This window comes from Acinonyx jubatus, chromosome B1 (genome assembly GCF_027475565.1).
Source record: "Acinonyx jubatus isolate Ajub_Pintada_27869175 chromosome B1, VMU_Ajub_asm_v1.0, whole genome shotgun sequence".
NCBI classification, from domain to species: domain Eukaryota; kingdom Metazoa; phylum Chordata; class Mammalia; order Carnivora; family Felidae; genus Acinonyx; species Acinonyx jubatus.
Window position 1 is genome coordinate 174,692,433 of NC_069382.1, and position 72,089 is coordinate 174,764,521.

The following is a 72,089-nucleotide window of genomic DNA, read 5'->3' on the forward strand; positions in this document are numbered from 1 at the left end:
CAGACTGGAACATTGGCTTACCTTGAGTCTTGAACCTGCCAGCTTTGAGATGGTGACTTACACCATGGGCTCTCCTGGTTCTCAGATCTTCAGACTCAGACTGAAACTATATCTCACCTCTCCCAGGTCTCCAACTTGCTGACTGCAGATATTAGGACTTCTCAGCTTCCATATCATTTGGGTCAATTCCAAGATATATAGGATAAGTAGGAACATAGGAAATATAGGTTCTGTCCCTCTGGAGAACCCTCACTAATACAACTTATTTAAATTAATGAAATGTCACTTTATACACACACTTTGATGTGATATGGTAGAAAATATATTTTGCTTTAGTAGTTTTTTCTTAAAATGGTCCACCCTAAACACAGCCATAAATGATTTTCATCACATATGATACTAGTGTGAATTGCTATTCAAATATGCTTGGGGGAATTTTAAGAACATGTCTAGGCTTCGTTAACAATGGATCAACTTTGAGACACCTGGGTGGCTCAGTCGGTTAAGTGTCTGACTCGATTTCGGCTCAGGTCATCATCTCAAAGTTTGTGGGATCGAGCACCATGTCAAGCCCCACACTGAGTCTGGCGTTGGGCTCTCTGCTGAGTGTGGAGCCTGATTAAGGTTCTCTCTCTCCCTCTCTCCCGCTCACGTGTGTTGTCTCTCTCTCAAAATAAACTAAAAAAAAAAAAAAAAGAGGAAACATACTTAGATAAAATGTTACAAAAATAAATAATGGGTCAACTTTATTACTTTACCATCCTTCCCATCCTACATAAAACTCCTGTTGAGAAAATGCTGCAGACAAATTTTGTTCACAGTATGAATTACTCCACAACACTTAAAATATAAGAAATGTCCACATCCTAGTCAACATCTGTTTTTTTCTGAGTTGGGTGTGGAGAAACGGGAACCTCTTGCACTGTTGGTGGGAATGCAAACTATTGCAGCCACTCTGGAAAACAGTGTAGAAGTTCCTCAAAAAAATTAAAAATAGAATTACCCTACAACCTAGCAATAGCACTCAAGCAATTTATCCAAAGGATATGGGAATGCTGATTCACAGGTGCACGTGTATCTCAATTTTTATAGCAGCACTACCTACAATAGGCAAATTATGTTTTCACGTGTCTGTTAGCCATTTTTGGATGTCTTCCTTGGGAAATGTCTATTCATGTCTTCTGTTCATTTCTTTACTAGATTATCTGTTTTTTGGGTGTTGAGTTTTGTAAGTTCTTTATAGACTTTGGATAGTAACCCTTTATCAGATATGTCATTTGCAAATATCTTCTCCCATTCTGTTGGTTGCCTTTTAGTTTTATTGATTGTTTCTTTTGCTGTGCAGACGCTTTTTATCTTGATGAGGTCCCAATAGTTCATTTGTTGCTTTTATTTCCCTTGCCTTGGGAAATGTGTCAAGTAAGAAGTTGCTGCAGCCGAGGGCAAAGAAGTTGTTGCCTGTTTTCTCTTACAGTATTTTGACGGTTTCCTGTCTCACATTTAGATCTTTCATCCATTTTGAATTTGTTTTGTGTATGGTGTAAGAAAGGTGTCCAGTTTCATTATTCTGCATGTTGCTGTCCATTTCCCCAAGCACCATTTGCAAAAGAGACTGTCTTTTTTCCATTGGATACTCTTTCCTGCTTTGTCAAAGATCTGTGGTCCAATTCTGGTTCTCTATTCAATTCTAACACTTGTCACCAAGGAAATACAAAATCAAACCTACACTGAGATATCACTTCACCGGTCAGAGTGACTGAAATGAACAACTCAGGGAACAACAAATGTTGGTGAGGATGTGGAGAAAGGGGGACCCTCTTGCATTGTTGGTGGGAATGCAAACTGGTGCATCCGCTCTGGAAAACAGTATGGAGGTTCCTCAAAAATTTAAAAATAGAATTACCCTGTGACCCAGCAACAACACTGCTAGGAATTTATTCAAAGGATACATGAGGGCTAATTCACAGGGGCACATAAACCCCTATGTTCATAACAGCGCTATCAACAATAGCCAAATTATGAAAAGCCCAAATGTCCATCAACTGATTAACAGATACAGAAGATGAGGTGTATACACACACACACACACACACACACACACACACACACACACACTGGAATACTACTTAGCAATGAAAAAGAAGGAAACAACATGTGACCATTTGCAACAATGTGGATGGATCTGGAGGGTATTATGCTAAGTGAAATAAGGTAGTCAGAAAAAGACAGATATCACATGTTTTCACTCATATGGGGGAATTTGAGAAACTTAACAGAAGACCATAGGAGAAGGAAAGGAAAAAATAAGTTACAGAGAGGGAGACAAACCATAAGAGACTCTTAAATACAGAGAACAAACAGAAGGTTGATGGCGCTGGGGAGTTGGGGGTCAGGGGGACAGGGAAAATAGGAGATGGGCATTGATGAGGGCACCGGTTGGAATGAGCACTGGGTGTTGTATGTAAGTGATAAATCATAGGAATCCACTCCCGAAGCCAAGACTACATTGTATACACTGTATGTTAGCTAATATGACAATAAACTATTTAAAAAAAAAAAGAAATTCATTTTCATAACTAGTAAGTGAAATTTGACAAAGAAGAAAGACAAGAGACAAGACTAAAGGGAATAATCTCTTTTTGTCTTGTTTTGTTGTGTTTTGTTTTTCCACTCAGCATCCCTTCCCTTATTAAAATGAGAGAGACAACTTAAGGAAAAAATATATATATATATAAGAAGTGTCATAGTCTATGTTTTCCAAATCAAAACAAATCTGTCCCTAGGATTGTAAAACTCACTATGACAAGAAAATAGTCTAATAGTAGTTATTTCTTTTGGATTCTTCACTTTGGTTTGTGACATATAGGGGTATAGCAATTCTGTATACTTAGGAAAGAAATTTTTGTTCATAAAACCCTCGAGCCAGCGTCGGCCATTGGAACTGATACAGGTACAGTACTGATTCTCAACACCGCAAAGCTTATTAACCAGCTTTCATAGGCAACAATATAGCCAATCAAGCATCCAAGTCTTACCACTTTCAGGGTGCTGGCTGCACTTGAGAGGTTGAATTTTAAGTAAGCTATGGCATATTAATACTTATTTCTATAGAGGCCTGCATGTTTAACTCTCAAACTTTTTTTGAAAAGTTTGGATGAGGCAATTGTCCATTTTCCACATAAATTATATCTTCATGTATAATATTTTTAAGGCTTTCATTTAATTCTATAATATTTTTATTTCTCAGCAAACCTCTAAGGATAATTTTCATTAGAAATTGCTTTGGAATTTATCTAGTGTTATCTGATCAATTTTCTATAATTTTAAGAAATTTTATTTTCTTTCCTTTTAAGTTTATTTATTTATTTTGAGAGACAGAGAGAGAGGGAAGGAGGGAGTGTGACCAGAGGGAGGGGGTACAGAGAAAAAGGGAGAATGAAAGAATTCGAAGCAGGCTCAACACTGTCAGCGTGGAGCCTGACGTGGGGCTCAAAGCCATGAACACCAAGATCATGACCTAAGCTGAAATCAAGAATCTGACACTTAACCAACTGAGCCACTCAGGATCACAATTTTAAGATATTTTAAAAGTTGGGGCATCTGGGTGTTTTAGTTGGTTGCGCGTCCACTTTGACTCAGGTCATGATCTCATAACTCGTGAGTTCGAGTCACTTGTCAGGCTCTGTGCTGACAACTCAGAGCCTGGAGCCTGCTTCAGTTCTGTGTCTCCCTCTCTCTCTCTCTCTCTCTCTCTGCCCCTCCCCCACTCACACTGTGTGTATGTGTGTGTGTGTGTGTGTGTGTGTGTGTGAAAAATAAATAAACATTAAAAATATATATTTTGAAAGTCTTTTTTTTATTTCAAAAATAACTGAAAACAATCTTAAATAAAAATAATGCTTATACATACTATCTCTTATCCATTACTTAGTAGCTACTATAGAAAAATACAATTACTCCCATAGAAAATTCAAACCTCAATAAAATGAGCATAAACTAGATAAATATATGAAAATCTAGACAAAGGAATTAGGGCATAGGAAAATAGTCTGTATATGTAGGTCATAACATCTTACATCCTAGAGTACATCATTTAAACTAGTTTATCTCACAAAATGGAAATTGATTAGTAAGGTTGACTTTAGTTTTCCTATATTTCACGTAAGCATTTGAGAAAAGCATACAGACAAAAAGCTTGTCACTTTTCTAGTTCTAAGAGGACTTAAAATTCCTACAATTGAGAATTCAGATTATCTGAATAATGTAAGAATATAAAGCCTGGGAAGGAGATAATAGTATGTTGTTGAATTTTTATATACCAAGACATTTTATATCAGATGAATTTTAGACAAAGACATGGTTAAGAGATTTCTGAAATTTAATTTCAACAATTGTACCATGATCTAATTAAAACATTAAAAAAAAGCCAGAAACCACAGTGCATAAAATGTACTTATTGCTCTATAAATAACAGTTGAAAGAATAATTTATGGTTCTCAAGATTAAACATGATCTGAGCATAGTCGAAGTATAATAGGGCTATTCATTGTTGAATGTATTAATTAGTGAAAATCTTTTAATTAATAAGCCCTAAAATGAGGTAGTTTCAAATAATAGCTCTTGGTTGGAAGAAACAAAGAGTTGTAAGATATTTCAAAATATCATTAATAATTTGAAACTTAAAACAAGGAAGTTTTTTAAGTATATGACTTTGGCACTGCAAACAGTGGAATTAAGGCCAAATGAGCTCCCCATCAGAGAAGATTAATTTAGATAACATGTGGATCAGAAGATTCAAGTTGAAAGGTAATCAAATTGTATGATCAAAGTACTCTCTAGAGACCTATACTCCAGCTTAGTTATATCGTGATCCTTAAAGAGCATGTTTTGTCAATTCAATATCCATCTTCCCTAGGGTCCAGAGATTTTTTAAAAAGGAGGAAAAAATCATACATCCCAAAGAAAGTCTTCTTTCTGAATCAGCTCATTGATTCCACAGAGAAATTATAATTTGTCGATTAATGGATAGATAAAGAGATATATGTAGAAGATACAGAGACAAACAAATGGAGAAATAGATTATGAAATCAACCCACCCTTTATTTATTAACCTCAACAGGGTAAGGACAGATCAGCTAGTGAAAGTGTAACTTATGATGATGGTGATAGTAAAAACAACATATGTTCTCATTTACAACATAGATAAATTTAATAAGATTTAAGGGCTTATAAATCCAATATAAACACTAAGGGAAACAATTGAAATATTTTGAGGTGGAATTTAGTAAATTTAAATCTCAGTCTTATCTTAATGTTCATGTCATTTTACTAGACATATGTAGTATGTATATATTGTATATGTACATATGTAATATGTATATATAATAGTGTATATATGTAATATATATCTTCTTATAAATGATACTTCTATGCCTAAATAAAAATTTAAAGGTAATACTCTTTTATCTGTTTTTGGATGCATTAAAATATTAACGTGTAAGTTCAAATATTTCTTTATATATCTTTTTTATAATTTTTTAAACATAAGGCCATACTATATACTGGTTGTAGGAACAAAGATTAATTCAAAAGGTATAAATTATTATCTTCAGGTAAGATGCATTTTCATATCACTGAGGAGAAACACCTATGTTTGATACTGATTTAAAATCAAATAAAATCAAATACAACAAAGAACACACATGGGCACCAACAATGCTTATCCTAAAATGTTTTTATAATATTGAAACTCAGAGAAGCTTTTTGTTGCTCATCACAATTATTGTCAAATTGCTAAGGTTTTAATTAGTTTAATTAGGAAAGGAGAGGAAAGGAAATACAGAGCATAACTAAAAATCTTGAGCCCAGGATAGATAAGGCATCCCACCATACTGTGAACTGGAGAAATCCCCTCATCTAAGGAAATAAGAAAACATTATTTCATAGTTATAATAGCTCCTTCCAATAATAAGGAAGCATTCCAATCTCCATGAATTGCTGACCATTGTGTAGAATACTGAAATAATTAAAATAAATCTTTCCAAAACTTATTAAGATCTATTTAAAATTGTTACTGCATACTAAGAGATATTTTATATAAGTATTATTTTTATTTAATATTGTTAAAATACATTTTACTTTTAAGTGAGAACTTTACTTTTTCTGCAATTGTTAAACATATATTTGTACGGTAATAAAATGGATTATGAGATTAATTCTGGATGTCTCATAAACTGCCAAGATTCCAGTATATGGACAAAGTATCATTAGTTATCTCTAAAAATAGCATTAAAAATGTATAAGGGAATTTAACCATTAAATGGATGGGCTATGTGGGTGATGTTTAGGATCTTGAAAGTTTATGATTCTTTGAGAGAACAAAAAAACAATTTTTGGAGAACACTTTGCTGATTATGATAATTAAAAAAATAAAATAAAATAAATAAATAAAATAAATAAATAAATAAATAAATAATAAATAAATAAATAAATAAATAAAATAAATAAATAAAAAAATAAAAAATAAATAAATAAATAAAATAAATGAAATAAAATAAATAAAAAATAAAATAAAATAAAAACATTATAAAAACATAAAATAAAAATTGCTTACCCTTACTTTTTCCTCTAATTTAAGACTTGTTTTTAAACAGAATTCAACTTAATCCTGATTTTATACAAACAAAACTGCTACACATATTTCCTGCTTTCTACCCCTTACCTCTCCTCCCAAATATTTAAATCACCACAGGCCGACCGTAAAAGGCACATGTGCAAAACAATTTGCGAAATTAAAAGAACAATTACTGCTGGTCAAAGGGATTTAAAGAGAATAAATGTGGACATGCACAGCTTAATCCTTGGATGAACTAACCCTTTGGGGTCCAGCTAAACTGTTTGTGATACAAGGCAGTTTGTCTCGATGACACACTGTAGTAATTCATATTTATTTAGGTTCTATTGCTGTCTTCCTAAGGCAAGATACTGTTTGTACCAGCTTTTCTCAAAAACAGACTCCATGTGTACAACCTTGATTAGTGACACATATGAAGATTTCATTTTATCCTTTGTTTTTCAATTGTTCCTTGCCAGAGGCAGGCATTTACGAAAGATTTCATTAAAGGACATTATTCCATCCAAATTTTATGTAGAGGCAAAAATAAACTACTTTTTGTAATAGAAGAGACTTGAGATAATTTATTTTGAAGCTTCTACTTTCTTGCAATATGAAAGGGTGTATTTCATTTAAATTTAAATGAACTTGTAATTTTTTTCACATCGTTTTAGGGGTAAACTCAAAATGGTGACATTAATTTGATGCATATTTTTGCCTATATCATGGAAATTTTGATATAGTAAGCAAATATTCACTATGTTGGTGTTTTTGATGTTTCTAATTACATTTATTGAATTTATATAACTCTGTATAGATACATTTCTATCGGCCCATAAAAACACTATAAAATACAGAATACAAAAATAGAAAAATATCTCTTAAAATAGCAATAAAATGAGTTTTCATAGGATATGCTCAACTCCAAGAAACCAAATGTTCTTCTGTCCCAACTCTCATCGAGTTTAACAAGAGTAATGGGGATAAAACTAGATCAAAAACTGAAAAGCTAGTAAAAAAAACAAAGGCATTTTTCTTTTCCTATCCCCACTTTCTCCATTCCCTCATCCTCATAGATATCTGTACCATGCAGAATATTTGAAATTACCCCATTCCCAGGAAATAGAGCAATGTATAGCATAAGATTGAACACTATTGTACATTCCATAAGATGTAACATTTTAGTATTGTGCTGTCTCTTTTACAAACAGGAATATATGAAACTTGCCAGATGAAATATATCAGGACCCATAGATGCTCACTACTAAAGGTAATGCATGTTGCAGGGATATTACTGCTGTACTTAGAAGATGTGTTTATAACCCAAGCGGAACAATCAACATATTAGAATATAAGTATCTGGGTTTTTTTTTTCCAATTATTAAAATGATTTGGTATTAAAATACATTTCTCAATTTTATTCCCACAGAACTTAACATTTTAAAGCAATTTTGGTAGCTGATATCATGTTTATATACTCTCTGTTTTGCCCCACTGGAAAATATGTTCTGTGAGGCCAGATATCCTAGCTGTGTTGTTCTTGCAGATACCATATGACTAGAACTGCACCCATCAGAGAGTGGGAGTCAATCACTAGGTGTTGGATCAAATAGTGTAAATGAATGATTGTATTAACGTGTTTCGTTCATCAAATTTATAATGTCTTCTATTCTCATGCTATAGTACTGTCACTGTATCTATTTCAATTTATGTTAATTCCAAATGTCTGCATAATTTCAGCAAAAATAAAACTGCCTTTGACTATCAGTATTAGTTGCAATTTTGTGTCCACATCCATATGATTGCTTGCTTTTACATCAAATTCTGTTTCTATTTATCCTTAGCAAATTATTAGACCAATTTGCATGTTTTATATTTTCCGAGCATTAAGATCAAATAATGTTATTTATTTGTCCACCACTGTGATTCTTTGAGATATAACTCAAATCTAGGGTTTTATTTTCAAGCTGTAAATATTGACAGAGAACATTGTAATTTTGAAAAGAAATACACATATCTTTTTAAATGAATTTTAACTCTTCTTTTTGACTCTTTGAACAACTAAATAAGTTAGCATATTCATAATTGAGTGTTTAAAAATGTGATATATGCTTGCAGAAAGATGTTAAAAATTAAAGCCCTACGTATATGTGAATTTGAAACATTATAATTGAAGATTGTGTGAATTAATTATAAATATTAAGCATAAAATTAATATGAATATGAATTAATAATAAGTTTCAAGCAACAAAAGCTAAGACTATAATGGCAAGTAGCCCAGCAAAGCATGAACCAAGCCCCCCCAGCTGAGCCGTCCTATATCGAGTGATCCCAAGCCTACTTGAGATTCATGAGTGAGAACATATGATTGGCGTTTTAAGCAATGGTGAGGTCAGAAATTAGTGCCAGGAATGAAGTCCTCTTTTTGTTTCCTTTGAAACCAATGCAAAAAGAAAAATAAAAAAATAAAAATATTATGATTAATAGAAAAATTAAGAAGCCAAGGAAAATTTTCTGCAGGTGGGGAGAAAGATTGAATATTTCCCAGCAATATCATATTTTGCTATTTCAGGAGTACATCTGGTTCTTTCCAGGGAATTTTTAGATATTTTGTGTTTATGAGAAATGAGGGCAAACTTTTTTTCCCCTCCTAGGAGGTATCAAAGAAGAACAGAAATGTTGAGGAAGAGTAGTAGATAATGGCTGAAATTAGATTATGGTATAGTATGCAACATACTGAAGAAGGACTGTTTCAGTATTTAGATATCTAGGAATATCTTTTCTCTGATGTAAGCATATAAGTATGTTTAGCACCATATATATATTCCAAAGCAAATGGATGACTGCATTATATGTTATGGCCATATGTTATGGCCATGTTATAATGACCAAATAGATATATCAGATAAGGTCACAGGGCTAATTTGAAGAGTATCAACTTTCCTCTACTGTTCGTTGATGGCTCTAATTACCTTACTCAGGAAAAAATATATTAGTTTCTGTTTTAGTTTGCCAGGATCACTATAACAACATACCACAGAGTGAGTGGCTTAAACAACAGACATTTATTTTCTCACAGTTATGGGAGCTGAAGTCCAAACTCAAGGAATAAATAAGTTTGGTTTCTCCTGAAGCCTCTCCCCTTTCCTTGAAGATGGCCACCTTCTCACTGGTGACCATGGTCACCATCACCTGGTCATCCCAAGGTCTCTTGTCTGTGTCTTAATCTACTTTTTTTATAAGCACACCAGCAGATTGGATTAGGGTCTATCCACATGACTTCATTTTGTCTTAAATACTCCTTTAAGGATCCATCTCGAAATACAGTCACATTCTAAGGAACTGGGGTTAGAACTTCAACATACGAATTGGGGGTGGAAAAAATTTAGCTCAGAAATTCTCTTTTTAAAAATACTGTGAAAATGTAAATATTAATGAGAAAAGTAACTGACTTACATTCACCTTAGAATATCAATGATTGTAGAAAACTGTAGTGAGTATGAATCAGAGAGCATCTCGGAGTCACAGGTAGTGTGAGAGTGACTGTGAAAGTAACACAGGCAAACCCTAACCACTACTTTCACTGCCATACACCGGGACCTTTTTAAATTTAAAAAGAAAAAAAAAACAGTTGAAGTAAAATATTAAGTAGTCAGGGATTCCGTGTAAAAGCGAAATTTATTAGGCTTAAAACTAAGCCCTCCCAAACTTTCCTATACCAAGAATCGCTGAGAAAGCTTATCAAAGGCTCAGATTCCTGCTCTCATCTCAGAGCATCTCATTGCCATGCTGGGATGGACCCAAGGATCTGTACTGTAAGAAGCATCCAAGAACATTCTGATACAGTTAATTATGGAGCACATTTTGAGAAACTGTAGCATAAGCAAAATGCTAATTTTGGTTTATCCATTAAAAGTGTTAATGCTCACTCTCAGAAAAGGGATACTGTCTGGCTACTTTGATTTTATTTGTCTGAAGGACTCTTTACCGATGTCCTGACTTATGTCATTGCTCTCTCTCCCTGAATTTTCCTTCTGTAAAATGGGGATGTTAACAATACCTGCATTATAGATTGTTAAACCACTTAAAAATATATGTCCTAAGATAATGCTTCACACATAATTGCTCAATTAATCTTAGCTACTGTTATATGGGGAAAGGTAGGATAAGGTCTTACAGTAAAAGAAAACATAGGATATAGCATGTGTTCATTCCCAGAAGTAAATAGCCACAGTGTTAAACAATTTTGAATTAGTAAACCAGAATTATTAATAAAGATATTAAGAAAAAGTAAAAACAAAACAAACAAAAAACAAACAAACAAACAAAAAACCAGACCTTGAGTGAGGCAGAAGAAAGAAAGGGTATGTGAGACTTAAGAGATAAAGGGAACTAGCCTTCACTGAGAATTTTCCAGGTGCCAAAATCCTTGGCATAGAATTCTTTTAAAGAAATAGAAAAACACAAATATGTTTTATACTCCCTATTTTACATACCAGAGTGCTAAATCTCAAAAAGATGAATTTGTAAATTTAAAAAAAAATAAAACAGGTAAGCATTAAGTAAAAGAAGAACTCAAAATTTTGTCTGATGGACGCAAGAACCAACATCACCGCAATAAATTTCTAGGCAACAACCATGCCACGAAGGGTCCCCTTTTTCCTATAGAACCAATAAAATCCAACTAATTCATCAGCAGTGGATTAAGTGACTTTTGAGTAATCTCTGGTCAAAAATCCCGTTGCCAAAGTCTCTGGGCTACCCACTGCTTCAACCTTCTCCATCAGTCAAGATGCATAAAGAGAGGAAATAAAAATAAACACTTTTTTTGGTGATATATAAGGAATTTTATTTTAAAAATGGTGCACAGTGCATATTCTCACTCAAAATATTTTTTTTGCCCATGAGGAAGGGACAATGGGACTCAGTCATTGAATAGTTTTGATGTATTTGAGTACTGCAGTCTGAGTAATACTTATAAATCTCGCACAGCAAATGGTCCCATGGTATGAAAATAAACATACTATTATGTTTAACTATTAAAAGTTAAACAATTCCTATATGTCATTGCTTGACCTTTGAATGGGTTTCTCGACCTCACTTAGCAATGGCCAATCCCCTTACACAATGAACTGAAGAGGTAAAATTAGGGTATCAAGGAAGTGGAGAGTGCACATAATTCATGGCTTTTGTTATTTAATATTACATTAATAAGCAATCACACATAGGTATCTTAAAATGGCAATAAATTATCCTCTCTCACAGCCCTTTGTGTAGGCTGGTTTCAGATAGAAGTTCTTGCTCCAAATGTCACTTACGGTCGTTAAGTGGTCAGTTGGGTCTGGTATGATCTGAGTTCTGAATGGGCTGGATTAATTCTAATTCTAATAATCTGGGGTGATAAAGTTAATTTGAATAGAGGACCCACAGAATGGAGGCAACCCAAGTGGCCTGACCTACACCACAAATCTAAACCTGTCATCCTGCAGTTATGGGATGTGCCTTACTGTCAAGGAAACCTAATACACACCAATCACAACTGTGCATTGCAGCTTTACCCTAGAAAATAGGACCAGCTAGGCTTATAAAAGCCTAACCAATTATGCCTTGTTTCCACCTTCCCTCTTGTTGCCTGTAACATTCTAGAAAACTCACTCTTGCCTCAAATCCCTTGGGCACAGTGTTCCAATGCTTGTGAGGCACCATACTCCCCAAATCCATGGACTGTTTTCCGTTGAATAAAGGATATCAAATAAGCTACTAAATTGTTTCATGTTTGCTTGTTTTCATCTGACAGGGGCCTCGGCTTGTCTCAGGATGGGTTGATTATCTCTTACTATCAACACTGCATCTTTTTGTATATTAAGTTGGCCTAATGTACAACATGAAGATTTCGGGGTGGTCAGAATTTTTATACGTAGATTGGCTTCTCTAGGGAATGTATTCCAAAATGGAGGGTGGGGACCAGAAGCCAATTAAGCCTTAGGCTTGGAAATGGCACATCACTTGGGCCATATTCTATTGGTAAACAATCACAGACCCCCTACTCCCTGGCCCTGATTCAAGAGAGTACAGAAATCATCTTCAACTCGTGATGAACCAATAGCAATTCATACTGCCAAAGAGCATGCGGAACTGGAAATATTGTGACCATCTTTGGCTGGATAAAATCAGTGAAGGAGAACCACCATTAGAATTACAGGTTAAGAAGTTTACTAACGGAATTGGATATTATTACATGATTGTGGATCCAAGGCAATAATGATACAAACATAAGAGTTGAAGAAATAGGAAAACGTGTGTAGACTTTCCAGGAAAATATTGAAGTTAGTTACAGCTAGCTTCTAGAGTAGCGGTGCGAAGGGGCCTGGCATGGTAAGCTGGGAAAGGGTTTTGTTCCTTTGCTCTTTGTGGTTACCTCGTCTCTGAGTTTTGCAACAAAGCATCTGGGGGTGGACTTTGGGTTGCTGTTGTTTAACATGACTGGCAGTCATGGGAGGCAGGGTTGGGTGCAGGGCAGGCAGGAACAGGGACAAATTGGAAAACAACTGTACCCCTTGGTCTCTCCAAAGACAATATACCTACCTCAAGTCTGAAGGCTGAGGCTGTATTTCTTCCCTCTGCCTCCCACTCATCCTTTCTAATTTGGCATTGCATAGGTAACAGGTTCCTGGGATATATATTTCCTGATATAATTAAGTTGGCCATCGAACAGTACAACATATATATCCAATGACTGAGCAAACATGTTTGCAAGTGCCAAGTATTTAAATAATCTTACCTGGCCGGAAGAAAAATATTGAATGAGTTGTTTTTGTCTTTGAGATGGATAACCATGTATCGTAAAGCGTCACAATAACTATGTAGGTCCATCAGGTGTAATCGGGCATATGGCCCGTGACACTGAAACGTTTTTATCAAGTGGCTTTGTATTGCTTTAGTATTAGTCACCTAACTACCTCTTCATTCATTTGTTCAACCCACATTTATTGAGAACTACTGCGTGCCAGATATTATGCACCTCCGATGGCTTTATTTGCAAAGTTGAAATATTTTCCTTTCTTATTTTATGTAAATTTCATACTGTTGAAAGTCATTTTTAATCAAGAATTCATATATCTGCATTGAATCATAACTTTGGGAAGCACTGTGGAAGGTTATTGAGGCAAAACTACTCCTAAATCACTGGTTCCCTCCATTTTTCCCCAGTGTAGCTGTCACAATCAGTAGCAGTAAAATGAAGCGACTTGAATGATGACACATCAACTCCCATTAATAGCTGAATGGATATACAAAGGTTCTGGGGAATGTCTACGTTAGCAATGGAAGTGGATTCAAATATGCTAGAAAATTGTTTCCCATTTCAATCTGATTTTTTTTAAGTATGTGATTTAACATCTTGTAAATGCATTAGTGCTGCGAATACCACCGAGAAAAAAAGAACACATTTGTAAAGACTTCCTTGCATTACTTTGTCGTGATGTGTGCGTTGAAAGTTATTTTAGCTTTTAGGAATATAAATGGTTTCAAATTTCTGCTTGCTTTCCCCCCCCACTTTTAATTTCCCACTAGCAAACCCCCTCCATGATCAAGACAGAAAGGCCGTGTCATTGTCCTGTACAAATACTTTCAGCAAACTGAGAAATTGCTTAGGAACGATATTATGTATTTTCTCTTTCTCTATATCATTGATTATCCATAACATCCTCAATCAGACAACAAACTATTTCAACTTCACACAAAGGAACTAAATTTAGTTGAAGGGTAAAACTGAAAGCAAAAGTGTATGAAAGAGAACAAGGAGGAGGTTAAAGAGACAGTTTTTTTTTTCATTATTATCTGTCAATTAGACATTAAATTATTGGGTTTTGGATCTGACCTCAAGAAGTTATCTTTTTCACACACTTTCTATAAGTGTGACATTCTAAATTTGTGTAAAATTCAGTTACTGAGACAATAGGCCAGTCAATGAGGAAAAGAATACATATATCCTTTGATTTTAATCGCAAAAATGTATTTTTTAAAGTTGCAAAATGACTGTAATATTAAATAAATTTCAGCCTTCAGCTCAGCAGTTCTGAGTTGAAATGAGAACACAGCCTTAAATGACTATATTGTCAGCACAACTTATTCCAAGGACGGCCTTAGTAGACATTTAAATATTAACTCTTTTTCATGAAATATTTTCCTTATTTCCTGTTTACAATTAATCAATACACCTAAATTCTTATTTTCTGTGATATTAACCCTCTCATATTTTTCTTCTAGCTTTCAAAATCTGACTCCAAGAAATGGCAGATATTACTTCCACAGTATGTAACATAAGCATTACTTTTTTTTTTCACATTACCAGCTGACACATTTGAAAACTTCATTTCAATCTATATTTATCACAGAATCAAAAATACCATTTAAATTCTGTCTCTATTCATACCCAATGTCACAAAAAGTCCATTCTCTTAGTTTAGTTCATGAACTTTGGAATGTAGATGACTTTCACATCAACCTCTTACTGGTTTTATCACCGAGTTTCAGTTTAACTGTGCTAAGCCTTTAAATACATGATCCCTTCTAACACAAACATATCTCCGTGCACGCAAAAACATATACACACACGTTCCAAATCATTTGGCAAGCACGTAGCAGAATTTGGACTTGAATCCAGGAGTTTCTAATTCCCTCCTTTATCTATTCTCTTAAGCAGTACATTTACTCACTTTTGTCTTCCCATAAGACTGTGAAGTTGTTGAGGACAAGAACTGTATCTTAATCTCCTTCAAATACCCAGGGCTTACCCTAGAGCCTAGAGCAGCGTTATAACCCAGTAAGTATTTAATAAATGAATCTATTTAAATAGGAAAATCACATTGGGTGTTTCCTGTAGAATTGAGACTATTAAAATACTAGATTACCTGCCCGGAGTATATTAGGCAAATGCATTTACTATGTACATGACTGGTTTATGTAGTTTTCCCAGGTGACATCTTTTGGGGTCAAAGAATAAACCTATATGTAGAATATTTGAACACTTATGGGAAATAGTTTCGTGGTTAGATCTGCCAGTGATGGCTGTGAATTCCACGTCAGTGAAGTTATTTAGACAAAATGTGAACCAGACACTGGACCTAGCCAGTAGAGAATAAACAATAATGGAAAGGATTAGTAGTCTGTATACTAATTAAGGCCATTTCATACCCAGTTTTGTATCCATTTTCTTTTATAACTAAGCCCAGAAAATAACTCTTTCTACCACAGTTTCCACAAAGAGATGACAACAGAGAACACACTCATTGGAGGGCACATCAACAATTTCTTTCTCTTTCAAGCATTCATTTATTTTTTTAAACTAACTTTATCCGAATAAAAACATTTAAAAGGTTTAGCATGCAGATTACAAAATAGCAAACCTCTGGGGACGACTATATATATTTGTGTCACAGCTGTCAATGTTAAGAGGTCCTAAAACATGGTCCAATAACATAACAAATCAAAAGTGACACCGTTAATTCAAGGAAAGGGACCAGCCTACACGATGTAATCCTTTTTTTTTTGCTGACTTGCACAAGAGCAAACATCAGTATGTAATGATGCATTATGACACCAAATAGCAGGGGTTAGGGGCAAGCACAGACCGAAATCTTTTCTGCAGCATTTATGAAAGATTCAGAGCCACTTACTGTTCTTTTTTGCTGGCCTAAGCATGAATCATTTTAACAGCTCAATTTACAATGTTATTGCTCATAGAGGGAATAAAAAATATATCAGATGTTCTAAGAAATCTATGTAAGTGAGAAATTAGTAATTTTCGATTGTGCAGTGAGAACACATGTGTTTTTTCGAAAGCAATTTAGTATTCGTAGAGAAAATGAATAAAAATTTATTCTTTTTTAAAAGGACTAAGCTTTTGGTAGGTGAATGTGTTTGAACATAAAATATGAAGTGATTTCACATGGTCCTGAATTAGCTTCTGCAGAGCTGAGTAATTTTAGCTTATTTCCCTATGTTCAATTGAAAACTTCTTCTGTCCATTCTACTAGAATTGGGCACTTTACAATGAGATTGATAAATCAAGTGGCAATAATTATATATCAAATGACTGAAGCGAATATTGCCTAAATGGATCACATTGAAATCAACTGAAGTCAAGTTTCAGCCTGGTGAAAACAATAAGACTTCTAGAACAATCAGGTTACTTTAATTGAGAATACACAAGCACACAGAGCCCAATTCAGCACTCTGGTTTAAATTCCCAAGTTAGAAACAAGTTAAATTTGGCTTATTATTTTAAGGAGTGCTATAACTTAATTAAATAGAGCAGATATTTTAAAACTGGCTCAGGAATATAAAGACATTGGTAAACTAATTCTTCACTTGTAGGATTATTCATAATACAGTGAAAAAAAAGCACCAAGTGCTAGGGGACGTGGGTTTTAATTCTGGTTTTTATACTAATTAGCTCTGTGACTAGATTAAGACCTACTGTGAAGGAGTTATTTCTCTTCAGTGAGGCTCAGCTTCCAATTTCCTCACATGCAGATTTAGTGTTTCAGATCCAACAATCTCCAAGGTCTCTTTCAACTCAAACATTCTGGAATTTTGTGATACTACTTTTGGATACACTTATTATTCCAAAGATTGCAGCGAACATTCTTATTGGTCATCGCCTCAAAATAGATGGAAGAAAAAAACCAGGAGAGAAATTTTACATTCTGAGTTTGCAAACTTATTAAGCTTTAAAGCCTCCAGCAGAATGATATGAAAAACACACTCCTTCTTGGGTGAATTTTTACAAATTCAAGTCGAGATATTTTATCTTGAAAATGCAGACTACAGCAGGAAAACATTTAGCCCCTAGAAAGAGTGGAACCAACAAGATGGCACAGAAATGTCTGCTGAGTAAAGTCTCTGTCATCTGAAGGGTAGTTTTGGGTTCTGAGGTGGTCACTGTCCAACTGGGTGATGATGGGGGAAGTTACTTACCATCTGTGGGGCTTTATTTTCCTTATTTTAAAAATAGAGACACTTAAATCTAACTTACATAGTCATTTTCAGACTCACATGAGATAGAAACGAAGTGGAATTTAAAGTAAAAAGGAAAAGAAACTAAGTGCCTAAGTGGCACTGTTCGTTAAATGCTCATTAAATGTTTGTTAAATGTTAATATTCTCTTGCAGGTAGTCTTTACCTCCACCACTGCATTTCTTTGTCTTTGTTTTTGTTTCTTTTGTTTTTGTTTTTGTTCTTTCCACTTACGTTTTTAGAAGCTGTTTGATGGGAATGTTTCAATGTCCCAGAAAGTAGTAACAGCTTTTTCGCATGTCAGTTCACCTAGCCATTTCTTTAAAAGTAGATCCAGGAAAACCTGCATTGAAAAACTCAGAGATGAGTGCTCTGTGGACAGTATGGTATTTTAGAGGAAAAAAAAAAAACCAAAAAACCCAGCCTCTTGTCCTTCAAAGAGCTCCTAACACAGTGTTTTGGTGCCTGAAGTGAAATTCAAATAAACACTGTTAGTAAAAACAGTAAATGCTCATCATACTGAGAATTTTTCGACATTGGAACAATAAAGCATAATTTTGGAAGCTAGAGACACTTAATTCTATTGCTCTTGTCAGACTGAATCGCTGCAAAAGCTATAGCACTAGGCCAAGTGGAAAATAATGGTTGTGGTTAAATACATTGTATATTTTTATACAATTTTAATGAAGTGTTAGTGTTTATATCTTGATGGATGGAAAAAATGCCTCCCCCAAGATTTCCAACATCTTTATCTCTTCTTCCATTTCCATATCAAGTTTTCCTACTCTTCATGTAATATAAGAAATCAATTGCACAGCAAAGATACATTAGGGTATCAACATATTTAATCATGTTATAGATAGCATTTACAACTTCGTGTGTTTAGTGATAAAATTTATTTTTTTTTGGCATTACTTTTTCATGTTTTGATATTTGGATACATTTTCTTTCCACATTTTGCATTTTCCTTGTGAGTTAGCTTCCATCTGACAAAATGATTAGCTAGTAATGTTTGTGGCTAAGCATTGTACTGAAAGGAACAAAACTCAGCACGTTCATGTAACTGACGGGAGCAAAGAAGGTGCGGAAGCTTAGTGGAACTCTGGTCAGCATTATGATCATTTTAATTCGTGTCATGTTGCTATCTTCTACTCATTGGAGAAGACATGCGTCAAGGTTGTTTAACAAATAACTGTTAAGGACAAAATAATACATTAATCCTAGGTCTTGTACACTTTCTAAAATGGTGCTTGTGCTACATGACCAGCTCTCTTAACCCAGCCTCAACCTGAAGACTGTCTCTGACCTCAAGAAAGTTACTCTTGCGGACATACGCGACTTAGCGAGAGAACATTTGAGGAAGCACGAATAATAGAAAATAAATTCTTAAGTGCTAACGGGATGATGGATCATAGTATATAACAAATTGTGAAGATAGACCTAGGGACTAAGTACAACCTCTTAACAGTGAATCAATACAGGAACCAAAGTCAGGCAGGAAAATGCAGCCTGCCATGATCCACAATTTACTCAGACCACCAAGTTCGAAGGTGTATATTACCTAAGAACTCAAGAATGGAGGTTATAAAGTAGCTTCAGTCAGCTTCAGTCACCATTTCCTAGTAGGCACTTCTTTAGAGAATGAAATGGTGCCCCTTAAAAATTTGATTCTACAATTAATTCTGCATAGCCCAATTCGTTTCCTATTTTAAAGACAGGCATCTCATCAGTAACTATGCTCGATGTTTCTAAATTTCATCTGCACTGGCATTTAAAGATCCACCCTCCTTCCAAATAAAGATTTTTGTTGCTGTTAGTTTTATTTGCTTGTTGTTTTGTTTTGTTTTATTTGGTTGTTTTTTTGTGTTTTAACGCTGATGAGGACGGCTGATTCCTGACGGGGGAGGAGAGAAGGAATTTGTATTCAGGAAGGAATGGTAAAGAAACAACATAAATAATTTTGAGGACATGCATCTGGAGAAAGTGATGCAAGCACATTTTTTCTGTGTCTATCAACAGAAAGCAGGAAGACCTCACCACACATCAAACCAGGGGTCTTCTGTAACTGGAAGCTGAATACAAAGCTGTTTCAAGGATCCGCTATGTGAAAGGATCTGTGCAACAATGAGAATGGCTCTAGTAAGCGACCGCGACAATGGTGGGTGCACATTTAAGTCTTCCTGCATGCCCAGGTGTATGCTAACTGTTTTTCGGACATCATCTCATAGCATTCTCTCACAGCATCTCCAAGGTTGAGGCACTATTATGATCAACTCATCTTCAGAGAGGAGGAATCAGGGACATTGAGCTACAGTCAATGGGTCTCAACTTGGAGACACATTAGAAGCACCTGAAGATGATTTAAAAATACCTCCAGGGCTTGAATTTAGACTCTCTGGCAGGTGGGGAGAGACACTGGCATTTTTTAAGGCCCCTTTCGGGGTGCTAATATGAAACCAATGTCAATAAACACCAAATCATGTAACTTCCCCCAGTTAACACAATGAAGGTGAAGTCGGGAATCGGCCCTCAGCAAGGTAGACTCTTCATGGTCCATTCAGCTGTCCTGTATTTGGGGAAGCAACAGCAGGCTGGAATTAGGAGTGTAGTATATCTCTGTTCCAAAATTATGAGTGTATATTATGGCAGGTCTTCAGCATCATGTTCTTGGACACTCCTTCCTTAAAAACCCTCCTGTGGTTTCTCATTACTTTTGCAGTAAAGAAAAAAAAAAATATTTTACTTGCTCTACAAAGACCAAAGCCCTCAGAACGTGGCTTTGTCCTAGCCCTTGAAGATGCTCCTCAAGCAGTGGTTTTCCCATCCCCTCTGTCCCTGGGTTTTCCCAGAGCCTATGGCCTCTGCTTGGATTATGCTCTTTTCTTCTTCTCCAAATTAATCCCCGCCCCACCTTTTAATTTTATCCCAAGGCTCACTTCTCAGGGAAGACATGATTTTCATGACTAGGTCGAAGCCTTCACTTTCCCCAGTCTCCCCATTCACCTTATGGATTCTCTAAGCTTCAAGTTCCTTTGTCTCCATTTACAATTTCACTTGGTAACCCCATGCACAAGATTGCTGGATGGAAGTCTCTCGCTGCCATCACTCTCCCTGGCCCCAAAGCAGTCAATTAGTGGGCATACCTCTATTTCACTTTCCTCATGCCATCTTAAACTCTAGCTGTCGTACATCAAAATTTATCTCCCTGCTCTGCAATGTAGTTCTCTTTAAGTTTTTATTTGCATTAAAAATGACAGCATTCCCTTCACTGCCAGGGCTTGTGTTGTTAGAACTCCTCGTGAGTACTTACCCTTACATAGACAACCTTGACAGTGGAACGCTCAACATATCTTCTTGGTTTGTGTTCTTCTTTTCATTTTTACTGCCATCTTCAAGTTCAAGGTCTCATCACTTCCACTTTAGACTACTACAGCACTGTTCCACATGTGTTGGGCCATACACATCCGAATCATTAGATTCATGGGTTCAGCTCATTACAATACCAGTGCCTTATCCCAGTTCAAAAGAATCTGGATCCCTGGGGCTAAAGCTTTAGGATCTGCATTTGAGGAAGTTCTTGGATCATTCCTTTGCACACAGAAGTTTGAGAATCATTAAACTGAAATAACTTTAACTCTGTAAGTGTTATCCAATCCTAATCTTTCTGCTTCAAGTGAACATAGATATTCCTTCCACATTAATATCCAAGGAATTATCCCAAGAGCAAAACACTCAAACAAAAACACATATATTCTGAAACTCCATTGTAGGCCTTTAGAATTAAGAATCCATTTAAAGTGTAGAAAGGAGGCACTTGTTGGGATGGCACTGGGTGTTGCATGTAAGCGATGAATCACAGAATCTACCCCCGAAACCAAAAGCACACTGTATATACTCTATGTTACCTAACTTGACAATAAATTATATTTTAAAAATAATAAAGTGTAGAAAGGATGTTTTCCCTTCTCTATTTTATTCCAACTTATTTTTCTACATATACTCCATTCTTTTCTAAAGACAAATTACAAGACATATTTCTGGAGATTTTTCTCTGTATCAGGTTAACACTTCTATGCCTGTTACAAATAAGTTGCTTTTTTCCACTTAAAATGGGCTCGTTCCAACATATGCCTCAAATTTCAAACTTTTGTGCTCACTGCAAATGAAATCTTTTAATTACTCTTTGGTGACCACTTGAGTGGTGACAGCCAAAAAATTTATTAGGTGTCTAGAATTTTAATGACAGCTTTTCCTGTTTTCCCAACCTAGTTTCATCATGCTTTTCAAAATATCATAAAGACTCCTGAAGCGACTCTCATCTCTCCTTTTATCTCATGTGGCCTATGCTTCCCAGTTCAAAAGAGATGTGTCTTCATATATTTAGGTATTTGGTACATCTGCTGCTTCCACCTAATCCAGGTGGCACCTTTGATGTTGGGAAAATTCAGATGCCGTTGCCTTGAGAACTCAATGCAAGTATTGTATCCATAGAACCCAAATGTCTGTAATTAATGAGTTGGCAATGATGCCCTCTTCTGGAGGGCATTATTTCCTATTGGAGGAGAAGCACTTCTTTCTTGTCTCTTCCAAATGACACCTTCTGCCCCCAATACTTTTGGAGTTTCCCACCCCCAACTACTTTTGATCACTGATGCTTTCATTTTGTTCAGGTTTCAATAATTAACGAATAATACCCCATCTTAATTTACAAGCAACTGAGAAATGAGAAGTCAGATTAATGTAGATTAAGCAGCCATGACTGTTTAAAACTGGCCTCAAAAATGGAGTTTAGGTATGGCCAAAAGGCCACGTAGCACTCACTTGAATTAGAATGACCAACTCAACTGAATAACCAACAGGATAGGCTCCTTTTTGTGAGGCAGAAGAATGGACAAGAATGGACCTGCTGGACAGAAAGATTTCTTCCTGATCTTGATATTCTGTTCTATTTTGGAGAGCTCCCCACAGAACACTCCAGATTGATCTATGCCCCTCGTTCACTTCTTTCATCTGATTAGAAAGTTTGGAAAGAAACAACTTCACAAGAGACCACCTCCTCATTCCCATGCTTTCCCTTTCTCTTCTTTTCTTTTCTCATTTTTCTTTATAATCTGGGTGTCCAGTCTCCCAGAAAGAACATGAATCTTATCTGCTTCCTCATGGCACAGGTATAAGGGGCAAACTTCCTTTGGAAAACACTCTGTAGTCCAGTTTGACCAGGGTTATGCTAGGTAAATCTTTAATTATGAGCCACATTCTCCAATATTTTATCAGGAATCAAGGTGCTATCACCGAAAAATGTTTGTCTGTGAAAATAGGCCATTTATCTAGTATAAAAAAAAAAAAAAAAAAAAAAAAAAAAAAAAAAAAAACAACCCTCCTTTTACTCTCTATTCCTCTTGGAATAAAAACCAAAGTACACATACTGGCTGGCCTCAAGTCCTTTTCAAGATGGGTCCCTAACACCTATCTATTCTAATCTCCTTCTCCTGCTTACCTCAATTCTCTTTCCTGTAGTCATTTTGGCCTTCTTGTTTGTCTGTAAATACATAAGACATTTACTTGACCTATTCCTCCACCTGGGTTCTCTTTCTCTAGATAACTCCCTCAAGCACTTACCTTTGCTGAAGGCTCACCTTCTCAGTAAGGCCTCCCCTGAAACCTTATTACCCTGTTCAACACTGCAACCCAGTCCCACCTCCTGCACCCCCATGTTTACTTCATGTTGTACACTTTACTTTTTTTTACATCATCTCCAAATATACTCTGCACTTTACTTATTTATTTTATTATTCGTTAAATCTTTCTCCCAAGTGAAAGTTACACTAGGGTGGCAGTTTTTGTATTTTTGTTCCATGACCTATCCTAAGCACACAGAATAGTTCCAAGCAAGTAGGGGGCAATCAACATGGGGGAGAAGTAAGCCTGGGACAGAGGTCATGACCAAGGCTGAGGTCATGACACTAGTACCTATATAGATGATATCCCTGGAGTATAAGAGCAAAACAAATGGTAATTATTTAAAAATTATAATTTGTTTTCCCATTTTGTACCACTTGAGTGCTTTGCTGCTAAATATGTTTGTAACTTCAACCAATATATAGTGTTACTTACTTTTCTAAACATTAGATCAAATTATTTAAACAATGCCTAGTACTACAAGTCATTTAATATGTGACAGTTTTGTGTACGAGAAATTGACAATGTATTTGCTATAATTAGATCTATATATATATATTTTAATTTATTTTTTTAATGTTTATTTATTATTGAGACAGAGAGAGACAGAGCATGAACGGGGGAGGGGCAGAGAGAGAGGGAGACACAGACTCTGAAGCAGGCTCCAGGCTCCCAACTGTCAGCACAGAGCCGGACACGGGGCTTGAACTCACAGACCTTGCGATCATGACCTGAGCCGAAGTTGGATGCTCAACCGATGGACCCACGCAGGCGCCCCTAGTTCTATATATTTTTATACTACAGAATGAATAATTAAAGCTTAGAAACTCTCCCTGCTGACTATTATGTGTTTGACGGAAATTTGTTGTTGATGTTATCATTATTGTTGGAATGTACAAGTGTGGGCGAAAGGTTTTTAGAGAGACATAATCAAAAGTGGGGCCACCATATATTTGTGGATTGGTCTGTGGTCTCCATTCAACTTTCTTGCAGTCTGCTTACCTGTGATACATAGGCTGGAAAGTTAAACCCCATGGACCTAATTCTTAGTGTGTAGAGTTTTGGTTGGAGACGAGGGACTGCCAGTTGGGTATGTTTACTGAGATTTGAAGGTTGAAGGTAATAAAGAGTACCATTCTACAGTTAATGTCCATGCTGAAGATATTAGGTTCTCTACTGAAGTGTTCGGATGTCCATTCACTGTCTTCATGGGTGACAGACAGCTGTTATAGTTCTATAGCTTCCAGATTTTTGATTTACAACTAGAGTGCTATGTTCTTGAATTCAACAATTCTTCCTAGTTCCTGTCATTCCTGTTTAGTGCAGATATGGAAGCTCCCATGTTGCTCTAGTCTGTATGTAGTATCGTTTAGCAATTGTTCTTGAGGACAAGCCTAGACTCTGCTTCTCTAGCTGTTTCAAAGGTTCTTCAATTACCTAATTACTTGTAACAAAAAAGAATGTGTTATGTTTAAAATAGTTGGAGAAATTATTTTCCTTCCTCTTATCTGGGATTTATTATCACATACGGTAAGAATTCTCAAATGATATCTCCAACTGTATTATTCATATACTGTGCCCTTGGCCCAAATGCAAGTTTCTCCTACATTAAAACTAAATCATTTCACTTGCATCTGTATGAATTCTTGATCATTATGAATAATAATGGGTGCATAGTAAGCACTTACTTATTTCAATGAATGCATTTTCATATTCTTACTATAATTGTATTTAGAGAATACATATTTATTAGATACTTATTAGATACATATTTAGATACATATTTATTAGATATTTTTATGTTCTAGATACTATTCCATGTACAGAAGTAATGAAGTGGGTTTTATTTTTCTTACTTTTTTTAAACTATGTTACCTATTATTATTTTACAATATATTTCAAAAAAAAATGCAGTTGCTGTTGCCTTAACTGCTATAAGACCCTCATAAGCAAAGCAAGTCCACCTGTAGCATTTGTCCTTTTTACCACTGATTGGGGGAAAATGTCCAATAAAGTGTAAAATGCAGCATATGCAACCATGGAGTCTAAAAACTTTTCATGATAACGTGTTGCAGATTGCACTTGACAGTTCACCACTACAATGGAAACCTGGACCCTTCTTGATTCACGCAGTCTTTGAGACCCAAACTGGAGTCATCAGGAAAATGACCTGTATGCAAAGTTTGCAGCTGTGCTCAGTTAATTGGCTCCGTCCTCCAGGAGTAAGCCCACCCGGGACACTGAGCTGTTCTGCTCCTTTGTGGGACTCTATTTCCACAGGCTTATCTCAGATTGGGACCAGCATCTCTTCTCCAATCTCACTTTTCACCCAACTCGCTGAGCCTTCATATCCTTGGTTGATACTATTGTTGATGCCAAAGTGTCTGCTTTCAAATCTGAATGGACCTGCAACATGCATCTCTGAACAGCCATTTGAAAAGTAAAGCTTAATAACACCTTTCATTTATAACAAAGTCTCTTCACAGAGATTTCTCCAAGACTTATTACCAAGACCATCTATGTGCAAAACCACTGCTTTGGAGCATTTGCTTGTAGTTCCCAGAAAAAAAACAAAACAAAACAAAACAAAAACTGAGCTTTCCTTCTACATGAATTCATTTATTTTAAACCAACACCATCTGCCATCTTGAAAGACCTCATGAAGAATGTCATACATTTCAGAAGCCAGCAGTTTTGTTTCTCCTGGAATTGTAGTCTTCTGTATAATATTTTGCAAACTTAGCATCATCCCCAGTTCTCTGTCCATCTTTTCTCTGTTAGCGTGGCATTCTGCCAAGTACTGACGAGCAAACAAAGCCAAATGGACAACAGAGGGGTTGGGAAGGTCCATAAGTAAAATAAGGTCAGGCAGACATCCACGACATCGTAGACAATGGTTCTTCTACTTAGTAGATCTTTTGGTGGATCTCGTAACTGGTTAACTAATGTGAGAGAATATTAGGTTCTTTATTCATAGTAGAGGAGGAAGAATTAATCCTCTATGCCATACACAAACAAAATCTTCTTAAATTCACGCCAGAGCTTCAGGAGTCCAGAGCCTGTTGCACTATCAAGGTCACACCAACACATGAGGTAGAGGGACCCAGGAGTCACAGAGCGGGTCCCTCTATTTAGAGCCATGATCTCAGCAATGGCAAATGACCAGGCTAACCCTGGGAACCAAGGAGTGAGAAAGCTGGTGACAAAAGGTTCTACAGACTCACCCATGACCCTGCAACATCCATCAGCCCTTGATTTTTATCTTATGGGGCATATAGATTAGTGGAAGTTTTCAAGTAGCAAGGCATAGCAGAAAATGTCTTTGTTTGTTCCTGTTGATACAAGGTTGTCTTAATTTTACTCTGAAACAATACATTTTTGAGCATTTTTTTTTGGTAGCTAGACACACTTCTTTCTCTAAGTAGTTTTTATGACATTCTTTTTAAAATGGTGATGATGTTGGTAAATTCCAATTTTCTTATCAATCCCCCAAATCATGTAAGATCATATGTCAATACACAAATATCTAACTGGTTTTCGCCCTCTGTTTTAAGTATCTGTGGATTCATAACAAAGTAAGCATTGATGTTTTAATATTAGAATCAAATTAAAAGAGCAATAATTACTGTTTTGTATATTAAATGTTCTATAATAAATTATATTTCATTGTATCAAATAAAATAACTTATATATTAAAGAATTCCTTTGAAAATGGGAGAATTTAGTATAAAGATGTAGTCAAAAACTGGTTTGTCTGATCCCCAGAATTCCACCACTGTATTTCTTCTTTGCATCTATGTATCTATCTATAGAGAGAGATATCAAAGTTGAAGACATCCTAATACCTTCATTATGAATCATCATTATAATACTAAAAAACTCTTCCCTGCTGTTTGCAGATGATTGAATATGTCCTGTATGACTTAACAAGACACATTATTTAATATCTTTGCAGAACTGAGGGAATGCTCGGAACGCTTCTAATACCATTAAATCTAAGATTATTCTTACATAACTTGTCTTCATGGTCATGACATCTTGACACTATGATCTTCCTCAAGCTTTCGAATAACAAACAAACCAAACTGTTAACTCTTCAGTTTTGAACCAGATTATCTCCTTCATCTATCATTGAGAGAATCAAGAGAATCACTGGTTTTTCTGACCAATGTTGTCAACCATTAATTTCCATACCTACATTGCTGTAGATTTTTTCAAGGAAACTCCAGTACGATGAACTTGGTGATCCTAACGTCAAAACTCACTTGAAGGTTTGTTGTTGGTTTTGTTTATGTATAATGTGTGTGTGTATAGATATACACACATACACAGATATTTAGATAGGTATTTATATAGACAGATGATAGATTATAGATAGATAGATAGATAGATAGATAGACATATCCCAGATACCTTAGTGTAAATATGGCCTTTCACATTCTTTCATTTGGTGACATCACCAAAGTTTCCCTAAGAAATAAATTTTTATTTTTCTTTCATGATTTTAAATATCCCTGCTGACTTTTAGAGCACTAGGAAGAAACTCCCATGGCTTCAAACATATCTGAGTGTAAGCAGGACCACCAATGACCTCAGAGATTAGGGAACAATTAATCCTTTTAAACTGACACCAACTGTTTCTACTCTTACTATTAATGTTACCACCACTGCACCTTTAAATTCCTACTGTCTTTTTTACACACTCTGCCTCAGTCCTTTGGGGAATTATTATTGTCAGCAATATATATATATTTTTTTTTCATTCTTGCTTCAGTGCTTCACAGATGAGTGCAAATTTCTGCAATTTCCACTTCTCCCTCCAAGTCTTTTCTTCCTCACCCCTGCCTGGCTCCTTTTTTTCAATCCTCTGACTCCTCTCATGTAGCTAAAAAGGACCCTGTGTTTACACTGATAAATTTAAAAAGATTCATGCCCTTAAGGAACTCATCGCCTACCAGGGAAAACCCAGTGATAAACAAGCAAACGTAATATGTGTTGCCCACTGATGTCACCCAAAGGGGAAGTTGTCACCTATCCCAGAAACCTGATTGTTTCCAGGGGCAAGAATGTGACAACCTGTTTTCTCTGGGCTCTCTGCCTTGATGTCATGCCTGACATTTTCAGCATTCTGGGAAATGGAAGAAGTATACAAATATTGTCCAGAGTACAGAGAACGGAAAAACCTAACAGGGCCATATTTGAGAAAAATTGAGCAAACCACAGCAGAGAAGTACCTAATAATTGTTCAAACTAAAAACTAATAGTAGTAGAGTCAAATCATACACCAACCAAAGGTCTAACTGTACTAATACTTTATATGTGTATTAATTAAATTATTAATGAAAGTGGTTTACATGTGAGGGAATGAAGGCCCTAAGAAGATAAACCTGTCCAAGATTAGAAAGGGAGTAAGTGGCAGAGATGTGACCTGAGCCCAGGATGTCTGGCTACAGATACAGGCCTCTTAAACCCCATAGTATATAATTTCCTCGCACAATCTGGAAATTTTTCTGGGATGCTGTAAAATCTAATTGTGCCACATACATATACATAGCACACATGTGTTCACACACATACACATGTAATATTCATATAGCATCTAACAGTTCACAAAGTATTCTCACATGTAAGTCTCAATCACATCCACAACTCTCGATGTTAACTAGGATCACAATGCATAAAAAAAATCCTAAAGCTTCTAAGTCTGAAGAGAGTTATTCAAATTTACATTGATTATAAGATTTGCCTCTAAGTCTTCCAACTGCATGGCCAGATGTTCCCCATAGCTATATCAATATTGCTTTTAAAACCTGATATAAAACCCAAATAAGAAAATAATAGATAGATACAGCTGGGACTGATCTCCTTTACGGATAGTTTTTATGTGTTATGATTGAAGACACTTGTTAGTCCTTCTCAGTTTCATCTAAGCAGTGGAAACGGCATATAGTAATTTATCCTCATGGAAAGCAATTAGATTTTCAAAGATACTGTGGTTGAAATTATAATTATATATTATATATACATATACATGATATTCACATTATAATTATATTTATAATGTGAAATATTTTATTAAGATTTCTTGGAATATACAAGATATCACTCTACCTCAGGGCCTTTGCACAGACAGTTTCTTATGTCTGAAGGGCCCTCTTCCTTATCCACATGGCTTGCTCCTCACCCCTTGTCTTTGACCAAATGTTTCTTCTTCAAAGACTTTTTGCTGATCAATCTTTAAAACTGTAGTCTTCCTTCCCACTCTCCTACTGCTGGTTCCTCATTTTCTTTCTTTCCTGCTATATCCGTTAACATTTATGATCATCTGGAATACATTATAGGTATTTATTTGCTTATCTTTTGTATACATTTGCATGGCAATATAAGCTCAAAAAGAGGAACAGTTTTTAATTGTTTTTTATACACTACTCTATCACAACAATTTTCTGGAGTATGTTAGGCCTTCTATCTATTTTTCATCTATCTATCTATCACCTATCTATCTATCTATCTATCTATCTATAATCTATTTATCTATCATCATTATGTGTTGAATAAAATACATGTATTTTTTACTCTCTAAGTTAACCATATAACAAGTTGTACATGGATCAGCATGTACCATTTTGATGTGTTACATCATTTTCATGGCTAATATGTCTGAATGCATATTTGCACCAAATGACACAATTGTATTTTCCTTACCATAATTATACAGCTAGAAAGGGTAAAAATAATAATGGATGATACCTATATCACCTTACATGTGCCAGGCACTTTTTAAACACTCTACTTACAGTAACTCATTTATTCCTTAGAATAATACTTTGAGATAGCTATTATTATATTATCCTCACTTTATTGGATGTTAAAAATAAGGTACAGATGGTACATGGTCAAACTGCATAGTCAATTATTTCTCTGAATTATATTTTCATCTACTTTTGGTGAAATCTTTTATTGTTGATATAATGTTGCAGATATGCAACATCCAACAAAAACACATTTTTACCAAATTGTTATTAACTGTAAATGCTCCTTAATGCTTTCTTGTGTTTCATAACTTATTTGGAACTTTTGTATATAACACTGCCATTGATTAGAACAATTTTGCAATTTAGATTACCAAACAAAGCAACATCATATGCTTGGAAATATTTGTAGTATTGCTATGAAAATGACTTTCAGATAAATTTTGAACAAAGAGTTATGCTAAATAAGTGAGAATAGGAAAATTAGTCAGCATTCATTCTAAAGAAATAACACAAATTTCTATTAAGTATTTTCAGCTAGATTGCAAATGCTTCTTATGAGAAAATTAATCTTATTCATAGCATACATTAAAAAATGTAAGCATAAGACTTCAAATACACGGAGAGTTATTGATGTGCTGTATGCTTCATAAAGTTTATTCCTCATATCTGTTCTGTTATTAATATAAAAGAATTATATATTAAAAATACAGAAAAGGTTTTTAGATCATTTAAAATCCATTAAAAGCTGAGATATTCTTATAATTAATTTTCCACTGAGATGAGAATTCAGAACCTTGAAATAACTTGCAGATGGGCATTGTCATAGTGAAGAGAACCTTTGTCATCTTCCAAGAATTATTTTACTCCTTAGAAAAAATTCAAAGAACATTTGTGTTCCACAATCAAGGTTGGCTGGCTGGTTCTTGGAAGGAAGATTGGGTGGCTTTCAATGCAATTTAATTTTAATGATATTTATCGAACTTAAAATGTTTTTCCTGTTAGCTTCTTATTTTTTTTTTATATTTAAAAATTTTTTTAACGTTTATTTTTGAGACAGAGAGAGACAGAGCATGAACAGGGGAGGGTCAGAGAGAGGGAGACACAGAATCCAAAACAGGCTCCAGGCTCTGAGCTGTCAGCACAGAGCTCGAACTTACGGACCGCGAGATCATGACCCGAGCTGAAGTCGGCCGCTTAACCGACTGAGCCACCCAGGAGCCCCTAGCTTCTTCTTTTTAAACGGAAATACCCCTTGGAAAGAAGGTATTTGTCAACTCAGTTTTTTATACCTTCATTCCTTTCCTGATTCTTGAAAGAGTGACATAGACCAAGGCAACTGATTCTGTGCTAATAATAATAGGAAAAAAAAGGTTTTCATCACAGCACGTCATGATGAACATTGTCACTAGCGTAAGTTTTTCATTAGAACAATTTATTAGTTGTTTATTATTGTGAAACATATTACCTCTAAAATTACGGATAGAATACAACACACATTTATAACCTCATAGTTTCTGTGAGCTATGAATCTGTGAACTGCAGTCATCACAAGGCTAGATTGGATCCTCTTTCTGGCTTAGTCTCCTGATGATGGGCAGGGTTTAGCTCCTCCGATGTTTTCAAACTAAGAGGTCAGTCCCTCACAAGCTGTTGTCTCGAAACCTCCCTCAATTCCCTGTCACGTGGACCACTCTATAGAGCAATTTACAACATGGCCCCTTGCTTCATTAGAGTATGGAAAAGAGCAAGACACATTGGCACCACAAAGAGAAAGCTAGCAAGCAGAAGTCACAGAGCTTTGTAGTGTAATTACGGAAGTGATATTATGTCTCACTGGGCATATTTTATTCATTAGAAACAAGTCACTAGGTCCAGTATATGCTAACAAAGCTAATAATCATCTTTAGCTTGTAAAATAAGTTATTTATTCATTTAAAAACATATGAGAGAACTTCATGTTTTATGGTAAATCACAGAATATCAGTTTAATTTCCTACAATCAACTGGAGTGTTTCCTTTGCAATTTAAATGTGTTCTCATGTCCAAAATGAAAACAACAACAACACATTTTATGGTTTCACCCTATCAATAGAGAGAGCATTCTTGACAGAGCATTCTGCACTCAAGAGGTCAGTTTTCTCACTACCAAGTCTCCTCCAAGCCCCAATACAAATAGACTCTCCTCCACCACGCCATTGAATCGCCCTTTTTGTTGTTTTCCATGTCAACAAATCCAAAGGACATTGGTTGGCCTTTATTAGCTGACCTAGTGTCATTGTTTTACATAGTTGTTCCTCCCTCTCTTGAAACAGAACTTTCTTTATCCATGCACTGTGCAGTCACACTATACAGTCACAATATGGTCACAAGGGATCCACTGAGACAGACAAATCTCCATTTTCTTCTGTGTTAATTTGGGAACCTAAGTACTGTGGCTACAGAGAGATGGGTCTTTGCATCAGGGACACATTTTTGAGAGGGGCCTTCTTTTCCTCAAAGAAAAATCAATAGTGATGAAAGTTCTCCCAAGAAGGAAAAGGCCCTTGGGGGCAGAAAGATCCATCTGGCTCTAAAGCTGCCTTCTTGGAAACAGAATTAGTACACATGGTTCCCTTCTGCCATTTTCTCTTTCCCCAAGGGAACTGAATGACTTCAGGAGTTGAACACTTAGGAACAATGTATTTAATCAAGAGTGAGGAGAATTAATTATTAGCACCATATATAAAGGTGCCTACCATAGTCTTACATATTTTCTGTCCCAATCCATGGCTTATGAGAAATTCTTTAGACATAATAAAGGTATTGTTTTTGATAAAAATAACACATATTGCTAGAAATGACTTTATTGCCAAATGTTGATTTTAGTATTACTGCCAAGCACACTAGTTATAAAATTACACATATTCTACTAACTGCTATTTTGGGACCATGTTATTTGAAACAGGTGATTACTGAAGGTGTTGCAATTTTTCTAGCATATTGCTTATTCAATATTTGATAAGTGTTGCTAGCAAACTATTTGGAATGGAAACATTGAAGACAGGTATGAGATATTTGGCCAAGGTTTTGTGATTACATGTGAAATATTTTGACAGGAGCTATGTATAGGGAAAAACCTTTAGAGACAAAAAACAGGATTTTCTAGTAGGTAGCTAATGTGATGTATTTCTTTAAACAACTAGCTAATCTGAATACATTTTCAAGTTCTAGTGCCTTTTTGATCTCTATTAACACCAAAGACATCACTTTGGGTGCTAAAGTAATAATTTCAAAACAATGTAGAAGTGACTTTTGAATTACTTTACATGAAAAAAAAAATTTATTCATACATAGCATTATTAGTATTTTCTTATAATATATAACACATTATCCCTTGTATCATAGTTTCTTTTCTACTTATTTTTACTTTTGCTATTTTTTAATACATGTTTTTTCTTCTGCTATACCAAGGGTTCAGGATTTGGAGATTCTGACATTTGTTCTCTCATGAATTCTCTGGTCTTTAGTTTCCTGGTCTCTAAATGTGGATATTGGACTCAATGCTGTATAACATCTCATCTAGATGTATCCTATGAGTTAATGAGCATCAGTTCCTTCAGAGAAAGATTTGTACCATTCTTTCACTTATTTTCTAATGGGATTTAGTATGTGGTAGGCACTTCATAAATATTTGGGAAAAGATTAAGTTAATGCATACTAATATTATTTATTTTTATTTATTTATTTATTTATTTATTTATTTATTTATTTGAGACAGCGAGAGACAGAGCATGAACGGGGGAGGGTCAGAGAGAGAGGGAGACACAGAATCCGAAACAGGTTCCAGGCTCTGAGCTGTCAGCACAGAGCCCGACGCGGGGCTCGAACTCACGGACCGCGAAATCGTGACCTGAGCCGAAGTCAGACACCTAACCGACTGAGCCACCCAGGCGCCCCGATATTATTTTACATTAACTTTATTTAATATTTGTTAAATATTTGTGTGTTAGATAGGATCTTAGAAAAGGAAAAAAAGACATCAGGTAAAACCTAAGTTAATCTGAAAAGGCAATACATATTTAATTAATAATGCATCAATATTTGTTCCTTAATTGTGATGAATGCACCGTATTTTATAAAATGTTAATAATAGGGGATACGGGGTGAAGGGTATACAGAAACATTCTGTAATAGCTTCTGAATTTTTCTATAAATCAAAAACTATTCTACAAATGAAAGTTTGTTGAAAAGCAAACAAAATATTTCTTTTGTTCATTGGGTATGGAGGTTGTCCTTTTCTTAATGTTTATTTTCCAAATAATCCTTAAAGTTTTATCAATTAATTTGTCCTGAGAACTTGTTGGGAAATATTTAAACAATAGAAAATTAGCTACTTTTTTTTTGTTTATAATTAGCACATCTGGGAGGTATAAGTTATCCTTTAAAACTTCAGCCTCTTTTCTTTTCCTCAGATCAAAAACAAACGTTGAAAAAAAAAACTTGTTTTTGTATATCTCTCCACATCAGCACATTTTTTTTACTTTTAATCAAAAATATGTCAAGATACTAAAATATCAAATGATATAAAAGGCAAATCAGCAATCAAGACAAGTTCTTATTCCCCGCAGAAACAACGATGAGTCACTTTACACAACTGCCTTAAGAATTCAAGGTCAAAATATAGTCTCTTTAATTGTTAAGTGCTGTCAAATACGATAAAACAAAAGTTTTAAGTAAAATGAAACCAGAAAGCAAATAAATCTGTAAGGCAGTGTGAGTCTTGTTTGTGGATTATTAAACAATCTAATTTTAAAAACTGAAGTCATTAAGCACTGAATACAATGAAAATAATTGGAAAAACTTGCTTCTAAACCTCAGCTGAAATTAATCAGTTTCAAACATCAGGGAGGATATAGTAAGTAGACTTAACGTCTAGGGTCCCAATAAAAAGCATGCGTTTATGTTAAATGATTATTATGTAAATAGATACTTTGTTAAATCTAGCTTTTTTAAATTACACTACATATTTAATGATATTTATAAGTAAAGAAGCATAAGGTAGGTAAGACAATTTTTTTCGGGGAACTGAATACATTAAAAGTGTATTGAAAAAAAGTGTATTGAAATACATGCAAATATTGGATATATTGACTACATTTATAAAATGAATGTATTTCTACTATGTGTGCTATATATATGTTGTTATATGTTCTTCAGTGTAAATCTAGCTTTATATATTATTGCACCGACTTTTCTAGGATGTGATTTTTAAGTCTGAAATAATCATTTGGATATTTGTAAGGTATTGACCTTTGTGTAATGCTTGCAAATTATGTCGGTATTATAATTTTGCTTGCATGCTCCAGTTTACGGTACTTTAAAAGTGCTGTGCACTGATAGGTCAATGAATATGCATTGCATGAATGAATGAATGGATGAATGATTGGCTTCATGAGGTACTAAAGATGCTTTCTCTATCTACAATACACTTCCTCCTAATCACTAGTGATCAAATCCTCGTGCAGTAATTAAGGCCCATTTTAACTGGTAATATTTCCGTTGAATACTTTTCTCCGCTTTCATATACTGCTTCACTTTATGGAAGCTCCACAATACTTTGTAGCTTCCTTGCATCACTCACATCTCTCTGCTTCATATTTTTCAGTCCAGTGTGTACTGGCCAGTCACCTTGAGAGAACGCGTCTTACTCAGGTAAATGCACGCCAGGAATTTGAAGGAAAGTAACCCTCTAAAAGTATCCACGCATAAACAACTATCAACACTGTCCTCAAGTCTTGCGGCTCCTTTTTAGCTATATTCTTTTTATTTTTGTTTAATGTTTACTCACTTTTTTGAGACAGAGACAGAGACAGAGTGTGAGCAGGGCAGGGGCAGAGAGAGAGGAAGACACAGAATCCGAAGCATTTTCCAGGCTGTGAGCTGTCAGCACAGAGCCCAATGCAGGGCTCGAACATAGGAACCATGAGATTATGACCTGAGCCGAAGTTGGACACTGGCTCCAACTGAGCCACTGAGCCACCCAAGCACCCCTAGCTATATATATCCTTTCTTATCTCTCTGCTCCTATTCCCATTACAATTCAAAGTACCGTCTTTATACTGATCATTCTAAAATCTTTTCTTCTTGCTTGGCTATGGCACCTTCAATTTACTTCATGGTGCAAATTTTAAGATGTGTCCTCTAGTCTCATGTCCCTCTACAATTGGTCAGATGCACTTCTCTGTGCCTACTCTCATTCTGACCCCCTCAATCCTTTGGATTTAATAAATAGATACTCTCTCCATCTTTTCTTATTTGTGTTCTTGTCTCAGATTATACACTGTTTCTACTCTCAGTTCTGCCATATAAACTTGAGTGTCTCCAATTTCTATATTCAATTTCTTTCTCAGCAAAACAGCGAACAGTAAACATAACACTGGTAAGAGGACCTGCCTATTTGGAGTAGTATCCAGCAGACCTTAAGGGCTCTGTAGAAGTTTGCTATTCATATTTTTAAACCCTCTTATATACTCACCTCTACCTTATAGAAAGCTTCTATTCAGTGTCACATTCCAAAGAAATACATTTAATTTTCAAAAGACATCTAACACAACCTGTTACATCCTTGGTAACTCTTCCAAACTATTATCCATCTCACAACAGTGTTTCTAAAAAGATATGTTTATAATCCATGTTTGCAGTTTACTTTTTCCTCTTCTATCTTTAAGTCAACTCCAAACAGGATTTCTTCCACAAAGTTTTGCTGAAAAAGGTTGCAACTGGCCACCTTCATGCTGAGGCTAAAAGTCAATGTATCGTGTTCATTTCTTAATAGGCGTTTTTAAAGAGTAGATTTGGGGGGGGGGGGCGGTGCCTGGATGGCTCAGTCTCTCTCTCTCTCTCTCTCTCTCTCTCTCTGTCTCTCTCAAAAACAAATAAATAAATAAATAAATAAAATAGTAGATTTAGGTTTACAGCAATATAGATCAGAAGTTACAGAGATTTGGGGATGTCTGTGTGGCTCAGTCAGTTAAGTGTCCAACTGTTGACCTCGGCTCAGATCATGATTTCATGGTTCATGACTTTGAGCCCTGCATTTGGCTTTGTGCTGACAACCTGGAACCCGCTTGGAATTCTGTCTCTCCCTCCCTCTGCCCCTACCCTTTCATTCTTTCTGTAAAAATAAATAAATAAACTTTAAAAAATTCTTAAAAAAAAAAAAGAAGTTACAGAGATTTCCCATATACTCTCTGCTCCCGTGCATGCATAGCCTCCCTCATTATCAACACCATCCCCCCACCAGAGTGGTCCATTTGTTAAAACTGATCAGTCTACATTGCCACAGCCTTATCACCCACAGTGCAGAGTTCACTCTTAGTGTTGTTCAACCTAGGGGATTGGACAAATGTATAATGACATGTATCAACCATTATATTATCATACAGAATACTTTCATTGTCCTGAAATCTCCCTCTTTCTTTTTGTAAATATTGAGCAATATTTTAACGGATTACCATCCCCATCCTTCCTTCCATGATCACTGTTTTCTTTGTCTTCTGGGATACTATATTCTTGATTTTTTTTTCTTATTTCACTATCCCTTCTCAGTCTTCTTTGCTGGCATTCACTCCTCCAGTAGTCACCAAAATTCTTCCCCATATTCTTTTCATTGTATTTATCACTAATAGGTATCGTCAAATTACCATGTCCAAAAAGTACTGTTTATCTCTACTAAAAAAGTGGCCATCAAAATGCAGTCTACCAATGTCTTCTCCAACTCAACTGATTCTCAACTGTTCACTCTCTATCCAGTTGTATGGCTAAAAAACTGGTATCATCTGTGATTCCTCTATATCTTCTCTAGCTTCTCTAGTCTGACTGGTTCTCACTGCTAATATTCGACACATCCATTTTCCCATTGCCTATTTTTGTCTCCAAATCACCAAATTTTATATCTAGCCTTTGCTTTGCCTGTACGTTGTGGGGACTCCCAGATAGATTTATTTTCTGTTTTCTTTTATTCATATGAGATATACTTTCATGGATGAAACTAAAACATCCCTAGGTCTAAACTCTCAGTCTTAAATCTTTGTTTCTTATCTCACCAAGATACTGCATCCCAAGAGGATATATCTTCTTGGATTGATAAATATCAGAGTAAACATTCAAAATGCCCCACTCAATTTCTCTGTTGTTCCACTTTCTTTTTATCTATTAATTTTCTTTTGAAATCTTTAAAAAATGACTTCAATGTTTACTTTCTCAAGAAAAATAGCTATATTCAATAAATTTTATTGTAATACCTAATTGCAAATCGTATATGATTTAAGCATTAATCATACTCATGACTGAAAGGCTTGAAGGAATTTGCAGATACTGAAGACTATTTCAACCGCAATTAGTTTCCAAAATCATGGATTGCCATAAGCCACTGGGGAGTGAATTTCCTGAAGTGGAACATGCCTAATCATTTCTGCTATATCCTTGGTATCCATTAAATTTTCCCCCAATGAAGTCGATCAATGCTACACAATTTAAGCATTTTATATAATATATAGATAACAATAGATTCCTCTAATGATTAGGACCAGAAAAAATGAGACATGAATTAATGTAACACTAAAATAATATCTCAGGTTAAAACAATGAGTTTTTAAAAGTGTTTTCAGGATAATATATTTCAGGTCTGATTGTTAATGAAATCAAGGTCTCAAAGTATTCGTTAGTATTTTGAATCATGATCGGAAACTTATCTGACTTTTTATTTTATTTTATTTTATTTCATTATATATTTTTTAATTTTTTTATGTTTATTCATTTTTGAAAGACAGAGAGAGACAGAGCACAAGCAGGGTTGCGGAGGAGAGAGAGGGAGACACAGCTCTATGCTGTCAGCACAGAGCCCAACGCAGGGCTCGAACTCACGACAGCGAGATAATGACCTGAGCCGAAGTCGGACACTCAACCTACTGAGCCACCCAGGCGCCCCATAAACTTTATTGCTGTCTTTAACATATAATATGTGGAATATTTTTATCTTTAGCATAGGTTGCTGTTTATTAGGGTAATACATAAAACATAATTAATCAATTTATAATAGATGAAAGTAGAGAAAAAGAAGAACCCGAGGTAACTATCACTACACACTTTCACTTCTTCTACTGTTCCATACTCTACCTGATCTTTTCCTGCAGAGATGAATCACATTTAGTTTTGATTACAGTAAAAATTTCACTGGGCTTATATTAAAAATCAGTCCCACACTAGGGAAAAGGAAAGAGTTTTTTGGAAGTAGAGTTCACTCCTTCACATGATTGACTTGGTAATGAGACTTTTCAGTGATAGCATTTTGAGCTATTTTGTTTTACAAGTTCAATATGCTTTGATATCCTTGCCTTTCTTTAGGACATTTTTTACACCAATAATGTTGAGACAAAAAGACAGCTTCTTATTCAAAAGTAAATTTAAAAGTTTGCATTGTAAGTTGGAGCATTAAGGATATGCTTCAAAATATTCATGTACAGGAATCAGTCTATCAATAATTGACAGACAACTACCTCAAGGTAGAGACATACTTCCTTCAAAATGTATGTGATCATTTATTCATTTATCACTTTTTTTTATTATTAACTGGAGATGCTCATTGATTTTGCCTCTGGGTAAATATACAGAAAGAAACAGCTTTAATCACTCCTCTACCTGATTGATCCTTTCATGTCATTTAGATAAAAGATTGAATAAATAGGACGACTTTATGCTTTGATTCACAGGTCAAGGCTCACACTCTTGTGTCTCTGGAAAGCAATTACAGAGCTATGAAGTCATCAGGAGAAACAACTTTGCCTCCCTCTGGTATAAACTTAAAGTTTTTGGGTGTTATTAGTTTAGCAATAAAAAATATCTTGATACCATTAGACAAACTTTAATTTCAAATGATAGGTATTTTTTGGATGTAGAAAATCATGAGAAGGTGCTATTACTAAATAATAATAGCAATAGCAATAATAATAATGCAGTAAAACTATTATCACTATCCACTGAAGATTTACTGCGTGCTAAATATTTTTTAAGTTTTTTTAAGTTTTTAAATTTAGATACCTTATGAAGCACTGTTATTGTCATCTTACAGATGAGGAAACTAAGGCACAGAAAGGCCATTGAACTTTCCCAAAGTTACTCAATTAATAAGTGAAAAGACTGGGATATGTACTCAGGTAAGCTGCTTCCAGATTTTATAATAACCAATAGCAACAACTACTTCTTCTTCTTCTTCTTCTTCTTCTTCTTCTTCTTCTTCTTCTTCTTCTTTTAAGTTTGTTTATCTATTTTGACAGAGACAGAGAATGTGGGCAGGGGAGAGGCAGAGGGAGAGACTCTCAAGCAGGCTCTGAGCCACCAGTGCGGAGCCCGACCTGAACTGAAATCAAAAGTCGGACAACGAACTGACTGAACCATCCAGGTGCCCCCAAAGCAACTTCTAGTTTCAAATGTCCATGAAGTATGACCAGGCACTCTGCATGTACTTCCATGGAACCTAGACCCAGTGCCTTAAACTCAGTCTATTTACTTCCTATGCTTGATTATTGGATTCAATCATTGACTTTAGTGCCTCCCTGTAGATCCAGTAGAGAAATATTCTGACATCTCAACTCAAAGGTCTTTTATCCTAAATTTTGTTTTTCTTCAACTTTACTGGATAGGGAATATTACATCATGTTATCAAGGATTATTCAAGCAACTACTGCCTTGTTATATTCATATTACAATATAAACTTCATAAATTATTTTAAGAAACATGATGATACTTATATTTAGCTATAAATTGAGTAAGTTTTCCTCATTATGCTCATGAAGACTCATAAGATTACAGAGGTATTAAAAAGATTTAAAGTATATTTTAATTTTCAAATATGTAGAAGATATATATGAAAACTTTAGTTTCATTGGAGATAAAATTCAAGTTAGATCTTCACTTTCAAATGTGGACAGATTAAGTGTATTTCTAACTTAGAAACAGAAAATTTAAAGATATTATTTACAGTTAACATATTAATTATACTTGACAATGCATATGTGTAATGTATACTTTTTTTTAAGTTTTTATTTATTTTGAGAGAGAGAGAGAGAAAGAGAGCATAAACAGGGGAGGGGCAGAGAGAGAGAGGGATAAAGAGGATCCCAAGCAGGCTCTGAGCTATCAACAGAGAACCTGATGCGGGGCTTGAACCCACAAATCAGGAGATCATGACCTGAACCGAAATCAAGAGTCAGACACTTAACCAACTGTGCAGCCAGGCACCCCAGAAGCCTTAAATTTACACAAATATATTTATTAATCAAATATATTTACTTATTAATTGTAAAGATGAATTTTGAGTAATGGTTTCTGTTTTAGACTTGGCTGAATATCACACAATAGGTAAGTATTTCTTTATCTTGCCTAATTCCTGGGGTTAGGACTTCCAGTACCCCGCTGGATAAGAAAGGTGAGAGTGGGCACCCTTGTCTTGCTCCTGATCTTAGAGAAAAAGCTTATAATCTTTTACTGTTGAGTATGATGTTAGCTGTGGATTTGTCATATGTGGCCTTTACTATGTTGATGTATGTTCCTTCTGTATCCAATTTGTTGAAGGTTTTTACCATGAGAAGATATGATATTTTGTCAGTTATATTTTCTGTACCTACTGAGATGATCATATGATTTCTATTGTTCATTCTATTAGTGTACTACATCACGTTTATTGTTCTGTTCATATTGAAACATCCTTACATCCCAGGGATAAATCCCACTTGATCATGGTGTATGATACGCTCCACACACAGTAGAAGGTATCTGAATCAGAAATGGAGTACTAAAATTGTCTTTATGTGAGGAGTGTGTGATCTTACATATAGAAAAGCTTTAAGACTCCACCAAAAAAAAAAAAAAGTTGGAATTAATAAATTCACTAAGGTTGCAGGATATAAAGTCAGCATACATAAATCAGTTGTGTTTCTGTACATCAGCAAAATATCTGAAAAGGAAATAAAGTTAGCCCATTTAAAAATTCAAAATCAAAACACAATAAAATAATTAGGAATAAATTTAACCAAGGAAATCAAAGATCTCTACCACAATGACATTGATGAAATAAACTACAGCTATTAGAATAACTTTCACCAAGAAGACAAGAGATAAGTATTGGTGAGGCTGTAGAGAAAAGGGAATCTTTGTACACTGTTGTTGGGAATGTAAATTCGTTCAGCTACTGTGACAACACTATGAAGTTTCCTCAAAAAATGAAACATGAAAATAGCCCATGATCCAGGAATCCCACTCCTGGATACATATTCACAAGGAACAAAGACAGCATATTGAAGAAAATATCTGCACTCCCATGTTTATTGCAGCATTATTCACAATAACCCACATATGGAAACAGCCTAATGCCCATCAACAGATAAATGAATAACAAAAGATATGGTGTAGACATATACAAATATATAATGGGATATTTTTCCAGCCCTGAGAAAAAAGGAAATCCTGCCATTTGCAATAACATGGATGGACCTTGAGGGCATTACACTAAGTGAAATAAATCAAAGAAAGAAAAAGTCTATGCAGAATCTTAAAAAACTGAATGCATACAGTCAGAGAATAGAATGGTGGGTACCAGGGGCTGGGGGATAAGGAAACTTAGGAAATTTTGGTGAAAGAAAAAAATTCACAGAAGGTGAGTAAGTTCTGGAGATCTAATAGATAGCATTGTGATTATAATCCCCAATACTATATTATTCAAAGTTGCTAAATTACTAGATCTTAAATGTTCTTACCACAAAAAATAAATGATAACTATTTGATGTGATGGCAATATTAGCTAATGCTATGGTGGCTATCATATTGCAATATATAAATGTGTTAACCTAAAACACCATGTTATATGTCAATTATATTGCAATAAAAGATATGCAATTGATATGTTAATCTACACAAAGGAAGGAAAATCAGAAGGATTTTGAAATCAGAAGGAAAATCAGAAGGAAACACAAACATCCCATTACTATCTTTTAAGCTTGTTTAATTATTTTGGAAAAGAGAGAGACAGTGCAAGTCGGGGAGGGGCAGAGAGAGGGGGAGAGAGAGAATCCCAAGCATGCTCCCTACTGTCAGCACAGAACCCAACGCGGGGCTCAAACTCATGAACTGTGAGAACATGACCTGAGCCGAAAACTGGAGTCGGACATTAACTGACTGAACCACCCAGGCACCCCATTATTTAATTACTGTCAGTCAATTTAAATTTAAATTTTGTTACTGGATTTTAAATTTTCTTTCAGTTCAAAGGCTACATATTTATGTAATCTCATGATTACTTTAGGAACCACTAACAGACTTTATATCAACAAGTAACTTCTAAAATTTCCAGATTAGTTACAAGGATAGAATTTGCTGTAATATTAATTCTCTCTGATTTAACAGTACACGAAATATTCCTTAAATTCATAACTCCTACCTTGGTATGCTCTTATGCTTTTTAACTGAATGTCCTATGTCTCTCATTAATTGTCCTCCACTTTATTTAAATAAATACCTGACATTAGATGTCCTAAATTTCTGATGAGACAGTGCATTAAAAATATTCTAATTGATGTTTATATCTCTTGTTCCCACTTTGTAAATCACTTTCCTACAAATTTATTACAATGCATTTTAAAGCAAAACTTGGAGACTCTTCTTTATTCTAATACATTTGGTTTGAAAATCTAGGAATTAACATACAGAATGGTGTCTATTAAAAGGAATACAAAATTTATGCATATATACATGTAATTATACATATATACATATATATACATATATACATACATTTAACATATTTATACATATATGTATATATATACATATATGTGTATATATACATATATACAAAATTTGTAAATATACACATTTATTCATATATTAGGCTCTGTTATAAAAATATCCAGGCTTAGATAACTAAGTGAATACATAAATAAGAATATTTATGTCTTTTTTTTTTTCCCCAAACATACTTGCTTGCGGGCACCTGGGTGGGTGGCTCAGTCAGTTAAGTGCCCAACTTTACCTCAGGTCATGGTCTCACAGTTTGTGAGCTCAAACCCCACGTCGGGCTCTGTGCTGACAGCATGGAGCCTGGAACCTGCTTAAGATTCTGTGTCTAGGGGTGCCTGGGTGGCTCAGTCGGTTAAGCGGCCGACCTCGGCTCAGGTCATGATCTCACGGTCAGTGGGTTCAGGCCCCGCGTCGGGCTCTGTGCTGACCGCTCAGAGCCTGGAGCCTGTTTCGGATTCTGTGTCTCCCTCTCTCTATCTGACCCTCCCCCGTTCATGCTCTGTCTCTCTCTGTCTCAAAAATAAACGTTAAAAAAAAAAATTAAAAAAAAAAAAAGATTCTGTGTCTCACTCTCTGCCCCTCCCTTGCTCACTCTTTTTTTCTGTCTCGCAAAAATAAATAAACATTAAAAAAGAAAAAAAAAACTTGTTTGTACAGTCTTGGGCATAATAAGTACACTGTAAAAAGCATATCATCATCAATATGTTCCCAAAATATAATGTCTAAATACTGGACAATGTTTTTTTTTCTAAGTTCAGTTGTTTACATATATTTGTTCGTTTTTACAAATACAGCGGCCTTTACATGCCAGCCATTCCACTATTTTACAAAAAAATGGAATCTATGTTAATCGCTTCTGACACTCACCTTCAGTTTCTATAAGCTACCCACTGAGCAATCCACAAAAATGAACATTGTGAATCAGTATTGACATGAAAACATCACAGACAGAAGATGATAGAATATATTGGCTACACAGAAGCATAGGGCACTGTATCTTGTAAATTAAAACACACAAACCCTGAAACAAGAGTGATTGTGGCAAGGATTTCATACCCCAAGCCCAGTTTTTACCTTATCTTTTTCTCTGACGTTAAGCTCAACTCACTGTTTCCTTTTCAGTCTTATCCAGAAACTAGCTCAGTTTTTGTTGTTATTGTTGTTGTTCATGACCCTGTATTTCAATGTATTAAAGCCCTACTAACCTCTGATTCCAGATAAATTGGATTATTCAAAACACTTTTATTAAGACAAATTTTCTAGCGCAGTTTTAGGTTCACGGCAGTATTGAGGGAAAAGTTCAGACATTTCCTGAATCTATACTCACTGCCTCCCCCACAGCATAGCCTCCCTGATTAGTAATATCTCTCACCAGAGCGGTACATTTATACAAATGATGAGCCTACATTGACACCTCATAATCATCCAAAATCCACAGTTTGCATTACAGTTCAGTCTTGGTGGTATACATTCGATGGGTTTTAAAAAGTATATAATGGCATGTATCTATCATTACGTTATTATTCAAAGCATTTTCACTGCCTTAAAAATCTGTGCTCTGCCTCTTCATTGTTCTGCCACCCTTAATCCCTGACAACCACTCATCATTTTACTGTCTCCGTAGTTTTGACTCTTCCATAATGTCATATAATTGAAATCATACAGCATACAGACTTTTCAGATTAACTACATGTACATGGGAATATGCATGTCAAGGTTTCTCCTTGAGTCTTCATGGCTTAAAAACTCATACCTTTTTCTCAAAGAGTAATATGTCAATGTCTGGTTGTACCACACTGTATTTATCCACTCATGATCTGAAAGACATGTTGGTTTCACTTCCAAGTTATGACAATTGTGAATACAGCTGCTATAAACAGAGTGTGCAGGCCTTTGCATGGACAAAGTTTTCAACTTCTTTGGTAAATACCAAGGAGGACAATTGCTGGGTCATGTGGAAAGAGTATGTTTAGTTTTGTAAGGAACTGCCAAATTGGCTTCCAAAATGGCTTTACCATTTTTCATTTCCACTATCAATGGAAGTTCCACTACAATGGAACCAAAGTTTGGTTCCTTTGCTCCTTACCCTCACCAGCATTTGGCGGTGTGAGTGTTCCATATTATGGCCATTCTAGTAAGCGTGTAGTGGGATCTCACTGTTGGTTTAATTTTCATTTCCCTATGGACATATATGTGGAGCATCTTTTCATATGCTTATTTGCCATCTATATTACCTGGTTTGCTGAGTTCTGTGAAGGTCTTTTACCTGTATTTTAATCAAGTTGTTTTCCTATTGTTTAGTTTTAAGAATTTTTTGTTTATTCTGGATAGCCATTTTTATTAGATATATCTTTTGTAAATATTTTCCCCAGTCTGTGGCAGATCTTCTGGCTCTCTTGACATTATCTTTCTCAGAGCAGGTTTTTTTGTTTGTTTGTTGCTTTTTGTTTGTTTTGTTTAACGAAATCCAATGTATTAGTTATTTCTTACATGGATTGTGGCTTTGGTGTTGTATCAAAAAGTCATTGCCATACTCAAGGTCATCTAGAATTTCCTCTATGTTATCTTCTAGTTTTATGGTTTTACACTTTACATTTAGGACTGCTATCCCTTCTGAGTTCATTTGTCTGAAAGGTATAAAATCTGTGTCTAAATTCATTTTTTTTGCATATGAATGTCCAGTTATTCCAGCATCATTTGTTAAAGACAATATCTTTTCTCCATTGTGTTGCCTTTGCTCCTTTATTAATGATCAGTTGAGTATATTTAAGGGGCTCTATCTATGGTTTCTCTATTTTGTCTCTATTCAAATATTACATTGAAATATTTGTCTATTCTTTTGCTAAAATCACATTATCTTGATTTCTCTAGCTTGTTAGTAAACCTTGAATTTGGGTAGTGCCAGTTCTCTGATTTGTTCTTCTCCTTCAATATTGTGCTGGTATTCTGGGTATTTTGCCTTTCCACATAAACTTTAGAATCAGTTTGTAAATCTCCACAAAATAACTTTTTGGGATTTTGACTGGATTTGATTGCATCAAATCTACAAATTGAGTGAGGAAAAACTGACATCTTGACAATATGGAGTCTTCCTTTTCATAAACAACATGGAAAATCTCTAAGTTTATTTAGTTCTCTGATTTTATTGATTAGCATTTTATAGTTTTTATCGTTTACATATTGAACATATTTTGTTAGGTTTATGCCTAAGTATGTAATTTTTGTGCACTAACATAAATGGTAGTTTGCTTTTAATTTTAAATTACATCTGTTCTTTACTGGAATATAGAAAAGCGATGGACTTTCGTGTCTTAACTTCAGATCCTGCAACTTTGTTATAATTGCCTATTAATTTCAGAAATGTTTCTCTCTTTTCTTTTGGATTTTATCCTTCCCAATTAGTATGCCTTTTGTTTCTTTCCTTTGTTTTATTGCATTAGCTGAAGCTTCCAGTACTATATTGAAAAGAAGTGATGAGAGGGGACATCTCGCTTTGTACTTGATCTTTGTGGGAAAGCTTTGACTTTGTCACTATTAATTATAATGTTATCTGTAGATGTTTTGTAAATACTCTTTATCAAGATGAGGAAGTTTGTCATCTATTCCTAGTGCACTGAGAGTTTTTTAAATAATGAACGGTTTTTGGATTTTATCAAGTGCTTTCTCTGCCTCTGTTGGTATGATCATGTGATTTTTCTTTTGTAGTCTGTTGATGTAATGGATTACATTAATTGATTTTCAAATGTTGAAACAGCCCTGTATACCTGAGAAAAATCCCTTTTGATTATGGTGTATAACTTTTTTTATTGTACTACCGTCAGAACTCATCTGAGCCTAGTGCTTTCTGTTTTGGAAGGTTAATACGAATTCAATTTCTTTAACAGATGTAACCCTATTCGGATCATCTGTTCCTTCTTACATGAGTTTTTTTCAGATTTTGTCTTTCAATTTGTCCATTTCAACTAGGTTATCAAATTTGTGGGCATAGAGTTGTTTGCAGTATTTATTTATTTATTATCTTTTTAATGTGTATAGAATTTGCAGTGATGTTTCCTCTTTAATTCCTACTATTAGTAATTTGTGTCCTCATTCTGTTTTTTGTTGGTTATCCTGGCTGAAAACTTATTGATTTTATTTATCGTGTCAAAGAACCAGATTTTTTTTGATTATCTCTATTGATATCCTATTGATATCCTATTCTCAGTTTCATAATAATAATTTTTTTCTTCTGCTTATTTTGTTTCTTTTTTTTACAGAAATGAAAAGGCATGTATGTATGTATGTATTTACCTATTTATTTATTTATAAATCCAAGTTGGTTAACAGATAGTGTAATAATGATTTCAGGAGTAGTTCTTTTCTTCTGCATACTTTGTATCTAATTCAGTCTATTTTTGCTGGTTTCCTAAGGTGGAAACTTCCATGACTGATTTTAGATCTTTCATATTTCATAATATATACTTTCAATGCTATAAATTTCCCTCTAAGCACTAATTTTACTGCATCCACATTTTGTGGGTTTTTTCAGTTTAAAATATTTTAAAAATTCTCTTGAGATTTCTTATCATCCAATATTTGGAAGTATGTTTACTCTAAGAATTTTAAGATTTTTCAGCTATATATCTTTCATTAATTTCTTATTTAATTCCACTGAGGTCTGAAAGCAGAAATTATTTTGCTTCTATTCTTTGCAATTTGTTATTTTGTGTTTTATTTTATCTTGCTGAATATTCCATGTGGGTTGAAAAAAGTGTGTAGTCTGATGTTACTGAATAAAATCATCTATAGATGTCAATTATACCCAATTGATTGTTGGTGTTGTATTCTACTATTGTTGTATGAAGTAGTGTGTAGATGTTAGTCATATCCAGTTGATTGATGATGTTGTTGTATTCAACTGTGTCCTTACTGATTTTCTACCTGCTGGAACTGTCCATTTCTCATAGAGAGGCTTTGAAGCATTCAACTCTTATTGTGCATTTATCTACTTTTTTTTTGTAATTCTACCAGTTTTTGCCTCACAGAGTTTGATGTTCTATTGTTAAATACATACACATTAATGGTTGTTATGGCTCATTGGAGAATTGACCTCTTTATCATTATGTAATGTCCTTCTTTATCCTTGATAACTTCCCTTGCTTAAAAGTCTGCTCTGTCAGAAATTAATATAATTACTGTTTTCTTTTGATTAATGTCAGCATGGTGTATTTTCTCTATCCACTTAATCTCTGTGTCCCTATAGTTAAAGTGAGGTTCTGTACAGTTGATAGTTGGCTCTTGTTTTTGTTTTTGCTTTTGTATCTAGTTTCACAATTTCTGTCTTTTATTGGTGCATTTAGATAACTGCCATTCAACCCGATTATTGATATAGTTGTATTGATATCCACCGTATTTGCTACTGTCTTCCATTTGATGGCCCGGTTCTTTGTTTATTTTCCTTTCGTCTTTCACTCTTTCTCTGCCTATTGTAGTTTTAAGTAAGCATTTTATATGACTCTATTTTCTCTTCTTTCTTAGCAGTATACACATACAGCTAGCTAATCCAAGTCAAATTTCAAATAACACTCTACTACTCCATGAGTGTTGTATCTTTTAATAACAAAATAACCTTCATCTCTCCCTTCCTTGTCTTGTATAATTACTGTCATTCATTTCACTTATGCATAAACATACATAAGCTTCTCTCTATGTATAAGCATCAAATAAATTGTTGGTATTTTTATTCTGAACAAAGTATTATTTCTTAGTTCAATTAAGAATAAGAAATAAAAGTTTTTAGGTTACCTTGACTTATTCCCTCTTTTATGCTCTTCCTTACTTTATGTAAGTTCAAGTTTCTGACCCAAATTATCTTTCTTCTCTCTAAAGAACTTCTTTTAACAGTACTGGTAAGGAAGATCTACCGGCAACAAATCTTTTGAATTTTTGCTGTTCTGAGAAAGTCTTTATTTCTGCCTCACTTTTTAAAGATAATTTCTTATGTTACAGAGTTCTAGTTTTAAGATCAAATTAAGATAAAATTAAGATAATTTTCCTCTGGTGTCCTTTAGGATTTTTTTTTTTACCTTTGATTTTCTATAATTTAAAAATAATATGGTTAGATGTAGGGGTTTTTGGATATTTATTTTGCTTAGTGTTTTCTGAGCTTACTATATCTGTCTGACGTAAGATTGGAGGAAATTGTCAGGTGTTGTTATTTAAAACATTTCTTCTGTTCCTTTCTCTGCTTCTTCTGATATTCCCATCATATGTATGTTACATCTTTTGTAACATTCTTTCGATAATTATTGGATGTTCTCTTCTTTTTTTTTTTTCAGTCTCTTTTTTCCCTTTGCTTTTCAGTTGTGGATGTTGCTATTGTCATGTCCTCAATATAGAAATTCCTTCCTCAGCCATATCCAGTCTATTTTATCCAGTAGAACTCTTATAACAATACATGTCTTCCAGTCCCAGTCTGATAATTCAAACATCTTCGCCAAGTCTTCTCTGTCTCTTCTGCATCGTTTGCCTTTTGGTATGCCTTTTAATTGCTTCTTGATAGCTGGACATAATGTACCTAGTAAAATGAATTGCTATAAACAGTCTTTTAGTAATTTGGTGGTAAGGTATAGGGGGAGAGAAATCGTTCTTTAATCCTAGGATTAGAAGCTTTGCTAGTATTTTTAATGCTTTCGCCCCCACTTGAATGGGACAGAATGACTAGGGTGGGCTGGAGTTCGTTATTTTTTTTCCCCAGGTCAGTTAGTCCCTGATAATACCCCAGCATGTTGGGCTCTGATTAACTAGTTTCCTCTGAGTGCAAGTCTTGCTAAGAACAGAATTCTCTGGCATATTACAACATGGTTTCCTTTTCTCTCCTCCTGCTGGAAGCCTTCGGAGATTTGTCTTCAATATTTAGTGCGGGAACCTAACCGAGATGCTGTAGATAAATCTCACAGTATTGTAGGTGCTCTCCTGTGACTGGGTCCCCCTAGAGTTTTTAACTCTCAGAGTTGTCCATACTGATTTTCCAGCAATTCGTCATTTACAGTTCAGATTTTCCTATCCTGCCACTGGCTCCTGTTGTGTTTCCCCTTATGAATCTCTGCTCCAGTAAGCCGTGACTCCCTGTATTTGCCTGTCTTTCTCTTCAATCTTGGTGACAATGGTTTGCCCTGTGTCTGCCCTCTCTTACAGATCCAAGAAGACTTGTTGATTTTTCAGTCTGTTTAGCTTTTTAGTTGTCTTTAGAACAGAGTAGTGACTTCCAAGCTGCTTCCAAGTGGGATTAGAAACCACAAGTCTCCCTAATTTTGTTGCTGATAAGTGAAATTTGACCCATAGAAGTTAAATAACTTCCTCTGTATCACCAAATTTAGAGAAGATAGAAATAACTTTTTCGAAAAAGACTCTTCAGAAAAGGGCAAAGAGAAATGTATACAGAAAGCTTCCTGATGAAGAGGTTGCATTTGAACTAGTGTCTAAGAGATATATATTTTGATCAGGTGGTGACTGATAGATTTTTGGCCAAGGAACTGAAATATATCATAAAATATCCCATGGTTTCTCAGGATGAAAGTGAAGAATACAAATGAAAGAAGAGTTTTTAAATCCTTACATGTGGAACAGGAAACCAGAAGTCTTTCCCCCTTTCAATCTTTCCACACAGATCTTTTGCTACCTTGACACTATGCTACTTTCATAGCCATTTTTGTTTACCTAATTATTATTTATGTTACTATTAACTAGACTCTAAGTGTAATTCTGCTCATATTTGTACACACTATGCAGCCCTAGATCTGACCCCATAAATTGATGCCTGACACCAGTCTTTCCACCATGTTATATCCATTCCTTAATTCTGGGTCTGATTATAGCAACTTGCTTTTCAACTCTCAAGAAAATATTCTTAATTTTTTTCGTGTGCAATTTTTGTTTCCATTATCAAGACACTAAGCATGAATCTAAAACTTGTTGAGGACTGTTTCAGGTTGAACATTAAACTTTTGCTAGTATAGCATTAAAATCTTCCCCTGATACTTATATTAAATGGTGATCATTGGTTTCTTTGCCTTTAATAGATCTTCATCAAACATTAAACAACTATTCCTAAAGAAGCTCTCAAACCGCTTTGTTTTGAGTCATTTATTTGTTGATCTTCATTCTTCCAGGTCAAATATGAAATAGAAGAATGTCAGGATACTTTTTATTTCTTCTTTTCCCAGTGTCTTGCAGTATATTTGTCTAACTTAGAGTTAGACCTTGAAGTTGTATGTTTTGGGGTTAAATTATCATCTATTTCCTCATTTTTGAAGATAGTACAAATGTCCATGATTGGATTGCTGAGAATATTGAAGAAGGTAAGGCCTATAAAATGCCTAGAAATGTCATACACATCAGCTAGAGGATGATATGTAAAATGGAAAACTGTAGAGTGCAAGGAACTAATATATCAATAATTTTTTTTTTACTTTTATTTATTTTTTATTTTTTAGAGAGAGAGCACAAGCAGAAATAAGGGTAGAAGGAGAATTTCAAGAAGACTCCACATTCAGCATGGAGCCTGATGCAGGGCCCAATCCCACATCCCTGAGATCATGACCTGAGCTGAAATCAAGAGCCAGACATTCAACTGACTGAGCCACCCAGGTGTCCCTACCAAGAATTGTTAATGGGAGTTCTGAAATAGTAGTGTGGAAATGATGTGTAGGAAAACACTTTTAAAAATGGTCTCAAGTTCATTTCATTTCTGTGGCTTCAAGATTTTCTTTTACCATTCAGATGAATCAACATAATGTAATTCTACCAAGAGATCTTAAAGAGTAACAAAATGTCTTTCACTTTCATGATTCAGAATTCTTCAATGTCATCTTATTATTTTTGTGATAAACATTCTGCTGGAGTGCCATTAATCCTTTCTTGTTTTTTTAATTTTTTTAAGTTTATTTATTTATTTTGAGAGAGACAGAGACAGCATGAATCAGGGAGGGACAGAGAGAGAAGGGGATAGAGAATCCCAAGCAGCTTCCACACTGTCAGCGCAGAGCCTGATGTGGGGCTCGAACTCATGAAACTGTGAGATCGTGATCTGAGTCGAAAACAAATGTCACTGACTGAGCCACCCAGCTGCCCCGCCATTAATCCTTTCTAACATTAAATTCCACTAAGACATCCAGAAACACCCTCTTTTATTCCTTTTTTTTTTCCCTCACCCAAATTGAGGACATTTGTGATGATTAATTTTATGTGTCATGACTGGGCCACAGGCTATTCACATATCTGTCAAACATTCCCTGGGTATTTCTTTGAGGGTGTTTTTGGATGGAATTAACATTTAATGAATAGAAGAAAGCATATTTCCCTCCATACTATAGTGGGCCATACCCACCAATCAGTTGAAGGTTAGAATAGAACAAAAAGACTGACCCACCTCCATGTTAAAAAAAAAAAAATCTCCAGCAGACTTCCTTTGGCCTTCATCTGTACCACTGACTGTCCCAGGTCCCCAGGCTTTCACTCTTTGTGGTGAAATTATACAACTGCTTGTCTTTAGTCTTGAGCTTTCTGGCTCACCGTGTGGATTTAGACTTGCCAAATACCATAATTATGAAAAACAATCATTTAGCAAAATTTTATCTATGCTTATACATATCTGAATGTTGTGGTCTTTTTTTTGTCTCTGGAAAGACATGACTAATATAACCTCTTTAATTGCTATAGTGCAAAATAAATGTTCTTACAATAATTGCCATGTCTTGGCAACATTTGAACTGGTCAGTAGTCTTGAATTAGTCTAATTTAAACTTTACTGTCATTCTGTTCTTGGACATAAACCCTGATATTTTATCTTACTGTCTACTAGAATTTATATAAACACCATGCTTCCTAAATGTAGCAGATATGTTCTCAAAAAACAATGCACACTTAGAGAAACTTATTTCATCATACTATTATATTGGATTTCCATTGCTTAATTTATAAACATTATGCATTTACCTGAGCATTCTTTTTTCCTCTACAGTGGTCCCTTCTTCATGCGGGACATCCAAGACTCCCAGGGGATGCCTGAAACTACAGACAGATCTAGACCTATACATATATGTATATATGTACCTATACATATGTACCTATATGTACCTATATATGTATATATACTATGTTTTTTTTCCAAAATAAACATACCTATGGTAAGTTTAATTTATAAAATGGGCACCTAGTAAGAGATTAACAATAACTACTAATAAAATAGAGCCATCATAATAGCAATATACTGTAATAAAAGTTATGTGAATGTGGTCTCTCTCCCTCTCAATATATCTTATTATACTATAGTCACCTTTCTTGTACTTGTGATGTTGTGAGATGATAAAATGCCTACATAATGAGATGAAATAAGGTGAATGACGTAGGCATTGTGAAGAGCGTTAGGCTACTTATGTCCTTCCAACCACATATCGGGAGAATAATCTGTGTCCAGACTGTGGTTGACTGCAAGTAACTGTAGCTTCAGGAAGCAAAATGAGTAAAGGGCGTTACCGTATGTGGTTTGTGGTTTCTGATACAACAATATATCCCTCATTCCCTCAATTTTCCTTTTATATTTTGGATTATGCTTCCTATTTATATTCTTTTAATGGTTGCCTGTGATTTTTAAAACTTGTTAGACTTAACAAATGAAATGTTAATCAATATCATTCATCCAAGAAAATAAAACATTCTGGAAATGTTTGCTTCTTATTACTGCCTTTTATCCTTGAACTTGCGCTTGGCACTTTTTTCATAGTTTCTCCACCTTCAAACCTCATAGGAAATTGGATATAATGAAGATAATGAATTAGAATCAACAATAATGCTAGTTATCACATTAGAGCACCAATTAGAGACACTTGAAATATTTCTTGAATCTTCATAAATTCCCATTGTGAGCAACATTATTAACCTAATTTAATAGACCAGGAAGAACTCGAAGAAATTCAATTGTTTCAAATCTTAGAAACAAATAAGGGGCAAAGAACGAATTTGAATACTGGGCTCTATCACTAAATAGTACATATTCTTTCTTTAACACCAGGTTAATTATGCCTAAGTTTTGTGATCAAGTTGAATGTAAAGTCTGAATATTTTCTAGCATGAGCATCACCCTGAATGTTGGTGCAAATATCCAGAAACTGGATACGTGCAGATTTTTGTCCTAATTTATGCTTAAATGGCTGTTTTTCTGTAACTTTAAGCATATATTTACGTTCAGTCAAATTTTTACAGAATCTGAATTTGTAAATATAAAGCAGACACCAAGGCAAAATATTAATAAAGAAATCTATGAAATGATTAATTAACAACAAAAGTATGCATGTGAATAGAACTTATTTTCCCTACTAGAGAAAATATAATCCTTTTTCTGACAAGTATACATTAGCTAAAGCATTTCAATTACAAATATCAAGTTGAGGTCTATTTAGTGTGGGTAATGATGTACATTGCACAATTTTGATATTCATGTTTCTATCTGCACTACTGAATAATAAAATCACAGAACTTAGAGAATCCAAAAATCTCTGTGTATTAAATAAAGCATACTCCATGCAATTAGATAGCATAAAACCAATTTAATAGAGCAAAATTTACTTCAGCAACATGAAAAAAATTTTTGAGAAGGTAAGTTCTTGTAACCTGGGACAAATAATTTTTTTTCTTTGTTTCTCCTGCTTAGCTTTTTCAAGGCCTTTAATAACCAGAGGCCATGTTTTAGAAATTTATTATTAACTAAAGGAATGCATTGCATGAGACAGGATATTGCTTAAAGAACCTTACAGATTTAAAAGCTCACAAATAAAACTAGCTTGAGTTTTGTTTTTTCTCTCCAACTCCCTGAAAACCCAATGTTCTTACATATAAAGAGATGATAAAGGAAAAACACAAAAAGAGAAAAAAAAAAAAAAACAGACCTCTTTCTCTTCATGCTCTCTCCCAGGAGAGGAAAGCATTTGTCAAAGCCACAGTTTTAAAGGCTCTTTATACTCATCAAAATTTTGATAACCATGGTAAAAGAAAAATAAAGTTACACATGTGACTGTTCTGAATCACAGAGTGCTCTGCAGATACCTGTGTAGAATTTTATAAATATTTGGTTCAAGGAAGGGCAGGCCCACATGCAAATTGATATTCAATAAACACAATTTGATTTTATTTGTTTTGTTAACAAACTTTTTTAGTTATTCTGACAAATGCTGGCCTTTGCTTATTTTCAACACCAAATTAGAATACTCTCCAATTTTCTATAGGTGTTGTAGAAAATCGTACCTAAGTTAATGATTGCATAAATTTTATGTATTCTCCTGCCTATAATTAACATTTCCAATAGAGTTTCAAAATGTATAAGCAATATATTACTAAGATATAATATTCATTTTAGCTCTGACTTTTGCTTCTTTGTAAAATTTTGCATTTAATCCTAAATTATGCCATGCTTCTGGATTTGAATATTACCAATAATTTACATAATTAATTAAAAAATGTTTTTCCAGACAGACGTATTTTGCCAGACTACCAATTTATATAGAACTTAGGTTAAGGGTTTTTTGTTTGTTTGTTTGTTTGTTTTTATCATAGACACATTTTTTCACAGAATTACCTAGGTGTTGAAATAAGATGTTCTCAAGTGAAAATAACAGACTCTAAATTGAATCTATACATGTAAAAAATAATATAACATCAAGTGTTGGGTCAATAAAACACATTCAATGTTTTCTGATTTTTTTCATATGGGCCAGAGCATCACTGGGAGAGTCTGTAGATATATGCTGATTTGGGTACCTAATGGTTGAACTCAAACCATCCCATTAGGACATATCATAATCTGTTGTTACAGTCCTAAAGCTCGTTGCTTTGTGAAATATAAAATAATATGTGTGCGTAACTAAGAAACCTCCACTTAAACATATACCAGTAAAGATAATTACGATAGAAACAATGTATTAGGTGTAAAAAAATGGATTTAGAAATTGTCTCTTCATTATATATCTTACTAAACATTCTTCTTATGCTACAGGTTTCCTATGGTATATATATGAACATCTACAACCACTGACTGAAAAACCACATTGTTTGTGGCTTTGTGGTTGTGATGTCCATTGGCATCCCCTTGTGAGGTTAACTAGTCAGCTGAATGTCAAGCCTTACCAATTATCAGCCCTAAGAATAAGTATAATGACATATCAGCACATAGCCTTTCATCACAAGTGACACAATGATTTGAATGGCTCCAAGGTACACCTTACTTTTTAAAATATTCTGTATATATTTTTAAAGAAGTCACCAGTATAAATCCCTGTGGTGCATCCTTTGGCAACAGACCAAGAAACAACTTTAAGTATTGAAACACTGAGAGATGTTGACAGGGTCACTTCAAAGAAGCTCAAGGGATTAAAAAAAATGATATGGTAACTTTTCTTCTAGGTTCTAAAAACATGTTAAAAATAAAATGTACTGGCCTATTTTGTAATGCTTATTTTGTAGATAGAACCCAATGGCACAAAGTAGAATCTAAATAACTTCACATTACTCATTGCATGAAGTCCTTACTGTAGACTGAAACATTATTTTACAAGACTTTTGTAAGACTGTCTTAATAGGAAAATCAACTTATAAGGAAATGTTTTTTTAAGCACATCCTGCAAGCATTCTACAATTATTCTATGGGTACTTCGTAAATCACAGACATTATTTGGATTCTGGAAGCATGACCATAGAAATAGATCTCTTATTGTCATGGAACTTCTAGAACTAGTAGAAATACATACATATATATATATATATATATATATGTATGTATAGTAAACGTCAAACCAAATATACAATTACAAACTGTGTCAAGTGGAACTGAGGATTCTGTGGAGGTGAAGGATACCAAGTAGAAAGCTGGTATATGAGATGAGTTGTGAAGATCCTTTGGGATATGAAAGTTAGGATGCAACATTACAAAGAGGATGAGCCAGAGCACACGTGTGTGCTTGTGTGTGGTGTGCAGATGTCATACCTCCGGGCAGGAGGAACATCCTCCTCAAGCCTAAAAGTAGGAAATTCTTGGTGTGTTTGAGGAGCTGAATGGAGGCCGACAAACATGCAAAGTGAAGGAATAAGAGAGGCAAGATAATGTTATTATTTTTGCATAAAGAAGCCAATTATCTTTACAAAATATCTTTAAAATCATTAAAAAAATTTTTTGAAATTTACCCACGCCCGGTGCTCTTTATTTCTTTGTGTAGATTTCTACCTGGAGTTGTTTTCTTTCTTCCTGAAGGACTTCCTTTAACAACAGCACATTAGTGAGAAGAAGACAAGTAGAAATACAGTACTGTCAGATTCAAACATTATACCTGAAGCGGTGTAATATTACTTAAAGAAAGATAGTGATAAGTGAAAAACTTACACTAGAAAATCTAAGGCAATTACAGATTTAGAACGCATATTAATATAGCTAATAAACAAGGATATGCAATGGAATCATAAAAATTACTCAGTTAATTGGAAAGAAGGTATGATGCGAAGGACAAAATAATGAAGGGTATCAGTCTTAATAATTTGGATTTTATTCTAAGTGAGATAGAAAGGCCCCAAATACTTTTCAGCAAAAAGGTAATAAAATGATTTACTCTACCAAAAATAATGCAGTAAGAAAGTAGAAAGAAAGGAAAGAAAAAAAGCACTGGTGCCTGCCTGAAAAAAAATACAGTCTTTGGTGGCTGCCCAGAGACTAGATTATTAGAGGCAATTTGAATTGGGGAGCTATGTTAGCAGGCTGCTATTGTAATAAATAGAGTAGGGGAGAATGTCTCCACTAACAACTCGGCTAACATAATAAATGTAACAAGCTCTTTCTGTGTCTGCACATTTTCCTGCAAAATTAAAGAATAATTTGATTCAGAATATTCTCAGACTAGTAGAGCTGCTCCAGGGCATGTACAGACTTCTCTCCTACAGATTTGAGCTGAGAACATTTACTTTCCACACAAATTGCAGTAAAAATTCTTACCATATCGGTTGAGTATCTGAGACTGAAGATCTTCTCCCCTCTGTTAAAAGAATCAGCTATTTTAGTATGTATAATATTTTCATTTTAATTAATGGAAAATAAAATGACAAACTTTAGTGAGCCATTATCTCAAGGTGACTTTCAACATACAGTCTGTTATAAATTTGAATTTGATCACAGTTTCAGACTTCTTTTTTCAGGGCTTGGCAAAGTAGTAAGGACTGAATTTAATCTCCTGCTTCACACATATCAACAAATGGGCAAAAATATGAAAAAGCAGATTCAGACATTGTATGATAGGCAATGACTGAAGGAATGGAAACAAACGAGGTGAGCCACATAGTTTCCCTGTTACTGCCTAGAGAGTTTCCAAGTGGCAGAACAGGGAAGGGTAATCCTAAAAGAACCCAGAAGTCTCCTTCAATTGAGAAGACAAAGGGAAGTGACGGAAAGGAGACATTCAGGTGGCCAGGCACTCAGAATTCACAGAGCAGATCTCTGTCAGCTGTGAGAAGAGGAGAGCAGAGACTTGCACAGAGAGCAAGCTCAGGAGATCTACAGGGCATTCCCTTCTAGACTCCAGGTGACTACTGGGGAGCAAGATCTGTGAATACGCCTGCTCAAGGCAGGGGACGGAGTGAGGAGAGTATACAATAGACACCAGCACTCACAGGGCTGGAAGCAGTCTGTGTTCCCTCCTAGCAGGGGAAGAAAAATCTTGTAATAAATGCATGGGATATTAGAGTATTCAGAAATCTATGGCCTCATTAACAGTCAAAACATTAATCCCAGACTAAAGATGTCTCTTGCCCTGCCTATGCAGGGAGCAAAAGTAAGTCCTTGAAAGGATTATGTTACTTCTACATAATTAATCTGTGTTCCAAAACAAAGTTCAAGCATACTTAAAAAAGAAAAAAAAAAACACACACACTCAGATATCCAACATTCAAAATCATAAATTTAGAATGTATTTGACATTTTTAGATGTCAAATGTTCACTTAAAATGTGATGATCAACATCCTCAGCTATTTTTTAATTCATATATTATATATCCCTCTCTACTGTGACACACTATTGTATGTTCTTTTCATGTTTCCTTAATTTATCAGTGAAACTTGCACTGTCTCAACAGTATAGGTATATCATATCTTTCTAATGTGAAGCTTCTTTATTTTGTTTATTTTGTTTTGTTTGGAGACTTTCTAAAATTTACTCAATTTTCCCTACAATTTCCTAACTATAGATTTTTCTTCCTAGGTAATAGATTAAGTTCATACTAGATCAAATTTCCCATATATAACCATTATAAGTTCTGAACTAATCACAAAACAACAATAGCAACAACAAAAACCACAGTCACCTGGAAGCATTAGAGAGTGAACAAAAAGTGAGCAGGTGACAGAAATGGGAAGGCTAAAACTGTGATAGAACATCATTATTATATAGATGCTAGAAAGTAGGTGGGTATCTTTGATATATGGAAGCCAAAAACTTGGAGCCTGGCGTCTGTGCATAAACTGTGCAATTTCTGGCTCTCTCTGAGCCATACATGTGCAGGACATTTATAAAAAAAATGCACTGAGGTTGGAGATGCACTCAGAGAATATGCAGTATGTGTTTAATCACATAAGTTGCCTGCTATTAAATAAAATGGTTACGACTCTTCTAAGGAATATAACAGAATCTACTCTGTAACATTCAAAATGTTCAAGGTACAAGACAAAGATACTCAGCTTGTCAAGAATCAGGAATATTTAACCCATCCTCACAAGAAAAGCTGAAGAATGGGGTTAAAGCCAAAGATGACCCAGATATTGATATTAGGAAAAAAAAGATTTTATAGCAGCTCCTGTAACTACACTTAATGCGGTAAGGAAAAAAATAGAGACAAGAAGTTGATAAAAAGATGATAAAAAGTTGATAAAAAGAAGCTATTCGTATACCCAAATGGTAAAATCTAGAATTAAAAAATGGAATCTCTCAAATTTCCTTCTTGTAAGTTAATAAAGAACTGTGAAAGCAAATATTGAATCAGCTTGTTTTATATCCATAGGTTACTTACACCTCAAGATATATCAAAGGAGTCTAAATATAAAGTTACTTTTAAGTAATCTTCTAAACAAGAAGAGATATAACTAAGTATATGTTATAGAAGTTCCATAGCAAGCTAGAAGAATTTTCATTACAAATACTTCACTTTTTGAAAGAGCTATGTTATTTGGCAATAATAAGCACTGTATCTTCCTTTATTATAGTACTTTTTGAGTGCCAAATGTTGTCTTGTTTAGGTGTAAGTGGATAAATATTTTCAATCTGCCCAGTGTGATTTATAGGGTAATATTCATATGGTAATCACTCAATTAATGATGAATGAATGAATTCATGAATGAATGAGTGAGTGACTGAATAATTCTGTCTGGTACTAAGAGGAGTGTAAAATACAAAAATAAAATCTATGGTTTAAAATTGATAAAAGCATAAAATTGATAGAAGCATAAAAATTGAAAACAGAAATAAATGAATTGATTTTTCTGTCACTCTACTGGGAAACAGAAGTTATATAAATGAAATAACTTGTTAAGTATATTATTAAACAAAATGAAAGGGAAATTCATAGTGACATAAAGCTATAATGTTCAGTATGTTAATAAATATTATTTTATAATGTCAAAGTAAGGTGCTTTAAAGTGCCAGATAAAATTTCTTAAAATCAGCTTCTCTCTACCTGTAGGAAAAGGTTTGTAAATTTAGACATAGAATGATAGTAAAGTAAATCTGAAATTAATGAAAATATTCTCATTTTCAAAAATTCATATATAAGGACATGAATCACAATAAAGTCTTTACTGAAAATACTGCAAATTATTCAAAGTGCTTTTTAAATGACAAGAAAATATCAAAATTCAGTGAAATATATTTGTTCATTTCTTTCAAAATTTAACTCTTTCTGTTCAACTGAGGCATTATTTTCTGAAAATCTCAATAACTTGTCATAAATATACTAAATGCAAGCCCAGTTAATTTTGGGCTTTGGGTAGTTAAACCGCAATAGCTAATGAAATGCTAATCCCAAAGCTTTTATCAGGCCAATTTCCATGTAACTCCCTGGTTTGAAAAATTGGTATTTTAATGCCTCACCGTAGGAAAAAGTTATATAACCAGGATTAAAGAATGGTCATTTTAACTATTCAGTTTTGGACTTAATCTCTTTATATAATACTTCTTTTTTATTGATAGACATTTATTTGCTAAAGAATTTTTCAGCAATTACTACATGTTGAGCATTATTCTTGGGTTAGATGACAAAAATAGTCTTTGACCTCAAGTATCATACACTGTGATAAGAGAAGAGAATGATAAAGAGAAAACAAGATAGATGATGATAGATAGATAGACAGATAATAGATAGATAGATGATAGATAGATGATAGATAGATATGCATAGAGATATACATAGATAGATACACATACATATATGTGTATATATATAGATACATAGATAGATCTATATATATATATAGAGAGAGAGAGAGAGAGCGAGAGAGAGATTATATATATGTCATCAGATGGTAACATATATTCTGGAGAAAAATCAAGCTTAGAAGGAAATAATTTATTTGTTGGAATGTGTATTGGGCACAACCTTGTATGCCTTCTTAGACATCATTCTATTTTCATTTTTCTTAGTCAATATCTTACCTGCTTTAGGTGGTCCTGCCACTTTTGGGATTGCCTGAAATACCCACCATGAGATAAAGGATTTCTGAGAGGCCACTCAGGGGCCAGAGATAATATGCAAAAGTATGGTTGAGACAGCTGTCGTGGGGTGAAACCTGACCAACTTTGAAGATAATCCCTCCTCCTTTCTCTCTTTAAAAATGGATTTCTTCCTTGCAACTTTTCATGAAAAATGTCTTGTGAATACACTTCAGGGCAACTTGTTGTCTCTTAACTCCCTGCAGTGAATGTGGTAAAGAACAATATCTCATTACTTTCTTTCCCTTGTTCCTGTATTATCCATGATTTCTTACCCAAACTCCCCTAGGCTTAGAGCTCCCAAGTAAAGTGTTGGCATTTTAATCATTGCTGCAGGCTCTGCTTTGTAGAAATTGCTACTCCAAATATGAATAGGGAACAGCATCACCTAGGAATTTGTTACAAATGCAGAATCTTCGGCCTCACCACATGCCCCTATAATAGAATCTGCAGCTTTATGTGATCTTCAGCTAATATGTATGACAAGTTTGTGAGACACATGCTGCTCTACATAACTTTGTGGCACTAATCCCCAGTGAGATAAGTACAGATTGGAATTATAAGTATTTGGAAACTTTTTTTTAAGTAAGTTTCACACCCAGCACAGAGCCCAATGTGGAGCTTGAAGTCACGACCCTGAGATAATGACCCTGAGACCAAGAGTCTGGCGCTAACCAACTGAGTCACCCAGGAGCCCCTACTTGGAAACGTTTTAGCAATTTTATCGTACTATGAAATTTTTGTTGTGTTTTACAAATATATCATTCTGCAAAGGATGTAGATGATTCATGAAGCACTGTTGTAGAAGACCCAAGATAGTAATCAATTTCAATGTTAAATAAGGTGTTTAAAAAAACCGCTCTGACTCACAGGATATATCCAGAGACTTAAGCCTGCTCAAATATTTGTAAAACTTTAACGTGAAACAGTAAAGACCAATGAATGTATTTGTTCTAGATATCTTCACTTCCCATAATGCCTCATGAGTTTAGTTATAAAAATCAGGAAACAGGCACAGTATAATAATCAATTATCTTAATCTTAATAATCAATAATCTTAATATAATTTTAGACAACATTTTTGAATTGAAGACATAATGCTTTGATATCACTTCACAGTATATACATATATCAAGTCTTTATGTTGCACATCTTAAACGTATATAATGTTATATGTCAATTATAGTTCAATGAAATAGGAAAATTAAAATGAGATAAAATTAAAGACAATGTCTTTAAAGCATTTCAGGTCATGATCTCACAGTGGTGAGATCCAACTCCAAGTTGGGCTCCCTGCTGGCAGCATGGAACCCGCTTAGGATTTTCTCTCTACCTCTCTCTCTGTCCCTCCCTCACTCATGCTCTGTCTCTTTCAAAATAAAAATAAATAAATAAATAAAATAAAGTAAAAGCAGTGTACTATTTATAGCTGCATAGTGCCCAACTCAGAGATTAGCCACATATTTCTTCTGATATTGTGGCCCTTATATAATTATAATAACAGAAAATGGAAAATAGGTTTCACTCACTGCATTCCACTGAGTTTGATTCCTTCAGCAAGTTTTATATTTGGAGCACTAAAAGAATTACAAGTGTCTGATAAGTAGATAGAATAAGTGTTGGTAACATCCCATCATTGATTATTCTTCTTACAAGAAAATACATCATGAGAAAGCATGTTTTTCATAAATGTGCATATTCAGCATCTATGTATTCAGAACATTCAGGGTATAGGAAATTGAATATGAAGACATTTTCTGACTAATGATGAAATCATGCATATCATCCATGTGTAATTAATTTCAAAAAATTAGAGACAACACAGTATACGTTGTCTTAAGATCTACCTAAAATCTGAAAGTAAAGTGTATATAGTCTCAGATGAGTTGGAAGGCATTTTAAATCCTTCTCATGCCTTATCATAACCAACCTTCTTGTCCATTATCAATGAATGATAGTGTGTGGAAAATGTCTGGCTAATGGGGATATATTGCTATTTAAAACAGAGAAAAATATGTTTAGCAGAATATCATTGAGTTCTATTTAGTTGACAGCCATGTGGCTAATCCCCTAAGGACCAAGTCTCAGCATAATAGATGATAATCATTAATGTGCTTATTGTTTGAATGGTTCATATACCTTCATATCTGCATTGATGGTAGTTGTCCAGTAATCAGAGAATCCTCTACTTTTCAAAATTTCTTCCTTTCTTCTTATACCTCTTAAACAAAGAGAGTCAATATTTAAACTAAAATTTCTTTGTAAAAGCTATAAGCCAAAATGAGGTCCTACATTACTACTTAGTTTTGGTTATACATAGAAAGTAAAAAGTATAATGGCAGAAATCTGGTTCATTTCCAAAAACGCAAACATGAGTCCTGGTAATAAACTTATTTGTGATTTTGTTTCTCTGGAGTTTATTTTCAATTCAGGCATGCCTCTTGTTATCACACTTTACTTTATTGCACTTCATTTTGGTAATTCTTGCAATATTTCAAACTTTTGAGTGTGATGGCTTTGATGGGTTTAAGGCTTCAGTGGAGGAAATGACTGCAGATGTGGAAACATCAAGAGAACTGGAATCAGAAGTGGAGCCAGAAGGATGATAAAGTGGAGCCATCTCATGATAAAGTTTCTATGGATGAGGAGCTGCTTCTCGAGGCTGAGCAAAGAGAGTGGTTTCTTGAGATGGGAACTACTCCTGGTAAAGATGCTGTGAAGATGGTTGAAATGACAACAAATGATTGAAAAGATTGCATAAGCTTAGTTGATAAAGTAGTAGCAGGTTTTGAGAGGATTGACTCCAAATTTGAAAGATCTACTGTGAGTATAATGCAATCAAACAGCATCCCATGCTGTTTAAAAAAATACACACACACACACACACACACACACACATATATATATATATTTTTTTTTTAAAGGAAGAGTCAATAGGTGTTGCAATAGGTGTTATTTTTTTTAAGAAATGGCTCCAGAAACCCCAGCCTTCAGCAATCATGACCCTGATCACTCAGGAGCCATCAACATGGAGGCAAACCCCTTCATCAGCAAAAATGTTTACACTCACTGAAAGCTCTGATGACGGATAGCACGCTTAACAATAAAGGAGTTTTCAGTTAAGGTATTTACATTGTTTTTTAGAGATAATGCTGTTGCACACTTAATAGACCGCAGAATAATGTACATATAACTTTTGTATGCACGAAACCAAAAAATTCATCCGACTACCATTGTTGCAATATTTGGTTTGTTGAAGTGGTGTAGAACCCAATCCACAATATCTCTGAGGTTTGCCTATAAATATTAAATGGCAATTAGTTCTCAAGATATAAAATTTAAAAGGAACTAAAATGTTTAAGAGCACTGAAAGATATATAAATTATTTTGTTGTTCAAACACAATGTCCTTAATATAACAACATATATGAATAGTAGCCAACTCGCACCATAGGATTTATTATACAGCCCCACATTTCAGATTCATGATGTCATACATTACACAATTATTTTAATTTTGGAAGTTTAAGAAAATGTAATTTAGAGAAAAAAGTATTTAAGGGTGATTGATAGGAGCATTGTCCTATAAAACACTGGAGAAATTGCATAAAATTCAAGGTAGATTCATTAGCCTATAAATATAAGGGACTAGTATCATCACATAAAGTGAAAAATTGAAGAGAGGCTGGATAGTTGAATTTTTTAATTTTTATTTCTGTGCCTCTTATTTAGACCAACACGAGGAAAAGGGAATTCCTTGAAAATAAAATAATGTTTGTATATGCATTTATGAATATAAATATTATAAAGCATATGATATAATGTATAGTTAAATATAACCCTTCATGTGTATGCATACGTGTGTGTGTGTGTGTGTGTGTGTGTGTGTGCACGTCTGATATTCAGGGGATAGTGCAGTCCAGTGAAGAGTGCTAAAGACTGGTGACTATAGTTTGATTAGGAAGAGCTTTGTCAACAAAGTAAAGAGTTTCATCAAGAAAGTAAAATAGATTTCTTTTGTAAGCTTTTTATAGCTCTCAGCATACAGATCTTTTGCCTCTTTGGTTAGGTTTATTCCTAGGTATCCTATGGTTTTTGGTACAATTGTAAATCAGACTGGTTCCTTGATTTCTCTTCCTGCTGCTTGATTATTGGTGATTTCTATACATTGATTTTATATCCCGTGACTTTGCTGAATTCATGTCTCAGTTCTCGCAGTTTTTTGGGGGAGACTACCAGGTTTTCCACATAGAGTATCATGTCATCTGCAAAGAGTAAATGTTTGAATTCTTCCTTGCTAATCTGTATGTCTCTTATTTTGTTATTGTCTGATTGCTGACGTTAGGACTTCCAGTACTACGTTAAACAACAGTGGTGAGAGTGGACATCCGTGTTATCCTCCTGACCTTAGGGGGAAAGCTGTTTTTCCCTGTTGAGGATAACATTAGCTGTGGGTCTTTTGTATATGGCCTTTATGATGTTGACACATGTTCCTTCTATCCCTACTTTGTTGAGGGTTTTTATCAATAAAGGATGCTGTATTTTGTCAAATGTTTTTCCTGCCTCTATTGAGAGGATCATATGGCTCGTATCCTTTCTTTTATTAACGTGGTGTATCACATTGATTGACTTGCAAATATTGAACCAGCCCTGCAGGCCAGAAATAAATCCCACTTGATCATGATGAAGAGTTCTTTTAGTGTACTGCTGAATTCAACTTGCTAATATCTTGTTGAGAATTTTTGCATCCAGGTTAATCAGGGATACTGGCCTGTAATCCTCCTTTTTAGTGGGGCCTTTGTCTGGTTTTGGAATCAAGGTAATGCTTGTTTCATGCCCATAGATCATAAGAAATATCCTTTCAAGTGAAAAGAGTCACATAAAAAGTCACATCCTGTGTGATTCCCTTTATATGAAACATTCAGAACAAAAGAAGCCATAGACTGAAAGCAAATTGGTGGTTCAGGGGCTGAGTGTTGGGAAAATGGTGAGTAACAGCTTAATGAGTATGTGGTTTCCTTTTGATATGATCAAAATATTTTAGAACAATGTAGAGGGGTCGTTGCACAATATTGTGAATTCACTAGATGACACTGAGTTGTCCACTTCAAAATGGTTAATTTGGGTGGGTGAAGGGAGTCAAAGGTATAAATTTCCAGTTATAAAATAAATAAGTTATGGGCATATAAAGTACAGTATGGCTACGGTTAATAGCAATAATACTGTATTGTCTATTTGAAAGCTGGGTAAGAGATTATGTCTTAAAAGTTCTCATCATAAAAATAAATTCTGTAACTTATGTATGGTGACAGATTTTAACTAGACTTATTTTGGTGATCATTTTGCAATACAGTTGGCACTCGAACAATGCAAGGGGTAGGGGCATCGATCCCCTATGCAATTGAAAATCCACTATAACTTTGACTTCCCCCAAACGTAACTACTATTAGCTTACTGTAGACTGGAAACCTTACCAGTAATATAAATAGTTGATTAACACATATTTTATATGTTATATGTATCATATACTGTATTCTTACAATAAATTAAGGTAGATAAAATAGAATGTTATTGAAAAAATCATAAGGAAGAGAAAATATATTTATAGTACTGTACTGTATTTATTGAAAAAATCTGCATGTAAGTGGACTGACACAATTCAAATCCATGTTGCTCAAGGGTGAACTATGCTGAAACTAATTTAATGTTGTATGCCAATTATATCTTAATAAAGAAATAAAATAGGGGCACCTGGGTGGCTCAGTCGGTTGAGCATCCAACTTCGGTTCAGGTCATGATATCACAGTTTGTGAGTTCGAGCCCCACATTGGGCTCTGTGCTGACAGCTCGGAGCCTGGAACCTACTTAGGATCCTGTGTCTCCCCTCTCTCTACCCCTCCCCTGCTCATGCTCTGTGTCCCTCTGTCTCTCAATAATAAATCAACATTTAAAAAAAATTTTAAAAAAAGAAATAAAATAAAGTCATTAATTTTATGTTTGGTGAATTCAATCTCATTTAAAACTGATTATTTTTTGAGATACTTAGAATAACTGCTATAAACAAAATCGCAGTGGATGGTCAACAGGTACATGAAAAGATGTTCAAAATCATGAATCATCAGAGAATGCAAATCAAAACCACAATGAGATGTTGCCTCACACTTGCCAGATTGGCTATTATCAAAAAAAAACAAAACAAAACAAAAATAGCAAGTGTTGGCAAGGATGTGGAGAAAAGGAAACACTTTTACACTGTTGCTAGAAATGTAAATTGATGAAACCACTATGAAAAATAGTATGGAAGTTCCTCAAAAAATTAAAAATTGAAATACCATATAATCCAGCAATTTCACTCGTAAGTATTTATCTGAAGAACATGAAAACACCAGTTTGAAGACATATATGTACTTGTATGTTAATTGCAGCGTTATTCACAATAGTCAAGATACAGAAACAACTTAAATGTCCATAGATAGATATAAATGGATAAAGAGCATGTGATGTGTGTGTAAACACACACACACACACACACACACACACACTAGAATATTACTTACCCATAAAAAATGAAATCTTGCCTTATCTGACAACATGGACTGAGAGAGTATTATGCTAAGTGAAATAAGTATTAGAAAAAAGACAAATATGGCATGATTTCACTTATATGTGGAATCTAAAAAACAAAGGGAAAAACAAAACAAAGCAGAAACAGGCTCATAGATCAGTAACCTTGGTTACCAGAGGGATGGGGTTGGGGCCTAACGAAATAGGAGAAGGGAATTAAGAAGTACAAACATCTCTTTATAAACTACATAAGTCATGGGATGTAATTAACATACAGCATAGGGAATATGGTCAATAATATTGTAGTAACTTTGTATGGTGACAAATGGTAACTAGACTTATCGTGGGGATTATTTCACAATATATAAAAATATTGAATCATTATTTGTATACTTGAAACTAAAAAGATATTGTATGCCAATTATACTTCAAAATATAGCAGTGGAGAGACATTCTAACACATCTCTCAATTTTTGACAGACTGTTTAGACAAAATACATTAATTTAATATACTTGATTTGATCAAAAGTAGTTGATGTACATTCTTCCTCAAAAATTGGAAAATGTGGTGCACCTGGCTGGTTCAGTCAGAAGAGCATGTGACTCTTGATCTCAGAGTCATGAGTTCAAGCCTCACGCTGGGTATAGAGATTACTTAAATAAATAAAACTTTAAAAAAATTGGAAAATGAGCCTCTTATTCAAGGTTTCACTGTAGCTTAGGTAGATAGCTAGGTAGATGTTAGATAGATAGATGATGGATGGATAGATAGATAGATAGATAGATGATAGATGGATAGATATGATAGACAAATAGATATAGATTCAGAGAGGTTTTCAACAAATTCTTCATAATAGTTTGCGTAGTAAAACAACTATCAACTGAAAAAAAAAAGACTTAAAGTAAAAACTCATATTCCTGTGGGGCCAAAGAGAAAATCAAAACTTCAGTTGAAGAATAGTTAAGAAAATAAAGTGACGAAAGTGGCGTATGTTAATTGACATTCATGTTTTGAACTTCTAAAATAAAGCCGTCTATTCTAATTTTTACCTTTTGCCAGAAATATCACATGTAAAACTCACTGCACTCTATTAGGTGAATAATTCATTGTTGGGTTTTTAGTATCAATCCTGTTAATTAACATCATGATTGAAACATTTTTTAGAACTTGAGGTATCTCCACTGGACCCAAATTACTATACTGAGCAGAGTGATGTTTATGATCAAAACCATAAGCATGAAGAAATGTGTACAGTAAACATGTATAGAATGAGGAAAAAAACAAAAGAATATCAACAACTTAAAGAACGGACGGAGGAGGAGCCGGAGAAGTAGATGCAGAAGAGTCAGAGCAGATGACAATCACAGTCTTATTTCTGCCATATTAAATACAGATCATACCTCGTGTATACTGAACTGTGCAGGTAAAGCCAAATACATTAATTGAAATGACTACCTGTCTGTAAATCAAGAGAGAATTGGTGACTCTTGCCAGCAAAGTTTCACTGCTAAGGCAGAGAAAGGGGCAAAATTGCAGTGGATTAAGAATGAAAAAAAAAAAAAAAACAATAAAGAGAGAGTGGCTTTAAGTTACATTTCAGGAGGATCCCCTTCAAAAAGGAAGGAAAGAGATAGCATATAAATTAGACAAGATACAGGTTCAGGGAAGGATTTTTGTTAGACTTCTTATTGTTTATTGGTTGTTTGGGTTTGTTTTTAATTAAGTTCACTTAAGCATTTGTAGTGATTTAGAAGATCTGGTAGAGATAAAGACATTCTTTAGTAGCCCAGAGAAGGCATAATGGATGGGAATATTGATCTGTGTCTATAGCAGGAAGAAAAACTGCACTTGAAAGGGGAGGAATTTGCATCAGAAAGATCAAAAGAATGCTGTCATATTATTTACCTGACTTGTCAAGGGGCTACAGTAAATTTGTAATTAATGTATAAATATTTTCTTTAATGTAATGCCAAGCTCAACAAAAGCAAACTATAGTGTCTCTGCTTTAGGGACAGTAAACAAACGCTACGTACACATTTTTTTTTCCCAGAAAATTTCTGGAATTCCCAAATTTGGAAAGTGTTGTCATGAATCAACACTCTTCCTTCACAGATTCCATAAACATAAGATTAAAATAGTGGTTTAGGGGAGAGCGTAGTATTTAGCAGCCAGAGGGTTCAGCCAGTAAAAACCTGACTTTTGTTCTTTTAACTAGAATTTACTATTTCTGTTGACATGGACTGTTTGTGAACTATGTCTCTGTCTCTCATTTTTCCAACTCCACAGTGTGTATTTGAACGTAAGCACAGGAACCACCTTTATTTGCTTGCTCACTACATGTCATGCCCTAGCATCACTGACTTGAGTACCAAGTAATAGTCAATGTTGTTACTCTAAATGTTACAGCCTTTAGAGTATCTGCTACAATTGAATAGTCACCCAAAGAATAAAACAAGCATACAATGCTTATATTATGGTATCTACAATCTCACATGGGAGACCTTCCAAAGTCAGTGAGCAGAGTCTCGCCTTCATTACTGACTCACAGCTGTGATTCCTCCCAAAGAAAATAAAATTGATGGAATGATTTTTGTCTATTCCAATTTAAATGATTTTTTTTTTTAGTCAGCACTGAGGAGGAGGAAAAAGGCATGTTAAAGAGAAAGCTGTTTTAGCAGATATTTTACTCTTGAATATTAGATAAATTTGAGATAGAAATTTAATTAAACTCTCCCTAGCCTCATCAGATTAAGTGTTGAAAGCCGGCTTATTTATTGGGAGGGCCCAATAAATTAATAAATTAATCCTGCTTTTCTGGATTAATCTCAATCATTTTCATTAGTGAAATCTTTAATCTGTTC

General features: G+C 34.6%; 1 pseudogene; it reads right to left on the reverse strand.

The window, feature by feature from the left end:
• Positions 1–25,468: 25,468 nt before the first annotated feature.
• On the reverse strand, positions 25,469–36,838 carry LOC106983360 (armadillo repeat-containing protein 1-like; annotated as a pseudogene).
• Between the last annotated feature and the right edge of the window lie 35,251 nt (positions 36,839–72,089).